The sequence below is a fragment of the Rutilus rutilus genome (genome assembly GCF_951802725.1).
Source record: "Rutilus rutilus genome assembly, chromosome: 11".
NCBI classification, from domain to species: Eukaryota; Metazoa; Chordata; class Actinopteri; order Cypriniformes; family Leuciscidae; genus Rutilus; species Rutilus rutilus.
In genome coordinates this window covers 41,690,744-41,762,832 of record NC_140216.1, presented here as the reverse complement: position 1 = coordinate 41,762,832, position 72,089 = coordinate 41,690,744, and the positions used below count along the sequence as shown (strand labels likewise).

General features: G+C 41.0%; 2 protein-coding genes across 3 annotated transcripts; both read right to left on the bottom strand.

The window, feature by feature from the left end:
* Nucleotides 1-14,946: 14,946 nt before the first annotated feature.
* LOC311300176 (protein misato homolog 1-like) lies at nucleotides 14,947-25,467 on the bottom strand (the record flags this gene model as incomplete). The annotated part of the gene is made up of 8 exons (XM_084424309.1): nucleotides 14,947-15,581; nucleotides 20,434-20,546; nucleotides 20,625-20,729; nucleotides 22,092-22,276; nucleotides 23,046-23,177; nucleotides 24,086-24,238; nucleotides 24,337-24,471; nucleotides 25,357-25,467. The coding sequence occupies 8 exons, from the start codon at nucleotides 25,465-25,467 to the stop codon at nucleotides 15,328-15,330; spliced, it is 1,188 nt and encodes a 395-aa protein (XP_084280435.1). The 3' UTR covers nucleotides 14,947-15,327.
* Nucleotides 25,468-30,815: 5,348 nt separating this feature from the next.
* Nucleotides 30,816-57,627, bottom strand: LOC311300293 (NLR family CARD domain-containing protein 3-like). 2 transcript variants are annotated; one of them, XM_084424518.1, is made up of 12 exons: nucleotides 57,379-57,627; nucleotides 56,708-56,772; nucleotides 56,460-56,531; nucleotides 55,692-55,808; nucleotides 55,094-55,207; nucleotides 47,561-47,677; nucleotides 46,554-46,667; nucleotides 41,894-43,660; nucleotides 35,481-35,654; nucleotides 34,647-34,820; nucleotides 34,158-34,331; nucleotides 30,816-32,497 (listed from the first exon to the last, which is right to left on the bottom strand). In XM_084424518.1, exons 3-12 carry the CDS (start codon nucleotides 56,507-56,509, stop codon nucleotides 32,485-32,487), a joined length of 2,814 nt encoding a protein of 937 aa, XP_084280644.1. In that variant the 5' UTR covers nucleotides 56,510-56,531; nucleotides 56,708-56,772; nucleotides 57,379-57,627; the 3' UTR covers nucleotides 30,816-32,484. The 2 variants fall into 2 exon arrangements, with proteins under 2 accessions (XP_084280644.1, XP_084280643.1); XM_084424517.1 differs by lacking the exon at nucleotides 56,708-56,772.
* Between the last annotated feature and the right edge of the window lie 14,462 nt (nucleotides 57,628-72,089).

The window sequence follows — 72,089 nt, the reverse complement described above, 5'->3', positions numbered from 1 at the left end:
TGAATCAGGTGTGTTTGATTAGGGAGACAACGAAAACATGCAGTGTTAGTGGTCCTCCAGGACAGGTTTGAGAACCACTGGTCTAAAGTGACTTATATTGCATTCAAAAGTAATTGTCTTCTCCATTAATGCATTCCCTGAGAATGACTAGCGTAATCTACAGGAACACTACATTAAAGTGTAATATTGTAACGGTACCGTAAACATTTTGCCTCTCTAAAGACATAAATGCTTGTTTGGCTAAAATGGCACAATGCACGTTCAGAAAATGATTTGATGTAAAAGAAATTCAAACCTCATTTTAATATTTGAGAAGACTGTAAACTCACTCCTGCAGTAAATCTCACAAACAGTGCCAGAATCAAGAATGAGTTATAATTCTGTATTCAAAGACTGTTATAATCTGAGTTTATGTTTGGATGGGTGTGTTATGTTTCAGTTCTGTGCCTCAGTTTCTCTATTTCAGTCGGTCTCCTAGGCAGGTTACAAATGGTTTAAGGGCAGTTAGTTTAGTTAGTCTCGCAATATACAATTTATACAATATATTTGATTATATGCATAAATATGCTGTTTATTAAAAATTGTTGATAAAGAATTTTATATATATACATACAAACATATACATTCATACATTTTCAGTCCGATGTTATACATCAAAGAGAGAAAAACTAATATTCTTCTTTTAAATTACTAAAGTGGATTTAGAGGGTGACAAAGGGGCAACTATGGCAAATTTACCAGGGCACTACATATAAGGCACTTGAAGACCCGTAAAAGCATGTGGAGGTCCTCTTTACCTGCACACTAGACAATGCCATGTTTTGGTTTTAATATTTTTTTTAAAAATAAATATACAAAATAAAATGAAATATACACTACTGTTCAGAAGTTGAGATCGATAAGATTTAAAACGTTTAAAATGTTTTTAAAAGAAGTCTCTTTTGCTCAAAGCTGCATTGATTTGATAAAAAAAAAACAGTAATATTGTGAAATATTGTGACTATTTTCTATGTGAATATCTAGTAAAATGTAATGTATTCCTGTGATCAAAGCTGTATTTTCAGCATCATTGCTCCAGTCCTCAGTGTCACATGATCCTTCAGAAATCACTCTAATATGATGATTTGATGCTCAAGAAACATTTATGATTATTATCAATGTTGAAAACAGTTCATATTTGTGTGGAAACCGTCATACATTGTATTTTTCAGGATTCTTTGATGATTAGAAAGTTCAAAAGAACAGCATTTATTTGAAATGGCATCTTTTGTTACATTATAAATGTCTTTTTCGTCCTTCGGATGAGACGTTAAACCGAGGTCCTGACTCTCTGTGGTCATTAAAAATCCCATGGCCAAATTTGCCCCTTGGCCTCTGTCCATCATGGCCTCCTAATCATCCCCATTTACTGATTGACTTCATCACTGTCTCCTCTCCACCAGTAAGCTGGTGTGTGGTCAAAACTGGCACCATTATGATGGGGATTTCCCGGGGGATTCAGCCGATGACACACGATAACGGGATACTTGTGTTTTTGTTCCATCTCCCTGGACGAGCTGTGGATTACAACTGTCGACATCTGAAGATCCAGTCCCTGCAGAACCATGTGAGTTTTTAAATATAAAGCTTGTTTTGTGTTCTAGTCAGGCCCGGATTGGCTAATCGGGAGCACCGGGAGAATTCCCGGTGGGCCGGTCTGTTTTATTGGCCAGGAGGGCCGGTGTCCAGTCATAGCGCAGCCCCACTATTTTTTTTATTATTATTTTCTCGCAGCCCAACAAAAAAAAAAAAGTCACTTTGTTAGAGATGTGCTAACAAAAAATAAGAGATACAAAACGAGGATAATAGCCTATAGGCGCAAAGGCGGCGCTGAATAATAAAACATCTCTAGAAACTGAAGCGGCCAAATAGCCTACGAGTCAGGGCCATACCGACCATTGAGGTCTCCGAGGTCCGGACCTCGGTAATTTTTGCTGAGTGTATAATGAACGTTGTGAAATAATTGCCTAATATTGACTCTAATTTGGTGCTGCAATGATTCGCATATCGCGACGATAACCGACCTCATCATCTGAGCTGCTTCAGCACTCAAACACCGCTCGTCGGCAATGGCAAAATGTTTGAGATGACCGATCAAAGCAAGAAGCGCTTGCCACGCAAATGTTCTTTATGTTCACAGAAGCGCGAGCCACGGCCGCGCGCGAATCCCAACGCGACGCTTCACGAGATAAGGTGCAAGTGGTTAAACTAAACAGCTGTTTTACGATAGAAATTTTAAACGACCGACATAAATAATCACTTTGCAAAGACTGTATCAATCTAAGCTCAGCTTCAGGAAGGGGAGATTTACAGGTAAAGATAAAGAGACTGAGAGAAGAAGAACGAGAGATGGAGATGAGAGAGGAGAGCAGGTAGAGCAATAGCCTATATTACATACTGTGCCAATAATGAGAATAACTTTATTACAATGGATTCCTATTTAACACAGATGTTCTTTGCCAATGACAGTGGAAAAATAATATGCCCCCGAACCCCCTCTAGCAAGATCACTTTTGGGACCTCTGTATTTATAAAACCCTGTTTACTGATATTGCACTGAATAGAAAATTATATTTTTGAAAAATACAATGAATTACAAGGCTGTACAGAACAGTGCATTATTGCAGACTTAGGCTCAATCCCAGTTCACCCCTTGTCCCTTGACCCCTCCGTTTTGTGCGTTCCCGTGAAGGGGTAGGGTTGTCTCGATTCTCTTTTGGTTGGAGGGGCAGCACTAGGGGTAGGGGGAAGGGCCAGATAGCCCTTGAAAGATTGGGCCTTATATACTGAGGGTTTAATTACATTATTTTAGTCAGTCAGGAACTAAAGTGGGCCGGTCTAAGGCATGAAACTCCAGGGCTGAAAATGAGTCCCAATCCGGCCCTGGTTCTAGTGTTTCTGTTTGTTTAATCCTCATATAGTGACGCGGATGAATGATGAATCAATAATGATGATGTTTCTTAATTTATAGAGATAATTATTAGATTGCTAGTGAATTTCTAAAGCCTGTTGTTTGTGTATTGAGTTTGACTGATCATTTTCAGAATAACACAGGAATCATTTTATAAAAAACAAAGATTCAGATTATAGTTTGATGTTTCTTATTTGACATTTTATCATGTTATCATTTTATCAGTCATTGTTAATATTTCACCATTCATGAAAGCGTTTTATCCCTGTATGAATGTGTGTCTGTATCTGTGACATAAACCAGCTCTTCTGTTTTTATCATCAGGGTTTCTAAACTTCTGCTGCTGCTGTTTTGCTGTATCAAATATAGCGGTCAGTATCATTTCTGTTGATAAATTGTAACAATGTTTGATTATCAGTTCCCTGTTGATCCAGTCGATTGTTTCTGTTTTACACCAAGTGACTTTGCTTGACATTTGTGGTCAATAACGGAAATTACCCAGCGTATATTACATCACTGACATGACATCATTCAGTTCATCTATTAATAAAGTTCAGGAATTACAGGAATGAATAAAGTTCAGGAATTCGCTGCGACTGCAGTATTTTAGCAGACGTGATTCTGATCTTCCCCTGTTCATGAATGAAGCTCTGAAAGGCCACAATACACAATACTGTCCTAAAGTGGATCAGGTCTTAACTTTGAATAAAGTGAGAATAATCCGCTGGGATTTAGACACGTATGGTGTTTAAAATCCATTATATTTTTCTGTGTGTTTGTAGAAACCACTCCTCGATCTGTGACGGTGAAGAAAGGAGGAAACGCCACCCTGTCGTGTAGATTTGAGGACAGAGACATTTCAGATAGTTTTAAGCAGACTCTCAAAAAACATCCTTGCTTGTCAGAATGAAGAATGTGAGAGTAAAAACAGTTTACAGTCACTGACACTGGAACATACAGAGTTCTGGATTATGAAGGAGAAACCTTGATCACAGTCTCAGGTGAGAGAAGATCAGAGGATGAGGAGAGATATTATTTTTTGACAGCTTTGGACAGCTGAGGTTTATTCAACCATTCTCTACAGAATCTGCAGAAACAAAGAAGACAGAGGATAACAAACCTAAAGACACTGAACAACATATTAAGTAAAACAGGAGACAGTGAGAGATTTGCAAAACTGGGGTTCCCTTTCGTGGTCACTCCGAGTTACGTCGGATGACGACGATTGGGGTTTCACTTAGAAGCCTATCACCTTCGAGTATATAAAACGAGCCAATGGCAATGAAATGCCATGGGTCTGCGGAATTTGCATAGCGTAACTCCGCCCGCCGCAGGGGGTATATAAGGAAGTACGCTGCACAATGCAGACATGCTTTCGCTTCGGAGCCGAGAACTTCTCCACTCCTGCAAGCCAAAGATTCTGAGTTAGTCTTCTCTTACCTTCGAGACGAGCGAGCTCTCCGGTGTTGGTGTGACGGCGATTTCAGCGAGTGCACACTTCCCTGCTGATCTTGTCAGTGATCTGACAGTTAGTGTGATTTCTCCCTGTTCGCTTCAACATCCGCGGAGTTTTCCTCTCACAAAAAGAGCATTGCATGTGGCACGTCTTTTTAAAGATGTCTCGCCCGTGCACTTCTGGTTGTGGTCGCGATGTATTTTCTCCTGATGGGCACAATCTCTGCTTAGCGTGTTTGGGCGTTGATCACGCTGAAGCAGCGTTTGTGGATGATTCATGTTCTCATTGCGGGAACATGACCATCTCCATGCTGCGGTCGAGACTCAATGAGCTCATCAGAGCGAGAGTCCCCTCATCCACACCCCGATCTACGGTCTCCCCGAGAGGCTGTACTTCGGCTGGTGGCCAGGGTGACCTGAGGGTATCTGTGTGGGACAAACCGCCGATACGTCCACGGTCCACACACCCCTCTTCAGCATTGGTACCCGCGAGCGTGCAAACGGAAACCGCCGGTCCCTCTACGGAGGCCCCGCGCGTTTCGTTTGGCGTTCCACAGGAGGATGCAATGTCGATCACTGCATCACAAGGTGGGCATGAGTCCTCGGGAAGTGAGGATTCGGCTGTGTTGCCGCCCTCGGGCGTGCCAGCATTGCCCGAGTCTGATCCCGAGCTGACTGCCATGCTTTCCCGGGCAGCCGCGGCCATTGGGCTCGAGTGGTCCCCGCCGCCCGATCCAGTGCGCTCGCGGCTGGATGATTGGTTTTTGGGAGCGGCCGCTGACATTCGTCGCCGCCCAACCCCAATACCATTCTTCCCGGAAGTGCATGAGGAAGTCACGCGGTCCTGGAAGGCTCCCATGTCTTCCCGCGATCGTTCGTCGGCTTTCTCCGCCTTTCCTCCCCTCGATAGAGCTGATGCTTGTGGGTACACTGGGATTCCCACGGTTGAACGTTCTGTCGCGATGCAGCTGTGTCCGGCAGGCGCTTCATCACGTGGTGATCCTAAGCACCCGTCCAAAGCCTGTGGATTCTCGTCCACTCTCGTGGCGAAGTCTTACAGTGCGGCGGGACAGGCAGCTGCCTCTTTGCATGCCATGGCCATTCTGCAGGTCTACCAGGCCCAGATGCTTCGTGACATGCACGAGGGCAGGACAGACCCAGGGCTCGTTGATGAGCTGCGCGCCGCCACCGACCTCGCTCTCCGAGCGACGAAGGTGACCGCGCGCTCCCTGGGTTTGGTGATGTCCACAGCTGTGGTCCAGGAGAGACATCTCTGGCTGAACCTGGCTGATATGTGTGAGCCCGAGCGGACTCGTCTGCTTGATGCTCCCATATCCCAGGCCGGCCTTTTCGGCGGTGCGGTCGAGGATTTTGCCCAACAGTTCTCGACCGCCCAGAAGCAGACTGAGGCTATCAAGCACATTCTGCCCCGACGCTCCGCTGCTCAGCCGTCGGCACAGAATCCTCAGCCTGCTCGCCGCCGAGGGCGCCCTCCCGCGGCCGCCCCTCCCGCACGGCCCCAGCAGCAACCTTCACCCGGGCCGCGTTGTGGAGGGAGCCGCAGGCAGGCGCCACAGCCCTCTCCAGCCCCGCCGCCCGCTAAACGCCAGGCCGAGCGGCGCTCCTGAGACGGGCTGCTCAGGGTTGGCTTCAATTCTGTCCCAGGAGCTGGTAGCGGGGCCACTCGCCGTCACACCAACACCGGAGAGCTCGCTCGTCTCGAAGGTAAGAGAAGACTAACTCAGAATCTTTTGTTCTCCACTCCCCGCTGCTCGTCCAACGACGAGCAGTACTTTGATGTGGTTGAAGACAGAATTGAATTCCCCAATCCTGAGCCGACAGAGTCCGAGGGACGCAGTGCGCGCCACCCTCGGGTCCCGCCACTGCCGCCCTCCTCTGTCCCAGAGGGGGATGACAGCACGCGCCGCCCACGGGCCACGCTCCTCTCATCCCCCTCTGTCGCCAGACCCCTGCCAGAGCACGCCCCCGTGGGACGCGCGCCCTCCCCTGGCCTCCTCTGGCAGGACGCGGTTAATGACCGTGCCCCCGCACAGGGCCGCTATGCCACCCTCGCCGGTGCCGGTCATTCCGCCTCGCTGCCCCACCGACGGTACGTCTGTGGTTCGTATGACCCCGCTGGTGCACTTTCTGGAGGCCTGGCTAGAGCTTCCCAGACTGTCCCGCTGGGTCGCGAGAACCATCAGGCTCGGCTACGCGATTCAGTTCGCGAGATCTCCTCCCCGCTTCAGGGGAGTCCGCTTCACTATGATCGGTGGCAATGCCCCTGTCATGAGAGCGGAGGTTGCCACCCTACTGGCGAAGGGTGCGATCGAGATTGTCCCTCCAGCCGAAATGAAGTCCGGCTTCTACAGCCCTTACTTCATTGTACCCAAGAAGTCCGGTGGGTTACGGCCAATCCTCGACCTGCGCGTCTTGAACCGCTCCCTTCACAGGCTGCCGTTCAAGATGCTAACGGCCAAACACATCCTCCAGTGTGTGCGGCCGCAGGATTGGTTTGCAGCGATCGACCTGAAGGACGCCTACTTCCATGTCTCCATTTTACCTCGACACAGACCGTTTCTACGGTTTGCTTTCGAGGGGCAGGCATACCAGTACGCGGTTCTCCCTTTCGGGCTAGCCCTGTCTCCTCGCGTCTTTATGAAGGTCGTCGAGGCAGCCCTTGTTCCCCTCCGGGAACACGGGGTTCGCATCCTGAACTATCTCGACGACTGGCTGATCCTAGCTCACTCTCGAGACCAGGTTTGCGAACACAGGGACCTAGTGCTCCGGCACCTAGCTCGTCTGGGCCTTCGGGTCAACTGGGAGAAGAGCAAACTCTGCCCCGTGCAGAGGATCTCTTTTCTCGGTATGGAGATCGACTCGGTCGCCATGTGCGCGCAGCTTACGAGCGAGCGCGCGCAGTCACTGCTGACTTGTCTTCGTCAGTTCGAGGGCAAGAGTGCGGTTCCACTGAAACTTTTTCAGAGGCTCCTGGGGCATATGGCATCCGCAGCCGCAGTAACGCCGCTGGGATTGCTTCATATGAGACCGCTTCAGCTTTGGCTTCGCGATCGAGTCCCGAGGTGGGCATGGCAACACGGCACGCTCCAAGTCCCAGTGACTCCAGCCTGCCGTCAGACCTTCACCCCGTGGGCGAACCTCAGTTTTCTACGGGCCGGAGTGCCCTTAGAACGAGTTTCCCGGCATGTTGTTGTATCAACAGATGCCTCCAACACGGGCTGGGGCGCCATGTGCAATGGTCATGCTGCCGCGGGCTCCTGGACAGGACCCCAGCGCCTTTGGCATGTCAATTGCCTCGAGTTGCTGGCTGTACGTCTCGCCCTGCACCGCTTCCATGCGCTGCTCAGGGGTCAGCACGTACTAGTCCGATCAGACAATACCGCAACAGTAGCGTACATCAACCATCAAGGTGGTCTACGCTCCCGCCGTATGTCGCAACTCGCTCGCCACCTCCTCATATGGAGTCAGAAGCATCTGAGGTCGCTTCGAGCCATTTATATCCCGGGACACCTGAACCAGGCGGCCGACGAGCTGTCTCGAGTTCGGCCTCTCGCTGGAGAATGGCGACTCCATCCCCGGACGGTTCAGCTGATTTGGGATCAGTTCGGCGACGCACAGGTAGACCTGTTTGCCTCCCACGACTCGTCCCATTGCGACCTGTTTTATTCCCTGACCGAGGGCACGCTCGGCACGGATGCACTGGCGCACAGCTGGCCGCGGGGCCTACGCAAGTATGCGTTTCCCCCAGTGAGCCTTCTTGCGCAGACCTTGCGCAAGATCAGGGAGGACGAGGAGCAGGTCATTTTGGTTGCCCCGTATTGGCCCAACCGGACCTGGTTCTCCGAACTAGTACTCCTCGCGACAGCACCTCCCTGGCCAATTCCTCTGAGGAAGGACCTCCTTTCTCAGGGACGGGGCACCTTATGGCACCCTCGTCCCGATCTTTGGAACCTCCACGTGTGGCTCCTGGACGGGACGAGGCAGGTTTGAGTACCCTACCACCTACGGTGGTGGCTACCATCACTTCCGCTAGAGCATCGTCCACGAGACATGCCTATGCGTTGAAGTGGAACCTCTTCGTCAACTGGTGTTCTTCTAAACATCAAGAACCCACGAAATGCCCGATCAGTGTCGTGCTTTCCTTCCTGCAAGAAGGGTTGGAGCGAAGGCTGTCTCCCTCCACCCTGAAAGTGTATGTTGCCGCCATTGCCGCACATCACGAAGCAGTTGATGGTAAGTCTCTGGGAAAGCACGACCTGATCGTCAGGTTCCTGAGGGGAGCGAGGAGACTAAATCCTCCTCGTCCTCCCCTCGTTCCCTCTTGGGACCTCTCAGTGGTTCTAACTGCCCTGCAGAGTGCTCCATTTGAGCCTTTGCAATCAGTGGAGCTTAAGTTCCTGTCAATGAAGACAGCGCTCCTGGTTGCATTGGCCTCCATCAAGAGGGTAGGGGACCTGCAGGCATTTTCGGTTGACGAAGCGTGCCTGGAATTCGGGCCGGCTGACTCTCACGTGATCCTGAGACCCCGGCTTGGATATGTGCCCAAGGTTCCTACCACACCCTTTCGAGACCAGGTAGTGAACCTGCAAGCGCTGCCCTTGGAGGAGGCAGACCCAGCCTTGGCACTGCTCTGTCCAGTACGCGCCCTCCGTGCTTACGTAGACAGAACGCGGTGTTTCAGGACCTCAGACCAGCTCTTTGTCTGTCATGGTGGGAAGCTGTAGGGAAAGGCTCTCTCAAAGCAAAGGTTATCTCACTGGATAGTGGATACCATTGCTTTGGCATACCAGCAGCAAGGTCGTCCGTGCCCCCTTGGTGTGAAAGCCCACTCCACACGTAGTGTGGCTTCCTCTTGGGCTCTAGCGCATGGCGCCTCGCTAACAGACATTTGTAGAGCTGCAGGCTGGGCGACACCCAACACATTCGCGAGATTCTATAATCTCCGCGTAGAGCCAGTTTCTTCTCATGTACTCGCTTCAACCAGCCGGTGCTAGATTCTGCTCAGGTGTCTTCGCTTGCTCGCCATTCCTCTCCACGGACGGGATACTTGCGATATTCTCTCAGGTGAGTCTGATAAGCTCTGAGTTCCTCCAGCACTGGTGACGTCAACGCCTGAGTTATGCCAATCTGCCATAATGCAGCTTTTGCGCTTGACTAGGTGCCTCCATGTGCATGGTTCCCCCTCTGGGCGACCCCCACATGTGTATTCCACTGTAAGTCTCCTTGTGAGCGTGTGTCTTTCCCTTGGCAAGCCACCTTGCCACCCCTGGGGTTTAAAATTCCACCTGCGGCTGGACACCCCAGTGATTCTCCATATGCATCCCTCTGGGTCATATGTGTATTCTAAGTCCCCCCCATCAATGGCTGGGCATGATTGCATATTTCTCTCTGGAGATATGCTTCCCAGTGTACCTTGGTATCCCTGTGTTAAGTAGGACTCCTTCGTTCGTGCTAGTCTCACAACAGGGAGCTCAGACTTACGCAGGGCACTGGAAGACAGCCGAGGTGGCGTGATTAGACTGGAACCCCAATCGTCGTCATCCGACGTAACTCGGAGTGACCACGAAAGGGAACGTCTCGGTTACGGATGTAACCCTCGTTCCCTGAGTGGGAACGGAGACGTTACGTCTTCCTGCCACTTCCGCTGTACCGCTGAAAAACGCCTGGGGCCAGTCTCGGCTCCTCAGCGAAGGCATGTCTGCATTGTGCAGCGTACTTCCTTATATACCCCCTGCGGCGGGCGGAGTTACGCTATGCAAATTCCGCAGACCCATGGCATTTCATTGCCATTGGCTCGTTTTATATACTCGAAGGTGATAGGCTTCTAAGCGAAACCCCAATCGTCGTCATCCGACGTAACGTCTCCGTTCCCACTCAGGGAACGAGGGTTACATCCGTAACCGAGACGTTCTCTTCCCACTTTCCAGATATGAGGTTTTGGACTGTGTCTGTTTGGACTGACGCCAAAATGAATGGGAGTCAATGGGATGCTAACAGCAGGTGGGGGTCCGCTAGCCAATGGCGGTGCCCGGGGGTGGTACGGAATTCGAGCGCCGAATTACCCCCCTGGGGCCGGTTTCACAAAGATAGACTTTGACTATGGCTTAGATATAGTAGACTTCAGATAGACATCTAAATCAGACCGTTGCACAAAGCACTTAAGACTCTGACTATCTTAAGTAGGACTACACTGCAATGCATTCTGGGTAAAATAAGACACTTTTCAAAACAAAAAACATGGCGGATCGAGTAAGCGCATTCAACCGCTCAGTGCAGTTTACCCCAGCCGAAAATATGTGTTTGTTGGAGGAGTATAAATGACGGAGTATGTTTTTTACCACTGTTCGTTCGCGCCCGTGCCTCTCTCTCTCTGACACACACACACACACACACACATTCCAGCATTGCAATCTTGACATCGCATCCTGTTATTATGCAGCGTTCTCACCAAACGCGAATAGAGTGTCAAATTCGCGTCTATCGCGTCTAGTTCGACGCTTAAACATTTTGAATCCATTCCTTGCGTCCAAGGCGAATAGGACCCGCGTATAAAGCGAGCGTTTGAAGCGAAATAGACGGGTATTCAGAGCTATGACTCCACTACGACTCTACTACCCCCTGTTTGAGCAGTCACGGTGTATTGCATTTCACGCATCGCCCGTGACGCTTGCGTATGAAAGGGAGCGCGTCGATCGTTGCTCGCATTGACTATGTAACGGCCCTAAAGCCGCTTGTCCACCAGCGTCCGATCAATTTTTGTTTCCGACGCGACGCCTGTGACGTTTTCACTGCTTGGTAAATATGAAACCATAGCAACGCTGTTGACCAAATCGCTGTTGACCATCACGCGGAAGACCCATCATGCTTTGCAGGGGCGTTTTTGCTGCCTGACGTAGTTCCATAGGAAATGAATGGGCCTTGGCGTCGCGCAGGGGCGGAGCGGGGGGGTGGCTAATTGGGCTTAAGCCCCGAATGTTTTGTCAAAAGCCCCGAATCTTTTAGGTTTTTTAAAATAACTTAAACTTTGTTTCATTTCCTCTCAGTCTTTCTGACTGGAGCGGCAAAAAATAAAACAAAAGCTCTATTACCGTGCGTGGTAGCGGACGGTAATGCATCGCGCATCACTATCAGCTTGTTTGCCAACTGCCAATAAAAACTAACGAAGAAGAATTTAAATCTTCTTCGTCGTTGTCATCAGGGGCTGGCGGGCTGTTGTATGTTTCACTGGCGTCGTAGCGAGCTTACTGGCTAACCGGCTGAAGTTAATATGGACATATCAAAGTTTTTTATACGGAACACTAACAGTAAACCTCACCGGCCGGAGAGAGATTCAGAAGCAGCGTCAGACGAACCGCGGACAATGTAATGATATGATGTAATGATGTTTACACCAAATTCCAATTTTACCTATGTAGGCTAAAGTTGCCAGGGGTGAAAATGATTTATCCTTAACATTTTTGGTGTTTTGGATTCACTACAGCTGGAGAACAATTAAATACAAAATAGGTTGTAGGCTCTACTGAGTGATTTTTTATTTATTTTTTACTGAGAAACTATTATCATTTTCCCAGATAGTGTATAGATGTTTAGGCATTCTATTATCTCAAACAGCCTGAAAAATAGTACATTTAGCTGACGTAAATGGGAAAACAATCTCCCCGGGGGAGTATGCCCCCGGATCCCCCTAGGTTTGGGCTAAGCCCCGAATATTTACATCGTCTGGCTCCACCCCTGCCGTCTCATCAGAAATCGAGACGCTGGTGGACAAGCGGCTTAACAGTTACAAGGACATTTTACTTGGGAATGTAGTAACAAGAAGAAATGTTTAAATTATTAGCCATTTTCCCTTTTCTTTTGGCAGTTTGTAATGTAACTGATTGTTACTGCTGGTTGCCAAGGTAACATAGAGTCTTAAGTGGGTCGCACACCGGACGCGCAGCTCAGCGCCGCGCCGCGCCACGTCTAGGACAACTCTCATCTGAAAATCCGTTAGCATCAGCAATTTTCTGATTTCTGTAAATAAATCTAAAACTAAATGTATATTGCAGCACAGGGTTAAGTGCGTATATACATTAACTACGATTTGAGACACATAAATGTAAATTAGACCTAAGTTAGCCTGGGGGTAAGAGGTGTCTAATTTTTTTGGTCTAAATTAAGTCAGTCTTTATTTTTGTGAAACAGTCTAACTTGCATTAGACTAGTCTATGAGCAAATTTTAGACTTGTCTAACACTATAGACCGGTCTAAAATAGCTTTGTGAAACCGGCCCCAGCTGGTTGCAATGGAACGTTCTATTGAGTTTCGCCTCTTGGTACTTCTATACTTTTTGCTCTCTGATAGCAGTATCTTCAGGCTAAAGTAAACCGTAAGTTTGTTCCCGGCTTGTTCTACATTGCCATAGCGATCATGGGAAAGGTCAGAGTTCAGGAAAGTTGTGAATATTATGCCCTTATCACACGTTTGCAGTGTCTCACGCGTTCAGTCATGTGAAGTGACAATGACGCAGCACTTTGTTGTACGAATTGTAACAGAAACTAATTGCGTTTGTTTGTTGTATTACAGAACCGCATGTTTATCCACGTTTGTCCAGCTGACCATATCACACAAACCCATCATGCACACTGAACATCGCAGCACACGAAGCTACAGGCCTCACTGTTAATATCTCATCACATTAACCGTCAGGACCAGACAAAGATGGCGGCTGCTGGTCTTTCAAACGAGGGGAAGCTCATTTTCGGCCTACATCATAAAAATTATTAATTTATTTATACGTAAATTCTATGTTCCTTTTCAAGAAAATGCTCTGTGAAAAATTAATGTAATAATATAATAAAGGTATAAATAATAATATAATAAAGTATAATAATAATGCTACTAATAATAAGATATTTTTTCAATTATTTTAATAATTATTTTTGAATTATTACTACTACTAATAATATATAAAATATAATAACTAATAATATAATAAAGGTATAAATGTATAATTGTGTGAAATGTGTTATGAAAATTGGCTAGCATTTTCGACAAGCAAATACCAAGAAATAGGTTGCAGAAGTTTGTCTTTGAAAAATCCACGATGGGACTGAGCTTGAACAGCTTCAACATCAGCGATTTTTTATTGTATGAAATCGCTGTCAATCAAAAGGAGAATTGATAATAATCAATAAAATGTTAATACAATAGTACATATACTATTCCCTTGCAGTCTTAAAGAAATCGCCACTGCTACTCACATGTAACCGCCTGTTCGAGTTCCAATGTGAAGGCATCGCGTCTGAGGATATCTGCACCCTCCTTCCATTAAGTGGACTTTCTCTGGAATACTTGGGACTTGTTAAGACTGAGTACTCTTATTAACACCACTTCACTGCCTTATCTCAACATCATTGTGTCTTTTGAATCAAAGCAGGTTGTTTTATTGTTTGGTTATTTTGCGTAGGCCTACGCTGTTTTATTGTGACATATTTACATTTTGTTGACATTGTGAGAAAATAATTCATTCCTTTATTTGACCAATTAATACATTGAGTGAATTTGACTTGTGACTCTGGCTTTTTTACTCCTCTCCTAGTTACTGGACATTAATGGTGTAAATAATCCTCTAAAGTGATTTAGAACCGTAATAGCAATCAGTGCATACTACAGCCTTCACTACACTGGCCATGGTCTTGGCTAAGCCAAAAATACATGACCCGGCAGCGCCGGGGCTGAAACATCACCATGTCCTCCAGTAAAATGTAAAACATAAAAACGACAATAGCCAATTCTGGCTCAATAGCGGTTTACTCAATTATATCAAATGAATTATCAGGATGGCAGCTGTCCTCTAGGCGCTAGGAGCGGGGATCAGAAACACCTGGTTACACAATTAGGAGATCCTACGAGGGCTACGTGGTTTGGCCTTCAAAGGATGCAGCCTTCCCATTGGTGCACAGCTACAAGCTGTATCCCAAAGTGAAGGCTGCGTCCTTCGAAGGCCGTATTTGAAGGCCGGATGGCCATATTTGAAGGCCGATTGCATCACCGCGGTGCGACGAAACGTCACAGCGGCGCGACAAAGGATGTCCCAATTCAAAGACAATGCAATCATTTTTAAATCAATAAACTCCTTTATAAATCAATATTTTGTGTCAAATTATTGATTTATTTGGTAGGTAGCCATGTAATAAGCGGGATAATGTAGAGCAAGGCTGTTATAGCGAATACAACCCCTTCAGGCTGATTCAAGACCCCTCCGCCTGATCAGCCTGAAGGGGTTGTATTCACTGCGGTAACAATCGCCTCGCTCTACATTATCCCTTACATATCTTCTTCTAACTAACATTTGGATATTAAAATGGAATAAAACCACACAATAAAAATAACTTGCTAGGTTAGCTGATTATGTTTAAAGTCCAAAGATATCGGCATCAGTTCAACAAGCGGATGTTTGTTTTGTTTTGTTTGTGCATGTGATGTTTGACATAAAGCCTGTTCGAAATCAAATGAAAAACAATATAAACGAGTCTCACTTAATTTTACAAGTGTATATTTCCTTCATAATCAGATCACACAGCAGAAACATTACAGTCAACCAAAATAAAATGGTTTTATTAAACTAGTTTTTGATGAAGGCGTAAATCCATTCTGAATAATAACCGTTAACTTTCTAGAACGGTATAAGCAGGCATATAATTCAGCAATAATTTATATGAAGTAAAAATATTTAATTGGGACTTGTACACAGTTGAGCTTTAGAAAAGCAGGTTCGATGAGGTTTACATATTAATCTCACAGTTCTTCTGTCTTTCTTCTAAATGTCTGTGCTGTTTTGAAGGGTTATTGAGCTCATATCCCATGATTCCCCGAGGGAACGCAGCTGAGCGACTGATGATCAGGGCTGACGAAGAGCCTCAGTCATCCTCGTCTTCCTCGTCGGATGAAGAACGGGAGCGGTCCTGGCGGTAGCAGAGCGCGAGGGTGCGGAGTTGCTCCAGGGATTCGGTGAGCTCGCTGAACTCGGGCCTGTGCGAGAGAAAGCTCGGGGTCACGCGGCGCAGGTCCAGCGCAGAACAAGCTTTCTGCAGCTCAGACAGCTGGAGACCCACAGCAGGACCCGACTGAAGACTCGTCAGCACCGGGAGACTGGAGACCCGCTGAGGGGGAGCTGGGAGAGACACGGGAGAAGACAAGAACTGGAATTAATCAGGGACGGAGAGAGAGAGAGAGAGAGACAGAGAGAGAGAGAAACAGAGAGAGTTTGTTGAAACTTGAGGGAGAGTCCATGATTTACTCTCCCTCAAGTCATCCTAGGTGTATATGACATTCTTCTTTCAGACGAACACATTCAGAGTTATATTAAAAAATGTCCTGGCTCTTCAGAGCTTTATAATGGCAGTGAATGGAGCCTGAGGTCACTGACCTGATCAGAGGTCACTCTTCCACCGGTACTAGACTCGCGTACGCCCTTTACCGGAAGCCAGTGATTATAGTTAATAAAGTTATAAATATGGCTTCAGAAGGCCTTCATGAACCTCTGGAGTCGTATGGATTACTGTCATGATGGATGGATGCACTTTTTATGTCTTCGAAATCTCAGGCTCCATTCACTCCCATTATAAAGCTGGGAAGAGTCAGGACATTTATTAATATAACTCTGATTGTGTTCATCTGAAAGAAGAGTGTCATCTACACCTATGATGACTTGAGGGAGAGTAAATCATGGGCTAATTTTCATTATTGGGTGAACTATCCCTTTAAGATCAATAACTGTGTAAAGTTTATCAATATTGCATATGTTAATTTCAGCCTTAATCAGAAGACAGTAGTGTCATTATTAAGCTCAGCTCATTTCATGTTTTATTCTCATCTGATAGTGTCAGTGCAGTCAAATATAGAATATTACTGAAGTTCTTTAAAACCGACCCGATCAATCCAGGGGCGACAGTGGCGGACACTAGAAACACTGTAAACGTGCACTAGGGGCGACACTGGCACTATTCATTTCTCTAACATCCATAATGCATCTAAAGTCATTAATGCATTCTCAATATACATGCTGCCACTTGGTAAAATTATAAGAAAACATGGAATTAATTTCCACTGTTATGCTGATGACACTCAATTATATATTTCATCACGACCAGATGAAAACACTAAATTATCTAAATTGACAGAGTGTGTTAAAGATATAAAATACTGGATGACGTTTAATTTTCTGCTATTAAATTCAGATAAAACGGAGGTATTACTTATCAGTCCAAAAAACTGCCCACAAAACCTCTTACAATACAACTTTAATATAGTAGGATGTCCTGTTACTTTATCCTCTACAGTAAAAGACCTGGGTGTTATACTAGACCGCAACCTGTCTTTCGAAAATCATATTTCATATGTTACAAAAACAGCCTTTTTCCACCTTAGAAACATTGCTAAGCTACGTAATATGCTATCAGTTTCTGATGCAGAAAAGTTAGTTCATGCATTCATGACCTCGAGACTAGATTACTGTAATGCTTTATTAGCTGGTTGTCCTGCATCCTCAATAAACAAGCTACAGTTAGTCCAAAATGCCGCCGCTAGAGTTCTTACTAGATCAAGAAAATATGATCATATAACACCGATTTTATCATCTCTACATTGGTTACCTATAAAGTCCCGTATTAATTACAAAGTATTACTACTGACCTATAAAGCCCTAAACGGCTTAGCTCCAGTGTATTTAACGGAACTTCTATCGCCCTATAATCCATCGCGCTCTTTAAGATCACTAAATTCGAGGCTTCTGGTCATTCCTAGGACATCTAAGTCCACTAAAGGAGGGAGGGCGTTTTCACATTTAGCTCCTAAACTCTGGAATGGCCTTCCTGATATTGTTTGAGGCTCAGACTCGCTCTCCTAGTTTAAAACTAGATTAAAGACGCATCTCTTCAGCCAAGCATTCACATAATGATGAACTTTTATATTACAGTTAAATCGGATAAAATGCATTAATATTATGAACAGCAGCTACGCTAATTATTTCCCATCTGCTTTTCTGTTGCTATCTCGGGACGCTAGTATCCAGCCTCTAATGGAGACTTCAAATGCCCCAACATCTGTGAAGAGACGACTCGACGCCCGTGAAGAGACGACTCGACGCCCGTGAAGAGACGACTCGACGCCCGTGAAGAGACGACTCGACGCCCGTGAAGAGACGACTCGACGCCCGTGAAGAGACGACTCGACGCCCGTGAAGAGACGACTCGACGCCCGTGAAGAGACGACTCGACGCCCGTGAAGAGACGACTCGACGCCCGTGAAGAGACGACTCGAAGCCCGTGAAGAGACGACTCGACGCCCGTGAAGAGACGACTCGACGCCCGTGAAGTGACGACTCGACGCCCGTGAAGAGACGACTCGACGCCCGTGAAGAGACGACTCGACGCCCGTGAAGAGACGACTCGAAGCCCGTGAAGAGACGACTCGACGCCCGTGAAGAGACGACTCGACGCCCGTGAAGAGACGACTCGACGCCCGTGAAGAGACGACTCGACGCCCGTGAAGAGACGACTCGACGCCCGTGAAGAGACGACTCGACGCCCGTGAAGAGACGACTCGACGCCCGTGAAGAGACGACTCGACGCCCGTGAAGAGACGACTCGAAGCCCGTGAAGAGACGACTCGACGCCCGTGAAGAGACGACTCGACGCCCGTGAAGAGACGACTCGAAGCCCGTGAAGAGACGACTCGATGCCCGTGAAGAGACGACTCGATGCCCGTGAAGAGACGACTCGAAGCCCGTGAAGAGACGACTCGACGCCCGTGAAGAGACGACTCGACGCCCGTGAAGTGACGACTCGACGCCCGTGAAGAGACGACTCGACGCCCGTGAAGAGACGACTCGACGCCCGTGAAGAGACGACTCGACGCCCGTGAAGAGACGACTCGACGCCCGTGAAGAGACGACTCGACGCCCGTGAAGAGACGACTCGACGCCCGTGAAGAGACGACTCGACGCCCGTGAAGAGACGACTCGACGCCCGTGAAGAGACGACTCGACGCCCGTGAAGAGACGACTCGACGCCCGTGAAGAGACGACTCGACGCCCGTGAAGAGACGACTCGACGCCCGTGAAGAGACGACTCGAAGCCCGTGAAGAGACGACTCGAAGCCCGTGAAGAGACGACTCGACGCCCGTGAAGAGACGACTCGACGCCCGTGAAGAGACGACTCGACGCCCGTGAAGAGACGACTCGACGCCCGTGAAGAGACGACTCGACGCCCGTGAAGAGACGACTCGACGCCCGTGAAGAGACGACTCGACGCCCGTGAAGAGACGACTCGACGCCCGTGAAGAGACGACTCGACGCCCGTGAAGAGACGACTCGAAGCCCGTGAAGAGACGACTCGACGCCCGTGAAGAGACGACTCGACGCCCGTGAAGTGACGACTCGAAGCCCGTGAAGAGACGACTCGACGCCCGTGAAGAGACGACTCGACGCCCGTGAAGAGACGACTCGACGCCCGTGAAGAGACGACTCGACGCCCGTGAAGAGACGACTCGACGCCCGTGAAGAGACGACTCGACGCCCGTGAAGAGACGACTCGACGCCCGTGAAGAGACGACTCGACGCCCGTGAAGAGAAGACTCGACGCCCGTGAAGAGACGACTCGACGCCCGTGAAGAGACGACTCGACGCCCGTGAAGAGACGACTCCACGCCCGTGAAGAGACGACTCCACGCCCGTGAAGAGACGACTCGACGCCCGTGAAGAGACGACTCGACGCCAGCGATGCTATGCCCTAAATTAATACATGATTAACTAACTTTATTTCTCTATGTACATTTCTGAAATGCAATTTCTGTAAAGCTGCTTTGAAACAATGTGTATTGTGAAAAGCGCTATACAAATAAATTTGAATTGAATTGAAGTCTCACACTTGTTTCATATCTCATGTATTGTCTTTTTTATTAAAGAGGATCTATTATACTTTTTCCCATGTTCACCTGTGTTCAGTGTGTGTAATGTTGATGTCTGATGATGAAGAAGCTCCAGTTCTTCTCTATCAGAGTCAGTGTTTCTGAACTCCTGAAACGCCTCCACTGTAGTCTTGAGTTTCTTCCGGGAACGAACATGTCACAATATTCCTCATTATAATAATTCATACGCAGAATAAAGGGACGGGGCCTGGTTGAGTTAGTTAGTAGTGTGTGTAAACTACAGACTGTATATAATATGGGCGTAGTGTGTGTGACGTCACCCGTAGTGTTTCTGAAGAGCGTTTTTGAAGCCCAAAGTGGGCGGAGCCGGCCGTCGCCATCTTGGCAGCGTCACTCCCAGATAACCGGAAACGTGCAGCGAGGCGGATTTACCTGAGGTGACGTGACGCTAACACAGCAGACAAACGCTAGTAGTGACATCAGTGGCAATCCACCTGTCACTCAAGTGGCCACGCCCTTAATTATGCAGAACTTTAAGGCTCAATATAATTTAAACGAATGAGTTATAAAAATATTCATCCCCCTCACAGTCGTCATGAAGGGCAACATTAGCTATATAGACCAAAACCACTTTTTGCACCAGACTGTAAACATGTTTCTCTCTGCTGTAAAGTTGGGCATTTTAACATGCGAGTCTATGGGACTGAGTCTCTTCTGCAGCCGGCCTCTAGTGGCCAGTCCATGAACTGCAGTTTAAGAGAGTCAAGAGATAGACAGAAAGTTTGCCGCTTGGTTGAAACTGGCGGTTATGGTAAGGGACGGGACATTTCCCAAACACGCTCGAAGTGCTCGACCAATCAGAACACACTGCTCCAGCCGACCAATCAGAGCACAGTGTGCTTTTCAGAGGGAGGGGCTTCATAGAGACAGGAAGTAAACAGAGCGTTACTGACAGACTGGGAAGAGAGGAGCCGCAACAATGGAGAATATGAGGAGAACAATCAACATTCAAGTAGGAAAACCTGTTCTAGTAGAGACCAAACAAACAACATCAAGCAGTTTCCAGATGAGCTGGTGATTATAGAGCGGCACTCACTGTCAGCAGGATCAGACTGGTTCTGGAGGAAACCCTGCGGACCCAGAGCCGGACTGAAGATCTGTGGGAACGGAGGGGTGAGTTTACTGGGACTGGACAGCAGCTGCACCGCCCTGCAGACACACACACATCAGACTCAGACCAATGACAGCCGCTCAGAGCCGTACGGTTAGTGTGTGTCGGTCACTCACAGAGGGGATGATGGGTAACGTGACCTGACGTACGCCGCCAGCACGTCTTCTCCAGAGCGCTCGTAGTGCAGAGGACTGGGCGGCTCGACACCAGGGAGAACAGGACTGAGGACAATCATACTTACAGCATCACATTTTTTACATTTGAACTAAACACATACATATACATTTCATGTAACAGAGAAAAAAAAGAAAAACGAATTCTCAGTATTTTACATTGATATTCAACACCACCTCTTTCATTAGTCTTCTATCGGCACCTAATATTCAAAGAGTTATTTTAATTATTATTGGTAACACTTTCCAATGAGTCTCATTTGTTAACAATAGTTAACATGAACTAACAATGTGCAATATTTTTATTCATCTCTGTTAAAGTTACTTAGTAAAAATCTAATTGTTAAAAGTTTGTTCGCAGTGCATTAACCACTGTTAACTTTGGATTTTAAAAATGTATTAGTAAATGTAGAAATTTGCATTAAGATTAATAAATGCTGTGGAATTATTGTTCATTCATTGTTCATATTAACTAATGAAACCTTATTGTATAGTTTTACCATATTATTTATATGCCAATATAGTTTTTATTGATATTTTGAATGAGCTTTTATATGTATATTTTCTGTTATCATTTAAAATTGTACTTTATTTTTTAGTCATATTATGTGCTTTTGTCATTTTTTTATTAGATTTAGAATTTTTTTTTCAATATTACTATTTAGATTAATTTTTTTTCAGTTTAGTTTTATTTTTTATCTATTTCCAATTAATCCTTAAACTTAAACTTGGTTTCCAAGACAACATTTCAAATTTTAGTCTAGTTTTTCATCAAATATTTTTATTTTATTTAACAAAACTGGAGCAAAATCTGAATTTTAAGAAGCAGAATTTAAATGAAATGAATATAATGAATATAATTGCGTTTTTTTTAAGTTGGCATGAAATAAAAATGTCTAAATGCATGTTATTGATTGTGAGCAATTTGTCCATGGATATATTAAAATGTTTTTGACCCAATAATGTTTAATTAAAATGTCATACTCAATCACTTAAACCCCGCCCCTTTCTTATGAGTGCCACGCCCACATCTCAACACCCAATCAACGACTGATGCACAGAACCAAGTCCCGCCCAACATATTTTTCATTTTTGATAATCCGCTACACTTGAATGTACTTCACAATGCAGAAGACAAGAACTGAAGTCGCTACTTCCATTTTATCACAATATTTGAAATAATAATAATAGTAGACAGTTTTCTGGTGCTGTTTCGCTTGCTTTCTTTTTGACAGTATTTCCATAAGATGTAATAATGTATTAATAACTAATTACATTTATTAAGGAATAATGTTTTAATGTTACTTTAAAACTAATGCTCCTCAACACCAGGATGTTTGCAGGTTAAACAAATGAACTACAGCTAAATATAACATTGTAACATATATATAACTAAAATAGTCCTCTCACCTGACTAAACTCTGCCCGTCTAAACCTTTCAGAGTCACTGATTGGCCGAAACAGCGTCCGTCGCCGAGCTCAGGACACGCTGAAAGGGGTTTCCATGGTAACACATCCGAAAAAGCATCCAGAGCCTCAGGGAGGCAGCTGCCGTGCATCATGGGAAACGGCACAGAGCCATACGCTGAAACCACCTGGAAAACACAGTCGCAAGTCAGGAACGATATTCTGTGACGTCATTTCCAACAAAATCAGGCCGAAGCAAAGTTTCTGGAGCTGGAAACGGCTTGTCAAAGGGAGCTAGTGCTGCACCATTCTGAACAGACAACTACACAAAATAACATGTCATTTACTAGAGGTTCTGACAAAATGTTAATTGCTGCAGTTTATTTAAAATGTTTAATGAATCTGAATGGATTATTAAAAATGGGTTTGAATGAATGATTCAATGATTCACTCAAAAATACTTCAATGTTTCATTGCTGAAAGAATCAGCATTTTTAAATGAATCTCTTGAATGAATGATTCAATGACTTGATTTTTTCATTACTGGATGAAAAATGTAATGATTCAATGACAAATGCATGTGTAAACAGTCACCTGTCGCCACCTACTGGTGTAACGACGTAATTGATACATAATTTGAAGCGGCAAGTTACTTTCAAAAGGTGATTTGCTCTATTTTGATCGCTACCGTAGACATCAGTGTTTATACCTGAAATATAAACTTTTGAAAATGTATTTTTTTTTTTTGTCAATGTTTTAATAGACACAGCTGAACCGCTGTCATATCGAGATCGCAATCTTTTAACGATTAATCGTGCAGCTCTACTATGAGTATATCAGGGCCTTTAGAGTAAGAATGAACTTTATTGTTATAGTTCTCACCCTTGGTGTGAGCAGACCTTTACACTAACAGGAGAATCTGTTTCGACTGAAATAATGAAGCTGAATCACACACACCTTCCTCCCCGAGGCGGTGAGAGCGTCAGAGAGCTGCCACATCGGGGAACTGCCCTCGCCCAATCTATACGACACCGTCATGCAGTCCAGAGCCAGAGCCAGCACTGAGCTGGAGTGAAACCACAGAGTCGGCTGAGGGGGGGGGGGGGGGGGGAGAGAGAGGGAGAGAGAGAGAGAGAGAGAGAGAGAGAGAGAGAGAGGGAGAGAGAGAGATCAGCAGATACTGTATAAATGAACATAAAAACATCAGATCCTGAATAGATGAAAAGATCAGCGTTATTTTAGTATCACTGATCAGTGTTAATATTTGGAATTGATTTTATTGTAACATTTTCCGCTTTCATTTAAATTGTAGTTAATGTTTAGTAACACATTTTTGTTTTTGTACAAAATTTGTCTAGTTTTTATTAGGGATGCATTGAAATTCCGGCTCCTGAAATGTTTTTGCTGAAACAGCTATTTTCGGTTTCGGGCCCAAATGGTTTTGGAGAGCCTTTAATCCGGACAATTGTGGTGTTGAATAAGGATCATTTCAGGGGTTTTACATTTTTTGTCATTTATTTCAGTAGGGATGCACCGATATGAACATTTGGGCCGATACTGATAACCGATAATTCTTTAGATTTGAGAGCCGATAACAGATATATAGGCCGATAAATCTAAATCCAAATTTGTATATATTTTTTTAAAGCCTGATTACAAAAACAAAATTGTCTCCATTAAAAGCCACGTCCAAAAACACACAGTTGTAAAGTTCTCATTATAATGTTATGCAGCCGATATGACACTTGCACACCTTTTTTGAAGGGATTTCAATCATATTTCCAGCAATTCAAAATCATCATGTTGAACAGTCGCATCTGAAGAGTCTCAGCTGGAGGGAATAATGCACTATTTATCGGCTTTAATATATCGGCCACATTTTCTTATCAGGCCAATAACCATAACATAAAAAAATTAACATATATCGGCCGAAAATGTTTTTATGGATTTAGTTAACTGTAACTGTGAAACGTTTCCGGTGAATGAAAGCGGCTTACGTCACAGTTGAGCAGCGGGAAAGCTGTGGGCGGAGGTGGACGTCTGCCCAGGCCCCCCCTCAGGGTCAAAGGGCAGAAGAAAGAGCTGTGATTGGCCATTTGGAGCGTCCCTAACGCACAGTTCAACATGTGGTACAAGTCCAACACAGAGCTCTGTCAGGCGGAGACACAACAAGATCACACACTTTAACACATGCAACCATAAGATGCAGATGAAGCGACGTTAAGTTGAAGATGAATGATGCTCTCACCGTGTCTGGGTGATTGACAGGTGCCACGCCCCAGGTGAGGATGCCACGACCTCCATAAGAGTCCTGCAACAACTCTGTGACCTTCGACCCCAAGCCTGAAAAGCCGTCAGCAAGGTCACACAACACCTGGAAACCCTGAGCGGGAGGAAAGCAGAGAGGGACGCTTATATTCACATTTATACTCTTGACAGATGGTTTCACACTTATATATATATATAAATATACTTACATTATAAAATATTATAATGCATAATATATGTATTTTATGTACATACAACTTTGCGTTCGCTCATAAAACTTCCGTTCCCCAGAGAAACTTTTGATTCTTAAAATTTTGACATTCAGCGCCGTCAAAATAAAAGTCCCGTTTCCGACACAAACAGAAAAACTTTGGCTGATGCTGATATTAAAATAACATCTCATATTTCTATTAATGCCAGGGGCTTCATAAATCTGAACACCACACTCAGGTCACATGACCCCTGTGGTGTAAATCCAGTTTTTAATGTTGTTTATGTGTCTATGTGGTGTTTTTAATATGCTTTAAGACAGAGCATGTGTAAGTTCATAAGTCGACACCATTGCTGAGTATTTTCTCCTTAAAACTGCAGTGAACCAAAGACAGTCTCAAAAACACGCTTTGAAATCGCTGGTGTTTCTGACGTCACAAACTACCTTGTAACCAATCAGATCAACGTGTGTTCGTCAACCAGTGGATCTCTAGCTGAGCGAGTGAGTGGAGGCGGGGCTCGTTTGCATATTCATAGAACCGCGCATACTAAATAAGGGGAGGGTGTCGAGTTACATTCAAGATAGTTTAAGACATTTTTTTCAAGGAAATTTTGTCATTTTGGTGATTAAAGAAGAGTTTTAAGGAATACATTTATTGACTACAGGGGGACTTTAAATTTAAACGTGTTTCCTTTGATTTTGAGCTGGCAGGTTTCCTGAGATTCCCCTAGTGTGTGTGTGTGTGTGTGTGTGTGTGTGTGTGTGTGTGTGTGTGTGTGTGTGTGTTACCTGCAGATAGTCACACTCCTCCACAAAGAAGTGCAGTCGATCCTCCAGATCCTCCAGCACTGGACCCTGTAAGAGCGCCTCCCCCTGGCCGAACGCTTCCAGACACTCCATTCACTGAACACACACACACACACACACACACACACACACACACACACACACACACACACACACACACACATGCCATAACAAAAAGTGTTTCTGAAACCTTTAAACCAGGGTACTGAATAATTACCATATTTACATGGTATTTCAAAGAACATCAAAGTATTACATGGTCATAAACACTAGCACCATGACAATGCACAAAATCATAGCACTTTTTAGAAGTGTACTTACTACAGTTATTGCTATAAACTCATAAATGAATACGTAATCTCCTTCAAACAAAGGTAGAAGCTGTCAGGTTGTTTCTGACATTTTGTTTAATTTCTTTTCACACACAGTGATGCCAGGTTTCTTCAGCCTCGTAATGTATCCGTTATTAAACAATTCAAATTCAAAATAACTCACTATTTCATGCAAAACCCTTTTAATTCAGCTCTAAATATCTTACATTGGGAGTCTTTGCTGACCTCCTGTGGAAAAATAATAATATAAGATGAATTTCATGACATGATATTTTATGTATAAATGGTAAAGTGCATACAATATGTCAAAATGCCTAGTGAGTATTCAGATAACACACAGTCAGTTTTGTCTTAACCTTCTTGTGCTGTCCAGTCATTTTTGCCTGAAAATATTTACGTTTTGTCTTTTTGGATTTTTTACTTTATCAGAATGTTACAAAACTTGGTAAAGGTTTCGGCACTTACTGTGTAAACACACAAAAAAAATCATGGACATCATTCGAAAAGGTTAAATGGTCCTGAAAAAAAAACAGTCATACTTGTGTAGTTTGCGTTGGAATTAAATGTGATGCAAATTTCCCCTAGTGGAAGCGTTTGGTACTGCGGCCGAACAACATCTCACTGAACGCAAATCTTTTGAGATATCACGATCAAACTTGGAACACAACTTGTTTAGATTTATGGCTTTAATTTTTCTCACAAATTTATAATATTATATATATCTCATATAAAATTTTTATTAGTGGTATATTTGTGCAATTTTTTTTTTTTTTTTTAAAGTTCATTTTTATAAACTTTTTTTTAACTTCAGCAATAAATCTGCCAAGCGTCGTCTTTAAAAAGAGACCAAACTGAAGTCTGTGCTCCAAAGCATTCGAGATTTATGACAGTTTAAGTTGGACATTTTAATTTCAGGCTCAAAAAAAGAATAAATTAATCATAACTACTGAACAAATATAATTTAGTGCCATAAAATCCCTTAAAAATACTATATATTAAATAAAAAACATTATCGAATGAAAATATAATACAATCATTTAATTGATATAAGGAAAACGTCAATAATTTTTGACCGACACGCGAACAGGGTTTGCGCATCGTGATTTTTGTAACCGCATGCGCACTGAATTTGTTTTGCACTAATTAGATGGCTACTGTACACGTAAAAAACTATATATAGTTTATGCTTTAAGTGAATGTAAACAGAAAAATAAGATATTTCATCTGTACCGTAGGTTTTTAAGGTGACAGCAGTGTTGTTAATGTTCAGGTTAATGTTAATATTAATCAAACAAGAGAATGTTAACACAGTGCTTGTGGTGTTTGCTGGTTGATCTTCCACAGGTCGTCATCGTTGCATTGGAGAAAACTTCGCCTACGTGCAGATTAAAACAATCTGGTCGACGATGCTGAGACTGTACGACTTTGCTCTGGTTGACGGACACTTTCCCACTGTGAACTACACCACCATGATCCACACACCGTACAACCCCGTCATAAGATACACACGGAGGAACACACAACCACAGCAGTGACGACACACCCTCAGTGCTTCAGTTTCACAAATGTTGAGTTAACATTCATCAGATTCTGCAGGTTGACGGATTTAGTTTCATTTCATCTTAAACATTTTGTGTGTTTTTTTAATTTAATAAAACAAGATTAAAATAAAAACTCTTTATTTTACCCAAACTGAACTGCATTGCCCAGATACTCAATGACGCACTTTCAGAAAGCACCCATAATTTGGTTTTACATTGTGTGTGTAAATGAATAGTCTTGGACTTGGTGCTGAAACCCAAAGCACAGGACAATAGAGACATCAGAATAACAATATTCATGATTCTGAAGATGAAAATACTGAATTATTGTAGATGAATATGCTTGAACTCTGACTAGATATATTTAAAATAATGTAAGCCACTTTTTCCTGTGGTAACAAGACATTTGGCTTTATCAGGACCCACACATATTCCCTCACTGCATTATTATACATTATATTCAACATTATATAGTAGTTTAATGTAGTTCTGACTCTAAAACTCTGAAAACTTGAATTTTTCTCACACAGAAATGTTTATTTTGGGTGAATTATGTCACTATCCACGATACATATTGTTGCATTTTTTGTATTGCGCTACATTGTGACACCGCTAACAATAACCATGCAAAATCTCATGCATCTGTGCATTCATCAATGTTCTTTCCTATTACTCAAAAACACATAAACCAACTCAAGACAGCCTTGTTTCAGTTAATGCATTAATTATTCAGCGCAACAATAGTTTATATACAAAAAAATCATTTGATGACATATTAAAAGACTCAAGGATTACAGTTTTTAATTGTTATATCTTGCTAATATCCTTAGATCTGCTGTGTTTTACCCTTTTGTCAGCAAGAAGTTTTTTGTAAGGAAGTGAAATGAAAATTTTATCCAGGTTGTGAGATCCAGGCAATCACCGGGCGCTCGGCGCTCATGTACCCCGTCTGGAACAGCCTTTCCTCGGCTGGTCCTTCTGGCGTTTGCCGCTGACGTCTCTGTAGTGGTTAAACATGAGATATAATTCGTCTTGAGTAAATCTAACGGGCGATTTTTGGTCTCGTGAATCTATAATTTGTTCCCTGGCCAAACTGAGGGCTAAGTGAAATTTCATAACTTTATATTTAGGCTATTTAACTTTACCGTTGTAACGTTAGACTAGAGCGCTGATTTTGTATGTTTGACTGAATTGTTTGCTTTATTTCTTATTGTATAGCTTCTTGTACTTTTTACTTATACTTTTATAATGGCTATTATTGATAAAACTGAAATTTAACAAAAAGAGACAGGGTTTAGTTTTTGTAATTTTTTTATTTTATTACAGTGAAGATGATCAGAGTACAAATGCACATATTGCCTGAACCATATTAATAAGTTTAATATTTTTAAAATTTAAAAAGAAAAGAGGCAGGGTTGTGTTAATTAAATATATATTTTTGTTGTTATAAATAGTCTAACGTTACATACGTTGCAGTTAATATAATCTACACGCGTTGCCTGAACCACATTTGTGTGGCTATAATGTTTAAGATTTCTTTAAATGAAAACGTAAAGAGGCAGTGTGGTGTTTTATAACATATTTCGTTTTATTGTTGCCTAAAATGTACATACAGAGATAACCGGAGTAACGTTAGCAGAGCGAGCTGAGTGACGCTTTCAAGAACGCGCTGTTCCATCAGCAGAACTACCGGACTCGCGTCCTCGGGAGTCATTCTCCTGAGCTGGGCTCGGCAAGACCGAACTTTGCGTACTTGCTATTGGGAAACGCCTAATGTCGGCGGGGGCGCTTGGCTTCTTGTGACAAACATGCCGAGAAGCAAGAACCAGATCTGCTGCATGTCATCCATTGTTTTTTATGTCGTTTTCTTCTTCGCGCGAAAATGACGTCGATCGCTTCTTTCCGGCATAGGCTACACCATGCCCAAGTAAGGGTACTGTTGGCAGTGGAAACACTAGCCGATTCATGGTTTACCGACCCGAACCGTACCGTACCGGACCGTACCACTCAGTGGAAACAAGCCAAAAGTGACTGAAGGATTGCCGTAAAGCAGTATCTCTGGTCGTACGATGTGTATGACGTCATTGACACTTTAAAAGACTTTTTAAAGCAAATAAGTGACTCTTAGAAAATCTAACACCCAGCAATGTGTCATTTCTTTGCATCTCCTTTCGAATACAACATTCAAATTACTAGACAAAAAATTATATCCTAAGAAAAGTGGATTTTGAGAGGTGTAGCGCCATAGACCTCCATTCATTCTGCACTCGTCCTGTGAGCGCCCCCATGTGGAGCCAGAGTGGAACTGCACTCGTCCTGTGAGCGCCCCCATGTGGAGCCAGAGTGGAACTGCACTCGTCCTGTGAGCGCCCCCATGTGGAGCCAGAGTGGAACTGCACTCGTCCTGTGAGCGCCCCCATGTGGAGCCAGAGTGGAACTGCACTCATCCTGTGAGCGCCCTCATGTGGAGCCAGAGCGGAACTGCACTCGTCCTGTGAGCGCCCTCATGTGGAGCCAGAGTGGAACTGCAACCAGTTCAGAAGCCGGAAGTGTACTGAGAGGAGAACTTCTCCCCATATTAGATATTCTCTTGCTTTTCTCATAAATAAAGTAATTCCTCAATATGAAGATGATTCAATTCTATTATAGCCTATTAATTTAAAATGAAACAGGTTTCAATTTAGGCTATTATAATGGTGTGTTATATGCAAACAGCATTGTTAGTGTACAGTTTATTTATTTAGTCTTTACCTCAGATTACATGTATAACCAAATTATCATCTGAAAGTGTATGTTCTGCTCTTTCAATGGGTTGTCTCAGTTCATTTTTAGCACTAACGATCGCGGAGATATTCAAGCAGTTTAGCACAACAGAAAGCTGGAGATGTCCATCAATGGCGGGGAAAGAGTTAATAGAGAGTCATGAACAAAATATTACAATAACAGATTACCACAAATTAAAGATGTAAAAGTAATGTGAGTTGGTATAAGTAATAGAATAGAACAGAGATAATAGAACTGAGACAAGCATTAATAATTTGACAGATAAACCTCAAATAGACAGATCTAGTTAGTTCTCTCTATCTCTCCATCCAAACATTAACGCTGTACCTCAGATTAGCTGATTTCACTGGTTTGTCCAGAACGGTCACTCTTCATGGACACACAGCTGGACTCTGAGTTTCATCTCTGACGGCTGAATCGACTTATAATAGAATACAGTTAATCATTCATATAGACGATTTAATGTGGAGTTGGCAATAGATTAAAGACAGCATATGAGAATGTATATTCTGCAACTCTAAATGAAAACATGATTAACCATTTTATTACTGAAAGGTGTCCATAAGTTATGAATTTTCATTTAACATTTAAAAGTGGCGATGCATCATTGCTTTTAAATAAAAAAGAAATAAAAGACAATAGATGATTTAATTGTGAATGTTACTATAATCAAAGGCATTTGAATATGTTTGGTGGGCTGAATTACTCACATTAAGTCATTAAATAAATATTATATATGGAGATGTTTGTAGTAGAGCGTTTGCAGTATAAATGTCACTTCTGTAGAAACAAGTCAAGTCACCTTTATTTATACAAGTGTATACAATACACTTTTTACAATACAGTAAAGCGTTTTTTACAATACAGATGTTTTCAAAGCAGCTTTACAGTGATAACAGGAAAATAATGCAACAAAGTTTGTTCCTGCTGTACAACAGATCTAGAAGAAAATAGTGTCATAGTCCAGCTTAAGTAAGTTCATTGTTGATTCATTTCTGTTGTAAAAATGTTATTACTTTAGTTCATTATGACCGCCGCTAGCGTATCTAGCGAAAGCGGTCATATAGGGATTGTCAAAGTTTTTTTTTCTTTTTTTTCCGTCAATCTACTGAATTTTTCGTCAACGATACCAGGGACACCGAAACACCGGGGAACATGAAATTTGGTGGGCATGTAGCCCCACTAGACTTTTACGGAAAAATTTCGTTTGGTCCCCGGGGGCCACTCCCCCCCCCAAACCCAAAAAATGCAGTTTTTCCTAAATAACTACCTGAACCGTGGAACCGAGGATGAAGAAATTTTTATGGTATGTTGCTCTTAAGGGCCCACATCAACCTAGCCCATAATCACTCATTTGTGATTTGCGCCCCTCCCATAAAAAATGAAAATGCAATATTATTCTGCTTTAATCGCCCCTATCTTCAGTGGAGATGTTCAGAACTGCACCATATTTCATGTGTATGATTAACTTGACATCCTCTGGGGGTATGCTAAGTTTCGTAGAATTTCATCCATGGGGGGGGTATAAAATAAATTCATTTATGTGCACATTTAGTGACTGTACACTCATCGGCCTGTAGATGGTGCTGTTGAGCGAAGGGTTGCTGGTTTAGGATGATACTGTCACACACACACATGCAGGAATACAAACAAATGCAAGCATGCACACACACTGACATCCACACGCACAGACACACACCCATACACACACATACAAATCCACATGCACAGACACACACACACAAACACACACACACACACACACACACACACACACACACACACACACGCACACACACATGTACGCACGCATACATACACGCACAGACACACACACACAAACACACACACACACAGACAGACATGCACATACTACTACTTTTTTTAGGTATATACATAAACACGCAATACAGCCAAATTGCTCCACGTCATTTATTTTTGTGGAAAGCCAGTGCAGGCCTGAGCGGCGGTCATATTTTGTACCGCCATGCGGTACATCTAGTTTATCTATAGTCTTAATCTATACAGCTGCTCTGGAGAAAACCGTGATGTCATCGTCCAGCTCAGTTCAGTTCTCATATAATGGTGTCAATGCAGATCAATAATATTGTTGAATATTAAGTGTCCTCAACTAAGCAAGCCAGAGGCGACAGTGGCAGGAACTCAAACTCCATCAGTGACAGAATGGAGAAGAAAACCTTGGCAGAAACCAGACTCAGTCGCTCAGTTCTCCTCTGACCAACGAGCAAACAGTGTATGATTATAATTCAGGCATTACAGGTCAGAGGTCAGATTGGATCTGAACATTCAGAATATTTATCCAGTTTCATCTGGTTGTTACACACACGTGTGTGATGATGATCACTGTGGGTTTGTGTCTGTTGATTCTGTTGAATGTGATTGTGTCTGTAGAGGCTCTTTATTCTCCATCAGCTGATCCAGAGAAGGTCAGACTAACATCTAAACCTGTAAGTAAAACACAGACAGTCGAATATGTGTGACATTATTGCATTATCAACTTTAGAACAACTAAAAGAAACTACTTAGATGATTAAGTGAGAGATTATTATATAATACTGTGATACATGATTGTTAAAGCTGTTTTTAAACATTCAGATTTTGATTTTGCTTCTAAGTCACCATGAATAGCCGCGTTTCCACTGTCGGGCCAGGGCCGGGCCGTGCTAGTGCGAGCCAGGGCCAGTCGCGTTTCCACTGTCACTTCCGGGGCTTGATCGGGGCTTACTCGGGGCCAACGGCCAGGATTTCTGGCCCGTCGAATACCTTGGGCCAAAGCGGGCCAGCTCGGGCTAGAGGAGTGGTTACCAACAGAGGAGGAGTTTACCGTTGGGAGACGGCAGCGCCGGATGATTCTGTCAGCATTTAAGACTTAAAAATAAAATAATTTAATGTTTGAATGCCTTCTGTTTGTGATGCAAAAGACTATGCGCGCTAGCCGTTACCATAGTAAACATAGTAAACGCTTGAAGATACGCATAGTAAAAAAAACAACATAGCGAACGCTTGAAGAAATCAGACCAATCTTAAAGGCTATCACAGTCATGTTTTTATTTTATCTGTCATAGCCTACGTCTCGTCTCTTTAAACCGGACTATCAAAAAATAAAGTAACTTTTTTTTCGGGAGCTTCCTCTGTTTCTCTGACTGAAAATATCTGTATGGGAGTCGAGAGAGTGCTAAAGCTCCTCAGGTCGTATGGCATATATTTGTAGAAATTATATTTTTTTCTAAATGTGATGTAAATATGTCCTGTAACTAAGTTACCAGATAAAGAAACAGACGCGACTGAAAAAGTAAGTGTCCTCTTTCTTTTGTGAAATAGACCTAACTGTAATTTATTTCTGCGTGACTAATGTGCAATCTTTACATAATTTTTACATAAATTAATTCATTATGCTCAATGTATCACTTTTTATTGTAAACCTGTGGTAAAACATCGATGCTTGGGTTTTAAATATTCAAGTAGCTGCTAAACAAACAAACAAAAAAGCTAGCAAACGGCCGCTTTTATCGTGTTTGTTTTCAACGCTGTTTCCAGTGATTTCTGATTAGTTTTCTGATAAAACTTCCATTTGTTGGTGAAATGATGGGTTAGTGTGACGTTGTCCCAGAGAGGCGTGTTACGGGCGTGTTTTAGTGAAGCGCTGGGGAGCTCCTGGCCCGACAGTGGAAACGCATGCCCGGTGCTATTGGCCCGAGGCTATTAGCCCGGCACGGCCCGTTTAAAGCCCTGGCCCGGCCCTGGCCCGACAGTGGAAACGCGGCTAATGATGACCTTTGACCCTTATCTATAACCCTGTATGACTGTCCTCATTCTGTGTCACCGGGTCAGGTTTATTTATGATAAAGAAACTAGTGATACATATTTACCATTATCTTTTATTGCTATTGACATTGACAATGATAAAAGTAAAATATTGAATTGTTTGAAATAAAAAGAAACTTGAAGATATTTAATTGTTGCTATAAACTATTAAAGAGAATTAAGAATTAAACTCTTATTAAACATGTTTATAGTGAATAATTCACCATCACAATGAAAGAAAACTAAGAAACTATATTAACTATCAATTAAAATATGAACAGTTTTAATCATCACTACTCACCAAAGCATCTCCAGTTTATAATGAGGATCCTCCTTCAGATCAGAGAGCAGCTTCACATCTGAGTCTCTTAGATTATTCACAGACAGATCCAGTTCTCTCAGGTGTGAGGGGTTTGATCTCAGAGCTGAAGTCAGAGCAGCACAACCTTCATCTGTAACACCACAATCCCTCAACCTGTAGAGAACAATGACACTCTTCAGTCTCTCAGTTCAGGAACACTGATATAAATGATAAGAATTTCTCCTTTTTCCTCAACAGATTTGTATATGAAAACAGTTGTCACCTCTTCACATCATCCAATCTTATAACGATCAAAAAAAATTCAAAAGTAAAATGAGCTCAGAAGCTTTGGAAAGAATTTGATGAAGATTAAACATCCTTTTCAGTGACTTGATGGTAAACCTTTTTTGTATATATTATTGTTGTATATCATTCATTATTCACCACAGGAGAGAAACAGACAACATTGAGACTTTTATACAATCTTACTCGAGTATCTCCAGTTTACAGTGAGGATCCTGCAGTAGATCAGAGAGCTGCTTGACTCCAGAATCTCCTACTTTATTCCATGACAGATCCAGTTCTCTCAGGTGTGAGGTGTTTGATCTCAGAGCTGAAGTCAGAGGAGCACAACCTTCATCTGTAACACCACACCATCTCAACCTGTAGAGAACAATGACACTCTTTAGTCTCTCAGTTCAGGATCTACAGCTCAGATAAGCAGAACTTCACAATCAGAGACTTAATCCACGGCACCATTAACAGGTCCAGTCTAAGGTTCAGACCCGCTTCTACAAACTGCTTGATTAGTTAGTTTCCGTATCATAAAAATTACAAGAATATTCGATAACACTTTATTTAACAGTGTCCTTGTTACATCTGTAACATGAACTTACCGTAGAAATAACAGTAAATTATGCATAATTACACGTAACTAACCCTCAACCAAATCCCCATCCTACCCTAACCCTATAGTAAGTACATGTAGCTGCTTAATATTACTCAGTACTTAAATATATAATTACACTGTAACAATGACACCTTAAAATAAAGTGTAACCAAATAATCTTTTTTTTTTATGCAAGTACCCAAAAATCATCAACATATCTGTATATGAACACGGTTGTCACATCTTTACATCATCCAGTCATGTTTAATCTATCATTAATATTGTAAAATTATGTCAGACACATTGGAAAAAATCTAATGAAAATAAAAATCAACATTTCCATTCGTAATTTCACAGTAGATTTTTATTTGTATGGCAATCATTATTTACCATTAAAATAGAGGCATATGTTGGGAAATTTTATACAATCTTACCACAGTATCTCCAGTTTACAGTGAGGATCCTTCAGTAGATCAGAAAGCTGCTTGACTCCAGAATCTCCTACTTTATTCCCTGACAGATCCAGTTCTCTCAGATGTGAGGGGTTTGATCTCAGAGCTGAAGTCAGGGCAGCACAACCTTCATCTGTAACACCACAATCCCTCAACCTGTAGAGAACAATGACACTCTTCAGTCTCTCAGTTCAGAAAACACTGATATAAATGATATGATTGTTACGGTGACAGCCGAAGCAGATGCAGAAGCAGGATCCAATTGCAGCAGGTTTTATTAAACAAACTTAAACGATAATAAACTCAGACAGAGATACAGGAACAGCCAACATACAACATTAAGAACTCACAAAGACTGAAACAAGACACAGGGCTTAAATACACAGACAGACAAGCTAAACAAGATAACAAGGGGGCGTGGCTAATGAAAAACACCTGGGAAGACTAATTAACATAACGGGGAACTGCTAAACATAGAATGAGACAGGGGAACACAGACATGAATCGTGACATAGCCCCCCCTCTATGGGCGGCTCCTGACGCCCATCAAAACAAAACAATAGTTCAGGAGGGTGGTGGAGCGGAGGCGGACCCGGGGGTGGGATGGAGGGCCAGGCCCGTGGAGTGGAGGGCCAGGCCCGTGGAGTGGAAGAGGACCTGGAGACTGCGGCAAGACGGGAGGCCAAGGCGGATCAGGCTGTGCAGGCGACCAGAGCGGATCAGGCTGTGCAGGCGACCAGGGCGGAGCAGGCAGTGCAGGCGACCAGGGCGGAACAGGCAGTGCAGGCGACCAGGGCGGAGCAGGCAGTGCAGGCGACCAGGGCGGAGCAGGCAGTGCAGGCGACCAGGGCGGAGCAGGCAGTGCAGGCGAAGATGACCATTCAGGCGGCCAGGGCGGAGACGACCCTTCAGGCGGCCAGGGCGGAGACGACAGTCCATCTGGCGGCCAGGGCGGAGACGACAGTCCATCTGGCGGCCAGGGCGGAGACGACCCTTCAGGCGGCCATGGTGAAGCAGGCTGAGCTGGTGACCACGGCGGAGAGGACCCTTCGGGTGGCCAAGGTGGAGAAGACCCTTCGGGTGTCCATGGCGGTGAGGGCCCTTCGGGTGGCCACGGCGGAGAAGACCTGTCGGGTGGCCACGGCGGAGAGGACCCTGTCAGGTGGCCATGGCGGAGAGGACCCTTCGGGTGGCCAAGGCAGGTCAGGGCTGGACGAGGCCAGCGACGAGGGCAGGTCAGGACTGGACAGGACCAGTGATGAAGAGGGCTTTGAGCTGGGCAGGACTGGCGACGAAGAGGGCTTTGAGCTGGGCAGGACCGGCGGCGAAGAGGGCTCTGAGCTGGGCAGGACCAGCGGCGAAGAGGGCTCTGAGCTGGACAGGACCAGCGGCGAAGAGGGCTCTGAGCTGGACAGGACCAGCGGCGAAGAGGGCTCTGAGCTGGACAGGACCATCACAGACTCTGGCTCGGCGTCTGCGGCCATCTTGTCCAGAGACACTGGCTCGGCGGCGGCCATCTTGTCCGGAGACACTGGCTCGGCGACGGCCATCTTGTCCAGAGACACTGGCTCGGCGGGCGTGACGTGAAGCTCTGGCTCGGCGGGCGTGACGTGAAGCTCTGGCTCGGCAGGACTGACGTGAAGCTCTGGCTCAGCAGAGCAAATGACTGGTTCGGTGGTTTTGGTGGAACGTGGAGCAGACCTGCGAGCTCCCCGGACGGATATCCAAGCGGGGTCAAACACTTTAGACACCAGATCAGCACTGTTTGAAATAAGTTTTCGTGCTCTGGGCCATGTGATCTCAGCCACTGGTCCGAAATGGATACGGTGCTCAGCAGGGAGTGGTAATGTGGGTTTGCCTGGGCTAACAGTGTGAGCAGGTTTGGCTGGGCTGGGTGAATGTAGAGCATACTTGGGAGTAAAACTCTCCCAGCAGATAGCAACTGCTTCTCTCCAGTCCAGCCCCGAGAGATCGGGGAGTGGTCGAGGATCGACGCATCCGGCTCCGATTAAATAACCTGTTTTTAAAGTTTCATCACTCAGATCACAGTTTGTAGCTAGCTCACAAAATTTCTCAGTAAACTCAAACAGATCGTGGCTTTCCTTCACTATCGCCGTGAGCCGATCCCAAAACATCTTGAAGGACGCGTACTGCTGGATCCATAAATGGTGAGTTCTTCTGTTACGGTGACAGCTGAAGCAGATGCAGAAGCAGGATCCAATTGCAGCAGGTTTTATTAAACAAACTTAAACGATAATAAACTCAGACAGAGATACAGGAACAGCCAACATACAACATTAAGAACTCACAAAGACTGAAACAAGACACAGGGCTTAAATACACAGACAGACAAGCTAAACAAGATAACAAGGGGGCGTGGCTAATGAAAAACACCTGGGAAGACTAATTAACATAACGGGGAACTGCTAAACATAGAATGAGACAGGGGAACACAGACATGAATCGTGACAATGATATATATTAATTTCTCCTTTCCCCTCAACAGATTTGTATATGAAAGCAGTTGTCACCTCTTCACATCATCCAATCATGCTTATAACTATTGTTGTGGAAAATATGCAATTGTCCTGTTAGAAGTATGCCTTTTTGTAATCTAGTTAATCTGTAAATAATAAAACTATATTTAATTGAAACTAAGAAGCTCGCCAGCCAAAAGTCTTTGATTTCTAAAAAACTGAACTGAACAGACCATGAAGAAGTCTTCTGACCTATAGATTGTGAGTATGAAAATTCAGATGCTTATGATTTAGGACAGATTTGACGTACTTTACCTAACCTGAGAATAATCAAAATAAGTTTAAAGGTGTCTAGAAATACGCACCATAACACTATCAAAAACGATCAAAAGTAAAATGAGCTCAGAAGCTTTGGAAAGAATTTGATGAAGATTAAACATCCTTTTCAGTGACTTGATGGTAAACTTTATTTGTATATATCAGTGTTTCCCACAGGTTGAGAATGTGCTTGTGGTGGGCAGGGCGAAGCGGCGCTTATTGAGCGGGTTCAGAATAAACTAGTCAAACAGAGGTTTATGAACTCTATTTATTACAGACAATACTCAATATCCTTAACAAATAATTTAGAAATAATGTAGAAATTCATATTATGCATAAATTCCTAAAATTTTACTACAAGCTTGAACAAATATTTTTTAGGGCTGGGAGAAAAAAATCGATTCACCTAGGTATCGCAATTTTTTTATAAACAATTTTAAAAATCTTTTTTTTTTTTATTACAGAATCAATATTAATTGAAATTAAATTGCTTTATATTTTCCCTTGCTTGTAGATGAGGTTGACTGAAGTTAGCCACTTTCGTTTCAACAGAGGATGAAATGTGTTGTTATCTGTGAGTGTGGAGTGACGTAATATAAGTGGACGCGTGAAAGCGTATTGAGACTGAATGCATTGAAAAGCCCTCGCAAGACGTGCAGCGCTACTCATATGCTGAGAGAGAGATAAGACAGTAGAGCTGCACGATTCATCTTTAAAAGACTGTGATCTCGATTCAAACACCCACGCGATCTTCTTCCATTTCGTCTGTCTATTAAACCTTTGACAAAATCATATCGCAACATTCAGATCTGTGTTGCCGCTGACCCAGAGAGAGTCGTCATGAAACAGCAGGCTTTTCCTCAGAGTAGCCTATCATTATTTCTGTGATACAATAGTTCAAATTATCATAGAAGTACTGGGATAAAAGTTTAAAGTTCAGATATAAACACTGATGTCTATGATAGCGATCAAAATAGAGTAAATCAGCTTTTGATTTTGGCGCTTAAAACAACGCATTTATCGATTACATTGTTTCGCCACAAGGTGGCGACAAGTGACTGTTAAAAATGTATTTGTTATTGAATCATTTATTAAAGAGAATGTAGTACTGTATGTTTCTAAAATAAGTCAGAAAAATATGATGAATTGTTTTTGTAAATATGTCTCATCTTATACATCATGTACAGTCTGTATAAGTGTATGATTTAACTTTCCCCCATGGTCTAGTGTTAAAAAAAGAAAGAAAAAAAAAAAAGAAAAAAACGCAATATCGAATCACAATACTTGTAGAATCGCCATTCTTAAAAATATCGCAATACATATCGTATCGGCACCCAAGTATCGTGATAATATCGACTCGGGAGATAGGTGTATCGTCCCAGCCCTAATATTTTTCCAGTGCACTTTCTACCTTTACAGATACCTTTAGAAAATAAATAATGCTTTAATTAAATAAAAAAATCAATAGAGAAATATGCAATGATGGAAACAACAAAGTGATGCTTTTAAATTTTAAATTAAAACCGCCAGTAGGTGGCAGTAAGTCACTGTCTTTATGAGTCAGTCATCGAGTCATTCATTCATTCAGTAACAAAGCAAGTGACTGTAATTATGAATGAATCATTGAATCATTGATTCAAAGCCGCAGATTCGTTCACCAACACTGCTGCGGATTTCGTAGCTATTATTTTGTTGCAAAAAATACTGACAATACTGTGTTTAAAATGAACATCACTTAATATTAATACCTTTCATTTGCTGAACTGTTGTGTAAAATCAATGTCACATTTGCAGTCGTGTGGATATTCGTAATGTGATCACAGGAACTTTGAAACTTTGAAGAGTTTGAATCTTAAATCGATCTCTATGCACAGTCTGTGTCTATATTTGTTCTTCATGCTAGTAAGTGCTAAATACCCACTTTTACAAAGGTACATGGTCGAGAACGGCAGTATAGCGCGATTTGGCAAGGCAATTCAATTCAATCTCTCTTCGTTCAAAAAAACTGTGTGAGTTCCTGTTTAATGTTCATCACATTATACGAATATCCACACAAATGCAAATGTGACATTTTTTTATACAACAGTTCAACAAACGAAAGGTGTTAATATTAAGTGGTGTTCAGTTTTGTCAGAATAATAATAATACATAATAATAGCTCCAACAAAAGCCACAGCAGAACAGCAGAATCCATTCATAAATACAGCTATTTGCTTCATTATTGAATTTTTTATTTTATTATTTAAAGCATTATTTAATTTATAAAGGCATTTGTAAAAGTAAAAAATGCACTGGAAAAATCGATTCAAGTGGGCAAATATTGTCTCTTACTGAAAAAAGTGTGACTGCAGAGAAGGGGATAGCCTAAGTAGAAGCAATACACATACCAAGGGCAGAAAGTAATATACAGAGGTCACTTGCAAAGTTAGTTTAAAGATACAAACAAAGATCTATAGTGACACGACAATTGAACATTCGCAAAGACCCGCCCCCTTTAGTTACTGTTGCTATGTCCAACAAGCCACGCCTCTCTCACGCCACATCATGATCTCACACAGAGCAGAGAAAACACATGGCGGAGCAGAGAGTCCACCGACAACACACTGACAACACGCTGACAGACAGGACAGACCAGGCTACTTTTGATATGAAACGCAAAGTCTCACCCTTCAAATTTGGTCATTTTTTAAAGAAATTTAAACGATAAATACCGTTTTGTGGCTCTTTAATGTGTCTGACAGATCGCTCTAGCCTCAGTTAAAGCTGCTCGTGAACCGATCATCTCTTCCTTCTAGTTAAAGCTGCTCTAAGCGATGTTGGGTGACGTCACTTCTTGTTGACGTTCGAAGTATTGTCAAAAAAAACGGAGGCTAGCTCGACCCTCCCTCCTCCTCATCCCGTCCCCTCCCCCTCCTCCTCATCCTGTCCCCTCCCCCTCCCTCCCGTGCTTCCTGAAACAGTCATGAACCATTTAGAAAAAAATGTTCCTTGTCCTTTTCCCTATTCTTTGTTATTCGTTCATCGGATCGTCGTCTCTTTGGTCGTGTGTCGGCCATATCAAAATTCTCAAGAATATACAATTTTAACATTAGTCGTTGTTAGGACATCTCTCCTCTAGCTAACTTCCCTCTTCATGCTTCTCTCTCCTCCACCCCCCACACCCCCCACACCCCCCTTCATGTGCACGCGCACTAAGATATTAAATCATGTTTAATTCAAATTCAGAGTACTTGTTTATTCTTATGGAGCCTGGTTGATTTACTTTACCCCTATGTTAATTAATGCATTAATTATCAAACATGTACTAACAGTTAAGGCTTCTGTTATTCATGTGTGAATCCTTATGACTCTCTATTACTCTCTATAGCTCTACATTGGTTTATGATTAGTTCATATCTTTGCTAATCATGAGTTCATGTTGAAATAACTATTAATTCAGGGATTAGTAAATGATTATTCATGTACTGTTATTGTAAAGGGTTACCTAAGATATATATGAATTTCTCATTTTACAGTATTGCTTTGGTACGAAAGCACATGCTAAACGCATAAATATGATCATGTTTTATCAGTGTAATGATTGTTGTCAGAGTGACTTACTGAACTGATCTGGATTCTTTAACCACAGGCATCAGCTTCTGAAGAACTTCATCTGCTGTATTTTGTGCTCCAATAAACTGATTTAGATTAAAAACCTCCATCTTCTGCTCTGATGTCAGCAACACATAAACCAGAGCTGACCACTGTGAAGAGGAGAGTTTGGTTTCTCTTATTTCTCCAGATGTCAGATAATGTTGGATCTCCTGCATCAGAGAATCATCACCCAGTTCATTCAGACAGTGGAACAGATTGATGGATCTCTCTGGAGAGCGATTCTCCCTGATCTTCTGTTTGATGTTCTGAACGGTTTCCTCTTTGTTGTAGGAGCAGCTTCCAGTCTGTGTCAGTAGTTCTCGTAAGAGAGTCTGATTGGACTCCAATGAGAGACCCAGAAGGAAACGCAGGAAAAGGTCCAGATGTCCATTCTTACTCTGTAAAGCCTCATCCACAGCTTTCTGATGCAGCTCAGATAATGAATGATATTTCTTCTGGTTTAAGATTTTAGAAAAAAAACCTTGTATGGTTGTGTCAAACACATTTCTGTTCCTATATGTAAAGTGAATGTGTGCATATAGAGCTGCTAGATGTTCCTGGATGCTCAGATGAACAAAGCAGAATACTTTCCCCTGATACAAGCCCAACTCCTCTCTGAAGATCTGAGTGCACAATCCTGAGTACACTGATGCTTCTGTCTCATCAATGCCACACTCTCTCAGGTCTTCCTCATAGAAGATCAGGTTGCCTTTCACAAGCTGCTGGAAAGCCAGTTTCCCCAGTTTGAGAATCATGTCTTCATCTTTCACTCTCTTCTCATAGTCCTTCTCATGTTTGATGTTGGTCTGAATGATCAGGAAGTGTGTGTACATCTGAGTGAGAGTCTTGGGAATCTCTCCTCTCTCTGCTTCACTCAACATCTCCTCTAGAACAGTGGCTGAGATCCAGCAGAACACTGGGATGTGGCACATGATGTGGAGGCTCCTCGAGGACTTCAGGTGTGTGATGATTGTATTGGCCAGACTCTGATCACTGATTCTCTTCCTGAAGTATTCCTCCTTCTGTGGCTCATTGAAGCCTCGTACCTCTGTCACTCGATGGACACACTCAGAGGGGACGAGATCCGCTGCTGCTGGTCTGGAGGTGATCCAGATGAGAGACGAGGGAAGCAGATTCCCCTCAATGAGGTTCATCAGCAGCTCGTCCACTGAGGCTGATTCAGATATATCACACAGTTTCGCTTTGCTCTTAAAGTTCAGAGACAGACGACACTCATCCAGACCATCAAAGATGAACAACACTTTATATTCATCACTGGATATTCCCATTTCTTTAGTTTCTGGGAAAAAGACATGAAGAAGATCTGAAAGACTGAGTGTTTTGTCCTTCATCAAGTTGATCTCTCTGAAAGGAAGTGGAAATATGAGCTGGACGTCCTGATTCTCTTTCCCTTCAGCCCAGTCCACAATGAACTTCTGCACAGAGACTGTTTTCCCAATGCCAGCGACTCCCTTTGTCAGCACAGTTCTGATGGGTTTGTCTTGTCCAGGTAAAGGTCTAAAGATGTCATTGCATTTGATCGGTGTGTCCTCTGTTTCTGCTCTCCTGGATTGTGTCTCAATCTGTCTCACCTCATGCTCATTATTGATCTCTCCACTTTCACTCTCTGTGATGTAGAGCTCTGTGTAGATCTCATTCAGGAGTGTTGGGTTTCCCTGCTTTGCTGTTCCTTCATACAGACACTGAAACTTCTTCAGCAGGTTTGACTTAAATCTGTTTTGGACCAGTGAAAGATTGACAGATTACAACCAGGGCTTGACATTAACTTTTTTCCTCACTAGCCAATGTGGCTAATGGTTTTCCAAAGTTACTAGCCACACAGCATTTTTAGTAGCCACATTTTTGTTGTTGTGAAATTACCTGATAAAAGTGGACTATGGCGTGCTAAAATTTACTTGAACTAGATTTACAACCCTTTTAAATGTAAAACCATTGTTACATCCACCCAAATCAAGACTACATAAATATATAACAATACAGGTCATTATCATTAGCTCTGATAAGGTTGTGTGTAAAGCTCCTTTTTTTAAATAAAACCATGTATTATGTATTATATGTTGCCACATTGCTCCACCGGCATACGACATAACTCCAGCAGGGCAGCTAGCTGTCTCTTCGATTCTTTGTTGTCGGTCACTAGCGACAATACTCATTAGGGCTGTCAAAATTGCTCAAAAATGACCTTCGAATATTCCCTCTAAAAAAAAACACATAGCTTATCTTCGAACTGTTCGAACATCTGGTTGCACATTTTGTCAATGACGCGCATTACGTCAATAACAGGACAAATTAATACAAAGAGACATAACTACTTGTATAGGTAGTTTATTTAAGTTTAAACATATTTGACAACGTATTACCTACACGAAAACAAGTAAATCAACTAATGGCCAAGACCACAGACCTCACTCACTCTCGCTCGCTCACTCGCTCGCAGGCACTCTTTCTCTCTCTCGCCCTCCCTCAAGCTGCGTTCACACCAAACGCGAATAGAGCGTCTGGCGCGAGTGAATGAGGCCTTAAAGACGCGTTTACGCGTGTCTGGAGGTCTTGCGGCATGAATGAGGCGTCACGCGCTCTGTGCAGTTTAAATGAACAACAACAATAAGCAAATGTTGAGTGCTGATCAAGAGTTTTGTGCAAGCAATTTAAGGTCGCGACTCTTATATAGCAGGCTTCATTCAGTGATTGAAACAAATATTATTAACATTAATTGAAGTTTTACAGTATATAGAACCGACATTGAACGCTCCGAGCGAGCTGTGCTGTGGTAAACATGGAACTTTTCCTTGACATGAAACGGTAAATAATCAAACCAGTGGAAGCCTGCAGTGCATGAAACTGCTGTATCTACCTTATTCATGCAATATCTATTCAGTCAGTACAGTAGCCTACACTTTAGAAATGTTTCTGTTTAACGTTAAATAAAATGATCCCTCAGGCAGCGCGCCCACTCGCAAAGCAGACAGCCGCGCCTCTGCTACCGCGGGCGTTTTTCCACATTCGAATATTAATTTTCACCTTCGAAATTCTGTTTTTTAAAACTATTTGAATATATATATTCTAATTTAGAATATTCGTTGACAGCCCTATGGGATTTGTAGTGTCGTAGTGTCACACTTATTTCAGATGCCTTTTGAAAAGACTACAATTATTCAACCCGCCAAAGTGGCTAGTTGGAGTAACTGCGTTACCCGCCACGAGCAAAATCCACCCGCATTTGGCGGGTTGGCGGGTGTTAATGTCAAGCCCTGATTACAACATAAAGAGAAAAGTTTTAGTAAAATAACAACACTCTCTAATTTAATAATTAGACAATATCACACAAAGCAACAGTGCTGTTGGTCTATATATCAGTAAAACTGTTATTTGGCCGTTTGCACAAGTCTCTAGGAATTGGATATTGATATAAATTTCATTATTTGATTCTGTTCTCAATTCAAATAAATCTGGACATATTTGAGATACATGAACATTTTGTAGGGAAAAATCTAATGCAGTAAACTATACAGTGGACCTGCTTCACTTGATCATTACTATAATATTAAAGGGAAAAATTAGCAGCAATGTCCAAATTATTGAATTCAATAAATCAACATTCAATTTAATCTGAAAATCTGAAGGCCTGTTTAATGAACGTCCATAACCTGCAGCTCCTGAACTTCCTGAAAGAGTTGAGAGGCTCTGAAAGTCTGTGAAATACTGATGGTAACAATAATGAACTCTTTTTAATAGAAAAAGAAATGTGACCTGATTCATAATTTTCACACTTTGACACAAACACATTTTAGTTTGAGTTTCAAATTTTTCTAATTATTTGCAATTAGTTAACATATTTTAATTACCAATATAACTGACACAGATTTAGATATACATTAGATAATGAATATTATTGAACCATTGTATAACTTTTCTGAGTTAAATGTAATGTTACTTGATTCACAAGCTGTTTTATCTCTCCATGGTTGAAACATATTTCAGTGAGTTGTACTGTATATTTCAACATATATTCTTGTGTTCATGGTTCATTCATGTTTATTTCATGCTATAACTAGCAATAAAGATATGATTGGTTCTTGCTGCCGTTTAAAGGAAGGGTTGATAAAGCGTCTGATAAATAATCTGTCATGCCACATTAAAGAGCGACAAACCGTACGTTTGCATCTGTTCTTGTTAGTCCCTGATTAGTTAACCTTCATCCACCTGTGTCTAGTTACAGTAGTTCCCTCGTTTACCCTGTGTATATATTCTCCCGTTCAGTTCTGTCCTTGGCCGATTATTGTTCGTGTCTATGTTAAAACACTGTTGTGTCCTGTTCACCTGCTTGTGTACATTATATTTGTTTACTATCTATTTACTTAATATGTTATTTATAATGCACTCTCAGAAAAAAAGGTACAAAAACTGTCACTGGGACAAAAAAGGGTACCAATATGTACCTTTGAGGGACTTATGCACTCTTTAGGTACAAAGGTGTACCTTTTGAAAAGGTACCGCCACAGTGACAGCTTTTGTACCTTTTTTTCTGAGAGTGTGGATTATTATTAATAGTCTGGGTACAGTGAGTTACTATCAGGATGAGTCTGTCTAGACAGAAATGTTGTACCTCATTTGAGTTGATGTTTGTCTCCTCTTAGATGTCATGTTGTCCATAGACCGGTCGCTCCTCATGGACACACAGCTGGACTCTGGTGCCTGTGATCTCTGCTGGGGGAATCCACTTCAACAGAATACAGACAAGAATATATATAGTTCATTTTACATGGATAGATTGGTTCTCTATCTGAGGTTTATCTACATTTATCCATCCATCTGTCTATTCAGGTCTTGCAGTCTCTACTAATGAGCTGAAACCATAGACTGTAAAAAAAGATGGACGACGCCCCTTCACTCTCTTCCATTGATGAGAACTGAAGCCGCCAGAGTCCCGATATGGCGCTGATATATTGGAACTTGAGTCTGCGCAGTAGCGATCTCGGGACCAGACCTGCGCAGTAGTGAGCAGGAAGTAAAGCCGCGAAATCAACGCTCCGCCCTCACTCTCTCCGAATGCACTGAGGGAGAGTGGATTCTGCACACTTTTTTAAAAATTGATTGCAGTACGACAAGAGGCTTGTTAAAATAAAGTAAATACAATCTCCTCAGTCCTCCGAAGATCCCGAAAAAATGTCCGTTGGTGCTTCAGTGACTACTTCGCTCAGAGAACCTGTCAATCACAGCTGTCAATCATGACGTTACACCACCGCATCACGTAACTAACTAAAAACCAACTTATTTTTGAAACAGACACTTGAACTTACATCAGCGTGATAAAAACGACAGCAAATGAAAGAAACCACCTTTGGAAAAAAGATATTTGAAGTGTAATTTAATTGTTTAGATGGTCTCACTTGAATAACACGGGGAGGCGGGGCTTATGGCCTATACTAGGACCAGTCACCGGGGGGCGATCGAGACATTTTGGCTTCACTTTTCAGGGCTTGTGCGGCACGCTTGGCTGAAACAGGTGTTTTATATGAGGGAGAAATACAAAAATGTGTAGTGGTTGTGTTAGGGGCTCCAGAGAAGATCTGGGAAGAACTGATTTAGTCTCTCTAGACAAAAATGTTGTACCTCAGACCAGTTGATGTGTGTTTTCCTTTAAATGTTATTGGCCGCCCCATAGACGCTTCACTCCTCATGGACACACAGCTGGACTCCGGTGGGTTTGATTTCTGTCTGCAGCTTTGCCTTCAATAGAACAGACGATTAAAATAAACAGATATGACATAATAGACAAGAATTCATATTGCTAATTATACATGTATATAAACTTTATATAGAATTTATTAGGGCTGGGCGATATATCGATATAAAAAATATATCGATATATTTTTGAAATGCGATATGGAATTAGACCATATCGCATATATCGATATATTTCAAATTTGCGCTGTGATCCTTGGTCCCCGCGCCCCCGCTCCTCCTCTTCCACTCTGCTTGCGTGTATAGAGCATGTGAGAGGCGAATCATGACTACATCAGAAAACCCAGCACGGAACTACCAGGCAGTGACACAAGTGTACGCTGAAATAAAGTCTTTCACCTCAGGAAAACGGACTTTCTTGTCCGTTAGCCGTTATCATACTTGTAGCGCACACTCACTCGCGCGCTGTGTATCGCTTCACTGTATATAAAGTGCAAAAGAAACTAGATGCGAAAGTTCGTCGAGACAAACTTTAAGTTGGCTTGATAAAGTCGGACCAGAAAGTTTGAAGAAGTTTGAAGTTTAAATTAGTTTGAAGTTTAAATTAGTTTGAAGTAGTTTGAAGTTTAAAGTAGTTTGAAGTTTAAAGTAGTTTGAAGTTTAAAGTATTTAAAAGTAGTTTAAAGTATTTTGAGTGGTTGGTTAGTTGTCACAGATGGTTACTATGGAGTTTTTATAGAGTTCTTAGCATGATCTTGGCATTATTTAACACAAAGAAAGAAAGAAAGATAGGTTAGAAAGATAAAAAGGTTAGAAAGAAAGATTAGTTCGAAAGAAAGAAAGAGAGAAAGATTAGTTAGAAAGAATGAAGGAAAGATTAGTTAGTTAGAAAGAAAGAAAGAAAGAAAGAAAGAAAGAAAGAAAGAAAGAAAGAAAGAAAGAAAGAGAAAGAAAGAAAGAAAAAGAGTAGTTAGAAAGAAAGAAAGAAAGAAAGAAAGAAAGAAAGAAAGAAAAAGAAAGAAAGAAAGAGAAAGATTAGTTAGAAAGAATGAAGGAAAGATTAGTAAGAAAGAAAGATAGGTTAGAAAGATAAAAAGGTTAGAAAGAAAGAAAGAAAGAAAGAAAGAAAGAACAAAAGAAAGAAAGATGGATTAGTTAGAAAGAAAGATAGATTAATTAGAAAGAAAGAAAGATGGATAAGTTAGAAAGAAAGAAAGAAAGAAAGAAAGAAAGAAAGAAAGAAAGAAAGAGAAAGAAAAAGAGTAGTAAGAAAGAAAGAAAGAAAGAAAGATCAGTTAGAAAAGAATGAAGGAAAGATTAGTTAGAAAGAAAGAAAGAAAGATAGGTTAGAAAGATAAAAAGGTTAGAAAGAAAGATTAGTTCGAAAGAAAGAAAGAGAGAAAGATTAGTTAGAAAGAATGAAGGAAAGATTAGTTAGTTAGAAAGAAAGAAAGAAAGAAAGAAAGAAAGAAAGAAAGAAAGAAAGAAAGAGAAAGAAAGAAAGAAAAAGAGTAGTTAGAAAGAAAGAAAGAAAGAAAGAAAGAAAAAGAAAGAAAGAAAGAGAAAGATTAGTTAGAAAGAATGAAGGAAAGATTAGTAAGAAAGAAAGAAAGATAGGTTAGAAAGATAAAAAGGTTAGAAAGAAAGAAAGAAAGAAAGAAAGAAAGAAAGAACAAAAGAAAGAAAGATGGATTAGTTAGAAAGAAAGATAGATTAATTAGAAAGAAAGAAAGATGGATAAGTTAGAAAGAAAGAAAGAAAGAAAGAAAGAAAGAAAGAAAGAGAAAGAAAAAGAGTAGTAAGAAAGAAAGAAAGAAAGAAAGATCAGTTAGAAAAGAATGAAGGAAAGATTAGTTAGAAAGAAAGAAAGAAAGATAGGTTAGAAAGATAAAAAGGTTAGAAAGAAAGATTAGTTAGAAAGAAAGAAAGAAAGAAAGAAAGAAAGAGAGTAGTTAGAAAGAAAGAAAGAAAGATAGATTAGTTAGAAAGAATGAAAGAAATATTAGTTAGTTAGAAAGAAAGAAAGAAAGAAAGAAAGAAAGAAAGAAAGAAAGAAAGAAAGAAAGAAAGATGGATTAGTTAGAAAGATAGATTAATTAGAGAGAAAGAAAGATGAATAAGTTAGAAAGAAAGATAGATAGATTAGAAAGAAAGAAAGAAAGAAAGAAAGATGGATTAGTTAGAAAGAAAGATAGATTAATTAGAAAGAAAGATGGATAAGTTAGAAAGAAAGATGGATTAGTTAAAAAGAGATAGATAGATAGATAGTTTAAAGTTTAAAGTAGTTTGAAGTAGATAGATGGATGAGTTTATTTGTTTAAATGAGTCTCAATGGCTCATATAGTATATAGAACGGCAGTTTGGTTTAGTCTTCAAGGTGTTTAGATTTAAATTTTTGTCGGTTTGAATTTTTTAGAACTCCCCAATGTAAGTCAATGGGAGTTTTTGAATGAGTTTTTTCGAGTTTTGATCGTCATTTTTAGGAAAACCGTAAGTCCGATCAGTCTGAAAATAGATAGCACACTTAGTCAGAAAAGTTTGAGTGTCTGAGCCGAGTTTGGAGTATGTAGAGTTAAAGCTCTAGGAGGAGTTACATATAGAATTTTTTAGTCTCAGAAGAATAATAATAACTAGATGCGAAAGTTCGTCGAGACAAACTTTAAGTTGGCTTGAGAAAGTTTGGACCAGAACGTTTTTTTGCTAGGCGGTTGCTAGGATGTTATGGGTGGTCGCTATGGTGTTGCTAGGCGGTTGCTAGGGTGTGTTGGGTGGTTGCTAGGTGGTTGCTAGGGTCTTTTGGGTGGTTGCTAGGGTGTTTTGGGTGGTTGCTAGGGTGTTTTGGGTGGTTGCTAGGCGGTTGCTAGGATATTTTGGGTGGTTGCTAGGGTCTTTTGGGTGGTTGCTAGGCGGTTGCTAGGGTCTTTTGGGTGGTTGCTAGGGTCTTTTGGGTGGTTGCTAGGCGGTTGCTAGGGTATTTTGGGTGGTTGCTAGGGTGTTTTGGGTGGTTGCTAGGCGGTTGCTAGGATATTTTGAGTGGTTGCTAGGGTGTTTTGGGTGGTTGCTAGGCGGTTGCTAGGGTGTTTTGGGTGGTTGCTAGGCGGTTGCTAGGGTATTCTGGGTGGTTGCTAGGGTGTTTTGGGTGGTTGCTAGGGTCTTTTGGGTGGTTGCTAGGCAGTTACTAGGGTATTATGGGTGGTTGCTAGGGTGTTTTGGGTGGTTGCTAGGGTGTTTTGGGTGGTTGCTAGGCGGTTGCTAGGATATTTTGGGTGGTTGCTAGGGTCTTTTGGGTGGTTGCTAGGCGGTTGCTAGGGTCTTTTGGGTGGTTGCTAGGGTCTTTTGGGTGGTTGCTAGGCGGTTGCTAGGGTATTTTGGGTGGTTGCTAGGGTGTTTTGGGTGGTTGCTAGGCGGTTGCTAGGATATTTTGAGTGGTTGCTAGGGTGTTTTGGGTGGTTGCTAGGCGGTTGCTAGGGTATTTTGGGTGGTTGCTAGGGTGTTTTGGGTGGTTGCTAGGCGGTTGCTAGGGTATTATGGGTGGTTGCTAGGGTGTTTTGGGTGGTTGCTAGGCAGTTGCTAGGGTATTCTGGGTGGTTGCTAGGGTGTTTTGGGTGGTTGCTAGGGTGTTTTGGGTGGTTGCTAGGCGGTTGCTAGGGTATTCTGGGTGGTTTCTAGGGTGTTGCTAGGGTGTTCTGGGTGGTTGCTAGGGTGTTTTGGGTGGTTGCTAGGCGGTTGCTAGGATGTTTTGGGTGGTTGCTAGGGTCTTCTGGGTGGTTGCTAGGGTGGTTGCTAGGCGGTTGCTAGGGTGTTATGGGTGATTGCTAGGCTGTTCTGGGTGGTTGATAGGCGGTTGCTAGGGTGTTATGGGTGGTTGCTATGGTGTTGCTAGGCGGTTGCTAAGGTATTCAGGGCGGTTGATATGGTGTTAATAGGTGGCTGGTAGTTGTCACAGATGGTTACTATGGAGTTTTTATAGAGTTCTTAGCATGATCTTGGCATGATTTAACACTTAACTAATCACTATTAGCATGTAGCTATTTACTGCTAGCATGTGTAGTATGTTGGAAGTGCTGTTTGCTAGCATGAGTCAAAAGAGCCAAACCTCATCTCTATACGATGTTCTGATACAGAGATATAGGTCTTACAAAACGGTTGCTAGGGTACTCGAGTTTGGTTGCTATGGAGTTGCTTGGGAGCTGGAAGATTTAAACTTAAGAAAGTTTATAGTGGTTTGAAGTTTACAGTAGTTTACAGTAGTTTGAAGTTTGACAGATAGATAAATAAGTTAGATAGACACACACACACACACACACACACACACACACACACACACTAACTCGCTCACACACCCACTCATAAACTCAGTGTGTGTGTCTGAGTTTAGAGTTTATAAGTGTATAAATTGATGAGTTTATAAGTGTATGAGTTCTTGAGTTTTGAGTTTATAAGTTTAAATCAGTTTAGAGTTTATAAGTTTAAATGAGATTAAGAGTTCAGAGTTTATTAATTTATGAGTTTAAGAGTTCATAAGTTTATGAATTCATGAGTTTATAAGTTAATTAGTTTATAAGTGTTTATAGTTTAGAGTTTATTAGTTTAAATGAGTCTCAATGGCTCATATAGTATATAGAACGGCAGTTTGGTTTAGTCTTCAAGGTGTTTAGATTTAAATTTTTGTCGGTTTGAATTTTTTAGAACTCCCCAATGTAAGTCAATGGAGTTTTTGAATGAGTTTTTTCGAATTTTGATCATCATTTTTAGGAAAACCGTAAGTCCGATCAGTCTGAAAAGATAGAGCACACCGAGTCAGATCAGTCTGAGTGTCTGTGCCGAGTTTGGAGTATGTAGAGTTAAAGCTCTAGGAGGAGATACATATAGTTTTTTTTCCGGTCAGAAGAAGAATAATAATAAGTTTAAATAGGATTTCAATATGTTGGCTTTCTCAAGCCAACTTAATAATAATAAGTTTAAGTACAATATCAGTAAGTTGGCTTTCTCAAGCCAACTTAACTACGAGCATGCAACGCCGTTACGTTGTAAATTACACAAAATAAAAGTAATGCAGGTATGATTCTCATTCTATTCCCCAGGAGCAGTTTACATGTTTCATTAACAGTTATTGTCAAAATTGTGTATTCTTCACCATGGTAACTGTCGTTTCCATAATAACCCCAAAATGCCACTATTTTTCTTTGTGGTATTTTTTATATTTTTAAATGACTCTAGTGGCTCATACCAACATTGTATTTACAAAAACTAGTTTGGGACTGCTATTTAATAGCTTTAGCATAGGCCTAATGTTTATTTATTAGTACTAGTCTTTACTAGTCATATTCTTACAATTTATGTTAAGTAAAGGGGAAAAGTACTTGTGTGTGTTAACAAATTTTGTGTAAACGTGTTATAATTTGCTTATATATATATATATATATATATATATATATATATGAAGAGTTCAGATGCAAAAGCCTCTAAGTGCCATCTGAAATTTTCTTCTAGAATGATCATTTTTATAAAGCTTGTATATTTAAGTTCAGTAATTTCACTTAAATGACAATTAATAGGTCATTTGCATTGCTATTTAAGTGCAATTACTGAACTTAAATATACGAGCTTGATTAAAATGATCATTCTAGAAGAAAATGTCAGATGGCACTTAGAGGCTTTTGCATCTGAACTCTTCATATATATATATATATATATATATATATATATACGACAATTCACCATGACGTCACAACAGTAATAGACGTTCTTCCGGGTGGCAAAAGCCGAAGCGTTCCTATGACAACGCTAGTAAATTGCTTGGAAGGGAGACCCACCGTCGACAGTAAAAATGTAATAATAATTAAAAAAAAATTTAATATAATGCATTTTTTTTATCATAATAACAACTGTGTTTAATGATAGAAGTAAAAAATACAATAAATATGTAATATAGTAGGCCCACACATAATTAGCAAAATACTCTCTCTAGCTCTTTTTTCTAGCCAAAATAACGTGCTATATAGCCTATCATGGTCATTAAATGGCTTTCCTGAGGTAAATGTTATGTGACAATTGTTCTCCAGCTGTTATATCGACCTTTGCGCGGTTGAAAAACACTGATTGGTCGATATTATGTATGAGGAATATACATTTAGGTAAGTTGCGTGAGAAAATGGATGTGTAGTGAGAGCGTGTGAAAAGTGACAATTGTATGAGGCGCCACGTAGGATTTAAATCAAACTTCGCTTATCAATACATACATAACACAATACAATTATAAATTACTCGCATATACATTTATTGGATGTTCAAAATACATATATGAAATACTCGTGCACACTAATATGAAATCCATACCAATACATATTATGTTAGTAATGAAAGCTTGTGAATAACTTGCATATAGGCTACATATAAACTTGACGCACGCATACACCTATAAATACTTATAAACTTCCATGCATATACACCTATAAACACTCGTCTCGCACATACATATACACTCGCTGCACGCAGACACACCTATAAACACTCGCACATACATATAAACCATAGACTGTAAAAAAATAAACTCGATGCGCATACACATCCATAAAACACTCGAGCATACAAAATAAAACGTGGATGCATGCTTTATTTGTGTAGGCTATGCGAGTATTTATAGGTGTATGCTTGCGTCAAGTTTATAGCCTATGCAATATTCACAAGTGTATATGCATTCATTACTAACATTGGTATGAATTTCATATTAGTGTGCACGTGTATTTCATATGTATTTTGAACATCCAATAGTATAGCCTACATGTATATGCGGGTAATTTATAGGTGTATATGCACGTGTGTTATGTAGGCTATGTATTGATAAGCGAAGTTTGATTTAAATCCTACGTGGCGCCTCATACAATTGCGTGAGTCTCACGGTCAGTCGCTATAACCTCACCCACAGGAAATCGATAAAACCCTACACTTTTTGCTGTATATCTGGCAGCGCAACCCCAAACACAACAAGTTTTCATCATCGTTTCAACTTTGATCAACAACAATGTTTTTAACTGTGTAACTGTTGCAGTCGCCGGCTGGATCTCTTCAGTTAGTCAGTGGAAGCCGCTCGCGTTCTGCCACCCGGAAGTGATCGGCGCCTATTGTTTACAAACATTCTGAAAAGGCCTATATATATATATATATATATATATATATATATATATATATATATATATATATATATATATATATATATATATATATGTATATGTATATGTATGTATGTATATATCGACAAATTATAACATGAATCCACTTCAACAGTGACATATAGATAACATATCTACTCAGGTCTTGCAGTCTCTACTAATGAGCTGATGAGCTGAAACAGGTGTTTTATATGAGGGAGAAATACAAAAATGTGTCGTGGTTGTGTTAGGGGCTCCAGAGAAGATCTGGGAAGAGCTGATCTAGTCTCTCTAGACAAAAATGTTGTACCTCAGACCAGTTGATGTGTGTTTTCCTTTAAATGTTATTGGAAGCTCCATAGACGCGTCACTCATGGACACACAGCTGGACTCCGGTGGGTTTGATTTCTGTCTGCAACTTTGGCTTCAATAGAAAACAGACAAGAGTTCATTTTGGGATTGTTTTCTTTTATTATTATTTTTTTACATCCAGATGCAGAAAAGCTTCAGAAAATGTTGAAGAGAGATTACAGTGTACAAGGATCATTTCACCTGTTTATTGACATAGATGTGTGCTCTTTTAATAGGAAAGTGTATAAAGACCCTGTGTGAGACGAGACCCTCAGGGTACCAACTATATCTAGAGGCAGAAAGTAACTAATTACAAATACAGTTACTTAATCAAGCTCAGCGCTTTTCAAAGTTCTCTGTCTGTCCGTCAAACATCAGGACTGAAGCTCTGGATCAGCTGTGAGAGGAGACCTGATCCTGTGCTCGACTCCTGCTATTGCAGCGCTTTATAATAGTCTGAGTTTTGATAATAAGTGGATATTTGCCAAATTATGCCATACATGCATTATGTGTGTGTGTCTGTGGTCTCTCTGTCTGTCTAAACAAAAATGTTGTACCTCAGATCAGCTGATGAGTGTTTTCCCTCAAATCTCATTGGCTCTGCCATAGACGTGTCACTCCTCATGGACACACAGCTGGGCTCCGGAGAGATTGATCTTTCACCCTTAAACTGACTTTAACAGAATAGAGACAAGAATCAACTTGGTTGATTTAACATGAAAATAAATCCCACATGAGAAGGTTGTCTATTAAGACAGTTTCACTAGTTCACACTTACAAATAAGTCAGATAGAATAAATGTGTATTTGGCGTGCTGTCCGAGGAGAGGGCTCCGGGCTCGGTATTCGGCCCGAACCCAGAGTACTCCCCCCGTATTCCTGGCTGTAAAAGATTGAGCCAAGAGTGAGGAGTCGGGGTGGTGGAGGGATGCTGGAAAACTGTCAAGGAATATTAGGTGAGTTGACAGAGTGGATATATATATATACTTCTTGTCATGCTGATTAGGGAAGACATAATTGTTTGATGACGAGTAGATTGGATTGATTATTTGAACGTGCTCCTCCCGAACTTTGTTTAAAAAACATCATGTGTTGAAGAGAGACTGTCCAAGGATAATGTCATATATCATCTAGCTGTCTACTGTATCTGTGTGTCTTTGGACAGTGTTTAAAGACCCTGAGTGGCTCCAACTACTGTATATCCCGCACCAGAATATGATAGAGACAACAGATCACTATACCAACCCTGGCAAACACACACAACACCCTGTTATGTGCAGAAAATGAGTCTTCTATAACATTAAGATCATATGAAGACTGAAGTACCTGAATCCTGGAGGAGAATCTCCATGTCTGAATGTGTGTGTGTCGTCCATGATTCATTCAGTCTTCATGAAGCTGCTCGAGATCAGAAACACTCATTCACACACACTCAAATACAAAACATTACATTTGACATTTTCGTCAATGTGTTTATGGAGATCAAAAAAAAAAAAATCAGATTCATGATTTCTAATCAGTAAAAATCAAAATTGAATGTGATTTTATCAATCATGTAAATGAATGTCCAGAACTGGTATCATCTGAATCAGCAGATTCTCTTCTTCAGTCAGATGTCACCTTTGCACCAGTATTTCATCTGTGTGTTTAAAACAGAAATATCTCGGCTGAACAGACTGGGAAGTTTGTAACACTAGAGTTTAATGTTCTTCCACTGAAGCCTCAAATATTGTACAAATGGGACAGTTTACTGTAAGCCCACATTTAATACATCTGTGAAACTGACTAACATACACAGATATTTGTTCAAGATCTTTTCCAACTATTTTAAAATAAAATGTTTCCTATTGATTTAGTTTAATTAAATTTTCAATAAAAATGACATTACATAAAGGGAGATTGTAACAACAGCACTCTTTATAAATTACATTCATTTACACAGAAAATTATATCAAAGTTTAAGAAACAGAATTTTTTTTTTTTTTTAATAAATTAAAACAAACACTATAGATGTTAAAGAGAAAAGTGTTACAACACTGTGGTTTCAAGAAACTTTGGCTTTTAGTAATGAAACCGAAAATTAGACCTACATAAATTGTAAAAGTGTATTTTAACATATCGGGTCTAGGCTATATGTCTATGTCCAATAATTGATAAGTGAAAAAGAATAGTATAATAATATAAAAATGAAATGCATATTAAGAATTCCATGTGTAATGTACTTTAATATTTCATGGTTACTTACGTTAGTGATGAAGTAACGTTAAGTTAATTTTCATGCGCCACACCCATAGACAGAATAACGGGACACACCGGAACACTTGCTCTGAATATAAAGTTATTAAACACCTCGAGGCTCGAGTTTTCCATCAACAGCACGTTAAATCGTATACAAACATCACTTGATACTTGGATGATCCGTTGTTCTTATTTAAAGATTCTTAAACCCGGGTGTAAAATGGCGCTTGTAAATAAAACACACTGGAATGTAACTTTTACTTGTACTTTCACTAAGCCCTGCCCCTTTTGTCTCAAAATGTATTGTGCCCCTCTCTGATAAATGTAAATAATAATAATAATTATAAATATTATAATAAATATCAATACACGTATACACCATTGCCACTAACAATAATAATACAAATATATATATATATATATATAGGCTATATATATATATATATATATATATATATATATATATATATATATATTTAATGTTTTGGCGGAAGCATTTGGCGGAGCTGAAGTGGTAGGCGGAGTTTCATCAGTTCGCCGCGAGTCTTCAAACTACACGAGCATCAGTAACGTTAAGCTAATATGGAAAAGTTACATTATCCTGCCATGCTACTGTAAACGTTGCGGCAGCATGCGAGTTATGCTTAACAGTAGTAAAAGTATAACTCGATGTCTGCCGCATTCTGAGTCTGACAATGTCATTCGTTTTCATCCAAGGGCAGGCCATAGCAAGTGTTATTAGCTTGGGAAATACATATGAAAGGAAATGTTAAGTCCATGTCCAACTCTAAATTTTAAGGAATTTATATATTTGATTTCATAGTAACACTTTAAAATAAGGTTAATTTGTTTATTATTCATATTAACTAACATGAACTAATGAGCAAAACATTTGTTACTGTATTTGTTCATCTTAGTTAATAATAATACAACTGTTAATTGTTTGTTCATGTAATGTCACAGTCAGTGCATTAACTAATGTTAACAAATACAACTTTTGATGTTAATAAGGTTTTAGTAAATGCTGAAATTAATAGGCTATTAACTAAGATTAATAAACGCTGTAGAAGTGCAGTTTATTATTAGTTCATGTTAACAAATTTAATTAATGAAACCTTGTAAAGTGTTACTGATTTCATTATAGCTAACACTTTCATGAATACATATAGGCCTACAATTTACAACATCAACATAATTAAACATGAATTCCTCATAATTACCTTTTTGATTCTCACTGTTTTGTTTGGTAAAGTAATATTTAGTAATATTATCATCATTTCCCTATATTTGTTTGATGTGTTATGCATTCTAATTGTATCAACGTCTCTTTATTGGTAATGAAGAGAGGCTGACCGACTGCTGCTCTCCATCGAACGAGCTCCAATTAATTGTGAGGAAGTCATTAAAATATTTAAAAACACAACAGACAGACGGGTACTGCTTTAAATACAGGTGATTTATTAAATAAATAAATGTAAAAAAAAAAAACATCCGCCCTGCCCCTGAGGAGGTCTGTGCACACCACTGATATGTTCGATCAACTTTACTAAACCGACGTTTGGCATTTGTATAACTCTTTAAAGAAAAAAAGCGCTGTATGTCAATAGATATATCGTCGAAACGCATTTGTTTTGTTATTTCACTATAACGGAAAAAGCGGTAGAGTGGCGCGCATGCGCTGTGCGCGAGAGAACTCACTGGTAACCACAGCAACCGCTCAGCGAAATATTGAAAACATCACATTCATTTTTTTCTCACTTTGTATAACAATAGCTGTGTCTGAAATCGCTCCCTATCCACTATATAGTGCACTATTTAGGGTGTCGGCCATTTTGTAGTGGTGTCCGAATTCTGAGTGAACGACATCATTCCCTACATTCGTTCACTACTTTTACCCACAATCCTCTCTGAATTCGAGTGTACATCCGATGTACACTTGCTGAGACACTATTTCCCACAATCCAACATGATAAGGCGATAGAGCGCGAATGAAAAATAAACAAAAATGTCACCATGGCAACGGCGCACGCGAGATATAAAACAATAATTTATAAGACCAGATGCCTGTTTATTTATTTATATATATACCGTTATATCTATATTTGAATAAACAAATGTGCTGTGTAGTGTTTTGTTCTCTTTTATTTTCACATATAAATGTAAAAAGTAAATAAATATGATAAGCAAGTGTTTTTATTATCTTTTTTTTATCAAATAACGCAATAAACGTGAAAAATACATACATACAATTGTTACATACAATTCATACAGCCAAAAAAGGAAATATTAAAGATGGGTAGGTAATGTTTATGACGAAATTGTCCGAGCTCTCTGGCGCGTGATAATTATGTCAGCGTCCGAATTCGCTTACTCATTTTCGTTCGCTCTTTGCTGGTGTAGTGCACTCAACTGCCATTCACTATGTAGGGATTAGTGAACGAGTGAGCGGTTTCAGACGCAGCTAATGATAATTCCAATTGACCTTTCGCCGAGCCCCGCCCCCCTTAGTTACTGTTGCTACGTCCGACAAACAAATGGTCAAACACGACCAGCGCGACAGATTGCCATGACGGGAAGAGGTATACCCGTGCGTGTCAGTGACCATTTTTGGAGCAATACCTCCGCGATATCCTCCAGATCGAGGCAAAAGGGGTTACAGTATGCAGTGGAGGGATATATTCAAAATATAAAAATGCGCAATGAAGGAGACACGACTACTATCTACGTCTCTATCGAGGCTAATGCTTACCGGTGTTCATACACATAATTTGTGATATGACAAAGAACAAGAAAACAAGTGTTTAAAAGCATTGAAAGACACTTACTGTTGTGTTTTTGTGTGAAAGAAAAAAACTCTCTGAAAATAAAAGTGCTGTCAGCAATCATTTCTTATGTGTGTTTTTTCGCATAACACACTATGACTAAAATTTTAAATGCTGCAAAACACATGGGAGTTATATTCTCGATGCTGTAGTTTATCTGATCAGTCACAGTATATCATTAATCAAGCTTATTTGACTTTTCAACTACAATTAAAGCTGCAAGCAGCATTTATCGGGGTTCAAGCAATTAAGGCCTTTAAGGCCTTAAAGCACAAAAGCATCAAAAGCTATTAAGTTTTATTAAGCAAGCATGTAACCACTGACATAATAGATGGAAAAGACCATTTACAGCCAATACATGCAGTTTGCCATAGGAAATCTATGGTTTTAAAGCGTTTTTACAGTATATATTTTATTTTATATATTTTAGTTATAGCACCTTTTTGCCTGAGTCTTCTTACAGTCTTGCCTGATCTCCACCACTTTTATTAGTAGTACTCAAAGTGTGCCTATATATATATATGTGTCAAATTTGTTGTAAATATGTCATTTTGATAAGGAGTTTAGACAATTATATTCAGTGGCGTAACGAGCCAACACCGGCCCTTAAGTAGGATTATCAAGGCGGGCCCCTTGATGACGCAATTGATGACATTGATGACGCAATGTCCGCGAGTAGGCTACCATGAATAGGGCAGGATATGATCATACACAGCATATAAGAGATGAGATGACTAACAAAATCAGGAGGAGCCTACGCTCACCAAAAAAAAAACAATAAAAAAACACTGGTGACAGCGCACCATAACACATTGTTAGGCCTAGGTCCAAATACGTAAAAAAGATGCATTCTTACATTATAGCGGGATTTTCCGGGCTTTCCTATGTGCAACTGCAAAGTTGTCGATTAGATCAGGATTGTGCGCACGGGCATTGTCAATTGACCCTTCGCAGGGAGTTTGATTGACAGGCGATCTGACTAATCATAATCCTCCATTTTGTCCCACAAAGCAGTCAGGAGAGTTAGTAGATTAACTTTGGAGGATTTAAATTTGAAAAACAAAGTGTACTGACGTCTTAGCACTTTAAAACAACATTCCTTTTATGTTCATTCATGTTTATTTTAATGCTATAAATTAACTAGAAGGAAGAGATGATCGGTTCACGAGCAGCTTTAACTGAGCCTTGAGTCTACAGCGATCTGTCAGACACATTAAAGAGTCACAAAACGGTATTTATTGTTTAAATGTCTCTAAAAAATGACTACATTTGAAAGGTGAGACTTTTGGCGCTTTTCCATTACCAGTACCAGCTCAACTCTTGCTTTTCGCTCCGTTTTCCATTGCAGATAGTACCTCCACAATAGTACCTGGTCGTCATAGCGACGCCGCAGGAAACTGCCGTGACTTAATCTTCTACGCGAGATACATCCGCTGCCACACACACAGGACAATGGAGGAAATCAAGTGTATGCTGTTTTTGGATGTTTTTGTTTTTGCTGTTTTTTATTCAGGATACTCCGTCTGGCGCGTGAATAGTGACGATTCTCTCTGACCAATCAGCAGTCTGCCGTGTTTTCACGTCACATTTTAGTATCGCCTCAGCTTGCTTAGAACCTTACCGGAGGTGGTATGAAAAAAAGTACCTGGAAGCAGGTACAGGCACAACTTTTACACAGTGGAAAACCAAACAAAGCCGAGTCGAGTCGAGCCGAGCCGAGGCGAGCTGGTACTGTGTAGTGGAAAAGCGCCATTTGTTTCATATCAAAAGTACTTGTCTGTCAGCACGCAGTCTCCTCTCTGATCTGCAATGTATTTTTCACTGCGTGAGAACTTGGTGTGGCGTGAGAGTGGCGTCGCTTGTCAGACATAGCAACAGTAAGTAAAGTGGGCGGGTCTTTGCGAATGGTCAATGACAGTATGGACGGGGATTCGCCACTCCCAATTCAAAACAAATTTCATCACAATCCATCATTGTTCGTTTCAAACATGTGAGAGCATCAAAATGATCCATGGGTGAATTTTTTTTGTCAGTTCCTATCATAAGTTTAACATTTTGGCGTTATTGTTTAGCTATTTACCTATGTTTTCAAATTTCCTTTGTTTTTTTGTTGTTGTCTCGATCGGACTAACGGCTTTGAAGATAAACAATTTTTTAAAGCTCTAAATGACACTTACAAAAACCATAAGGCGAAACCTGGCATGTTTGGTATTGTTGGACTCGGCAAGGATTCAGGAGTCTTAGGAGGTCACTCCTGTGAAAAAACACTGGCTTGAAACTTCTAAGGCTCCTTCAAGGCATTGTGCCAATGACGTATACTGAGTTTTTTTAGATACACCAATGTTCTCATAGACTATTATGGCACCCTGGACAAAGACACTGCGTGCCAATTTTCAGTAGACTAACAGTTGGGTGCGCTTATAGCTATTTTCATGATTTTTTTCACTGTTATAGCGCAACCAAGTGGCCAATTGTCACGATTTTTTTCATGCCAACTCAGATTGAGCTTATGAACATGTGTCCCAAGTTTAGCGAAAATATCTCTTTCCGCTCACAAGTTATAACCATTTTATAGTGCCACCAAGTGGCCAATTGTCATGATTTTTTTTCACATGACCTCAGAAGGAGCTCATGAACATGTGTCCCAAGTTTTGTGAAAATATCTCTTTCCGTTCACAAGTTATAACTGTTTTATAGTGCCACCAAGTGGCCAATTGTTGCGATTTTTTTTCAAGTGATCTCAGGTTGAGGTCCGGAAGATGTATCCCAAGTTTAGCAAAAAAAATTCCTTTCCGTTCACAATTTATAACCGTTTTAGTAAAAGTGGCCCTGGTGCCATCAAATATTTTGGTTCCCCTTATCGACCGTTAATTGAAATTTAGAATTTTTTGGATGATTATTGATTGTCAGACTCCAGAGAACATTCTTGCAGTGGTTTGGTTCCGATCGGGCCTTGAGCCAAGGATTCCAACGATATAAGACACTTGATTCTGGGACAAACGGTCTAAGAGTTATGAGCGATTTTGAACTTTTGGTTGCTGTAGCGCCACCTATGGGCCAATCGGGTTCATACTCTGATAGGTTGTCCCCAAATTGAGGCCTACCATCTGGCCAGGTTTCAAGTCTCTAGGCCTTACGGTTTGTCCTGCACGATGCGTTTTACGAATCCTTACAATTACAATAGGGTTTCAGCATTTCATGCTTGAACCCCTAATAAGAATGAAGGCTTTTTGCCAGTTATAGCGCCACCTATGGTCCGATCTCCATGAAACTCTGCATGCTTCCTCACCATGTTCGGACACATATGCTCATCAATTTTGGTGAAGTTCTGAGTTTTCATTTGGGATTTATAGGCTTTTTAGTGTATTTTGCCACGCCCCTTTTCTAAATGACCCTGTTACAGCCACCCAAATGCCAAAGTTCAACTTTTTTCCAATAATTATTGATCTAGAGAGTCCAGAGAATTGTCCTAGACTGGTTTGGTTCCGATCGGGCGAAAAACCAGGGACTAGTTCGCAAAAGTAGGTTTTGGACAAAATTCGACATAGCAGAAATTTTTCCCTGCCTACATCCAAATCGGAGATAGCCATTTTGTCCGCATTGAGCCAAGGATTCCAACGATATAAGACACTTGATTCTGGGACAAACGGTCTAAGAGTTATGAGCGATTTTGAACTTTTGGTTGCTGTAGCGCCACCTATGGGCCAATCGGGGTCATACTCTGAAAGGTTGTCCCCAAATTGAGGCCTACCATCTGGCCAGGTTTCAAGTCTCTAGGCCTTACGGTTTGTCCTGCACGATGCGTTTTACGAATCCTTACAATTACAATAGGGTTTCAGCATTTCATGCTTGAACCCCTAATAAGAATGAAGGCTTTTTGCCAGTTATAGCGCCACCTATGGTCCGATCTCCATGAAACTCTGCATGCTTCCTCACCATGTTCGGACACATATGCTCATCAATTTTGGTGAAGTTATGAGTTTTCATTTGGGATTTATAGGCTTTTTAGTGTATTTTGCCACGCCCCTTTTCTAAATGACCCTGTTACAGCCACCCAAATGCCAAAGTTCAACTTTTTTTCGATAATTATTGATCTAGAGAGTCCAGAGAATTGTCCTAGACTGGTTTGGTTCCGATCGGGCGAAAAACCAGGGACTAGTTCGCAAAAGTAGGTTTTGGACAAAATTCGACATAGCAGAAATTTTTCCCTGCCTACATCCAAATCGGAGATAGCCATTTTGTCCGCCTTGAGCCAAGGATTCCAACGATATAAGACACTTGATCCTGGGACAAACGGTCTAAGAGTTATGAGCGATTTTGAACTTTTGGTTGCTGTAGCGCCACCTATGGGCCAATCGGGGTCATACTCTGATAGGTTGTCCCCAAATTGAGGCCTACCATCTGGCCAGGTTTCAAGTCTCTAGGCCTTACGGTTTGTCCTGCACGATGCGTTTTACGAATCCTTACAATTACAATAGGGTTTCAGCATTTCATGCTTAAACCCCTAATTAGGCAGGGTGAACTGAAAGCTTTTACAATCTTTTAGCTATAACTTATATCATTGACAAAAGTACGTGGTGCATTTTCTTCCAAAAATTATTTTCTTTCTCAAATTCATGCTTCAAGTTGACAACGCACAATAAACGAAATCACACAATAACTGTTTAACCGGACATAGCCTTAATTTGCATCTAAATAACTTTCATTGCTTGTCTTTCATAATGCACTTACGTTACCATAATATTTATTAGGGGGACAACAGATCACAAAACTCGCGGTTGAGACCATAATATTTATTAGTGGGGCAACGGATCATAAAACTTGCGGTTCAGACAATATTATGTTTTTTGAGTAACAGATAGAATAGTTTTTCAGATCAGAAAAACAAAACAAAAAAAACTTTAAGTAGCCATCGACACCACAGCCAGCAGACGTATTTATGCTTCGTAATGTTCGACACATTTAACTGGGAGTGGGGCCGTCCACACTGTTTTATCCATTGTAGGCATCGCTCACGTTGTGTTTTCGGCTTTGGGAATGGAAAGAAGAACTCCTCCAGACAATATCTCGGGGTATCTAGTGTCCGATTTACAAACGCCGTGGGCGCACGCTTCACCATCTTGCTAATGTTTGTCGGACCTGCTCACATAGTAACGGTTGCTATGATGTGTGATTGGACAATGGCCGTTTTGGGGGAGGGGCCGGCGAAAGGTCAATTGCGCTGCACACTTTGTGTTGAAACCTGTGCAATTACTTGGAAAAAAGCGACATAGAAACTCCTAATGTCAGAAATGTGTAGGACAGAAAACAGTAATCCAGACTCGTAGCAGAGAATGACAGATGTCTATCCTAGAGTGCTTTTCATTTATAATGATGGATTTATGTTTCCAGATGAGAACTCATGGGAATATTATATATATATTACACTACATTACATAATTGTGTTTGTCACTTGTACCTGTTAACAGTAAATTAACAGCACTTGCCAAAACCATCAGCAACCATTCAAAGGTCTCTTTTAATGTCATTTCAAACATCAAAAGTGTAAAGAAAATCTTTCCTTTAGATTTGGCACAGCAGGTTTGAGCTCATATCGGTCTCAGATGGTGGATTCATCATCTAGTGTCAAAGCTGATCAGATCCTGGAGAAAATATTAGCGGAGCCCTTTTCTGCTCTTTTTTACTGGAAAGATCTGCAGATGAAAAACACACGTTTGTCTTTTTTAATCACTGGATATAGTTGTCATGCTAGATCAAGAAAATAGTTTATCTAACATATCCAATATTAATCTCATGGGATTGTAAGTAATGTGTGTAATACCTGCTCTTTTCTCATGTGAAACTGTGAGGTGTTCTGAACACGACATAGAGACAGTGCAGTCGAGTGATAGTGTCCCCCTGAACCATGTCATCCAGGCATATCGAGCCCAGGGACAAAACATCATCTACAGAAAGAGCTCACAGGACGAGTGCAGGATGAATGGAGGTCTATGGCGCTACGCCTCAAAATCCACTGTTCTCAGGATGTCATTTTTTGTCTAGTAATTTGAATGTTGTATTCGAAAGGAGATGCAAAGTAATTACACATTGCTGGGTGTTAGATTTTCTAGAGTCACTTATTTGCTTTAAAAAGTCTATTAAACTGTCAATGACATCATACACATCATACGACCAGAGATACTGCTTACGGCAATCCTTCAGTCACTCTGGTGCTTTCACGCTCTGCACTTTCTTTTCTGTCGAGGCATGAACAACACAGCTGACACAGGTAAACACACAACACAGCTGACACAGGTAAACACACAACACAGCTGACACAGGTAAACACACACACAGCTGACACAGGTAAACACACAACACAGCTGACACAGGTAAACACACAACACAGCTGACACAGGTAAACACACAACACAGCTGACACAGGTAAACACACAACACAGCTGACACAGGTAAACACACACACAGCTGACACAGGTAAACACACAACACAGCTGACACAGGTAAACACACACAGCTGACACAGGTAAACACACAAAGCTGACACAGGTTAATACACGTGCTAGAAGAGTTTTTGTTTTGTTTGTTTCTGGTCCCGCTGCGGATGCCACGATGCCATCAAGCGGTATCTCTGGTCGTAATCAGTCCTTCACTGACCAATCAGCGTTCATTAGCAGAATGCTAGCGTGTTATGGGCAAGAACAACTCAACCTGTAAGAAATCAAAAGGACATAAGTTGTCATGATCCTGGTTCTCTTCTCTTTCTCTGTCTCCATCTGCTGGTCTCTCTCTGTATTTACTTCTCCGCTCTTGCGCATTCACTAATTACCGCTCACTCATCTCTTTCAGCTGTTCCTCGTTCTCCCATCCTCACACCTGTTCTCTATCTCCTGTCTTTAGTCTCTCTATTTCTAGCCCCCTCTTTCTCCTCTGCTCTGTCGGATTATTTCCTTCCGTCACGTATGTACTGACAATAGTGTTCCTTCTACTAAAGAAATATCCAGTCTTGTCCAGTCCAGTCCAGTCCAGTCCTGTCCTGTCTTGTCCTGTCTGGTCCGGTCGTTATCTGCTGTGTTACCTGCTGTGTTACCTGGTCGTTATCTGCTGTGTTACCTGATTTGTGCTTTACCCAGCTGCCTGCCGTGGAGAGTCGCAGAGTGTCCGACGCCTCACCAGTTTCCCTGGTCTCGCTACGCATCGGTTATCCGGACCTGCCATTTGAGCGACTCACAGTCACTACCAGAACTTTTCTATTTGTGCATTTCCTTTGTTGATCGGCCATAGCGGCTTTGACTTATTTCTATTAAAGAACTGATTTACCTGCTTTTCGCCTTTTGGATTCTCTTTCTGAGAATCAGAGACATAAGTACTCGTTCATTGAACTTTCGACCTATAACCCATGTTGAACTTGCAAAACCTACAATCAAATCTGAGATTTCTCAACGGCAATCGGGTGAAAGAGACACATTTAGCTATGACGGACTAAAAATGACAGAACGAAAAATAAATAAATAAAAGTAGAAATAAATAAATAAATGCAGAAATAATAGTAAAAATAAATACATTTTGGTAATATAAATGGCTATTTCTGTATTTTTACATGTATTTATTTATTTATGCATTTCTATATGTATTTATTTATGTATTTATACATTTATTTATATATTTATGTATTTTTATATTTATTTATTTATATATGTATTTATTTATACATTTATTTATTCCTACATTTATTTATTTCTGTATTTCCACATTTCTACATTTATTTATTTCTGTATTTCTACATTTATTTATTTCTGTATTTCCACATTTCTACGTTTATTTTTCCCTGCGCATGTATGCTAATTGACCAATGGCTAAACCACGCCCCCAAACGCGATGAGCCAATCACAGTACGCATAGCTAACCCAATACACTTGGACATTCTCTGCTTCCTCTTCCATTGCAATGCATTGCGTTATCATTTTCATTCGTTTTTACGTTTTTTCTTGTCATTTTGGCTTTTAAACAGCGTGTGTGTGTGATTTTGGTTGGGTGACAGTTGTAGGTTACAGTTTGACAAGAGTTTACAGTTTGACAAAAGCACAATGTTGTGTTTTACACAAATATAAGTAGGCTAAACACTTTGCAGTTTTAATGATGTCCTGTATGAACAAAATGGAGTATGTTTTTATGTTTCCACTGTTCGATCGCGCCCATAGACAGTAAAAGAAATGGACACAGCGACCCCATTGGATTCAACGGAGACAAAGTGAAGCCAATTAGAAACTTTTACTTCCTGGGGGTCCAGCGTACTGCGCAGACTCAAACTGAGCTCGGCGACGTAGATGTGACGTGAGCAACCCGTCTGTCTTCTAGTAGCTGTGCCAAGATCAATCTGAATCATTACCTTCCGAAACTCGCAGAGACGGAGAGTGTGAGTAGGAGCTGTCCATGATCTTGGAGCAGGAGAAACTTTTTGTAGGTGTTCTGATTAATAACTTTGTCATTTTGCCTCCACGTCCTCCCGATTGCCCGCGAGCTTCTACTCCTGTCCATACGGTAATTTCCTACTGTGCGACAGAGAGTCGCGTGGCTGTGACGCAATCGTTAGCCTACTTTTACAAAAACTGCTTCTACAGGGCCATAACGTAAGCTACAAGGTAATGGAGCCTTTTATACATTTTCGTGTTTCTTTAGAAATAAATAATGGACAAATGGATTCTTTAAACGCCTCAGATGTGAAGTTATTCGCTGTCAAAGTGACGCCAAAATGAATGGGAGTCAATGGGATGCTAACTGCAGGTGGGGTTCCGCTAGCCAATGGCGGCGCCCGGGGGTACCTTCAAATTAATACAAATCCCTGCCCCCCTGATCGCGCCCCGGCGCCCGCTCTCTGACACACACACACACACACACACACACACACACACACATTCCAGCAATGCAATCTTGACATCGCAGCCTGTTCATTATTCTGCGCTCCCACCAAACGCGAATAGAGCGTCAAATTTGCGCGTATCGCGTCTAGTTCGACGCTTGAACATTTTGAATCCAAAGTGAATAGGACGCGCGTATAAAGCGAGCATTTGAAGCGAAATAGCACCAAACTATAACGTTTACACTGTGAACTGTAAATCTTTGTTCTGGAGCTGAAGCTTATCGACCTTCTCAACAATAAAATTATTAATATAACCCTCCAATGCATATTTAAGGCCCTTTTGGTGACATCAAGATGATATATAATCTTTCTGTCTCCAAAAAATCAATTGCCTCCTGTTAAATGTCTCCTACTGTGACAGCTGCCAGAGCGCCTGTTACCGAATGTTGACTGAGTGAGTGGAGGGGGCGTGGTTAGCCATTGGTCAATTAGCATACATGCGCAGGGAAAAATAAATGTAGAAATGTGGAAATACAGAAATAAATAAATGTAGAAATGTGGAAATACAGAAATAAATAAATGTAGAAATGTGGAAATACAGAAATAAATAAATGTAGAAATGTGGAAATACAGAAATAAATAAATGTAGAAATGTGGAAATACAGAAATAAATAAATGTAGAAATGTGGAAATACAGAAATAAATAAATGTAGAAATGTGGAAATACAGAAATAAATAAATGTAGGGATAAATAAATGTATAAATAAATACATATATAAATATATAAATAAATAAATATATAAATACATAAATATATAAATAAATGTATAAATACATAAATAAATACATATATAAATGCATAAATAAATAAATAAATACATGTAAAAATACAGAAATAGCCATTTATATTACCAAAATGTATTTATTTTTACTATTATTTCTGCATTTATTTATTTATTTCTACTTTTATTTATTTATTTATTTATTTTTCGTTCTGTCATTTTTAGTCCTTCATATTTAGCCGTCTAGCCCCATAGACTCCCATTCATTCTGCACTCCTGGGCGATCGCCCCCAGTGGAGCTCTGGTGGAACTATTTCATGCTATATTGTGTCATCTCATCCTTTTTTGTGTCAAGGACGAAACCGATGCTGTAAGGAATACACTGTAAAAAGTGCTTGAGATTGAGTTTTTGTTCTGACAATAAATCCTTGATTTCTTGACCAGCATCATTTAGCAACACAAACGTTAGTTTGGCCGTCTTAGACTAATATAAGGTTTTGTACAAAGTGAACTCTGCAACCTGAAGAAGAGTAAGATAAAACCCTTTTTTCAATGCAATTTGCCAATTCTACATTACAGTAGACTGATAAATGGTTTACACAAATTTGTTTTGGGTATACATGAAGGCTATGGAGCGAATTATGTGCCGTAATTAAACAAACAAATCCAGCGCCATCTACTGTTTTAGAAGAGGAAGTTGCTCAACTGCATTTGTGAGAAAATCGAGCCGAGAGATCTCATAAAAAGCCAAGTGTCTCACAATCATAACAGACAGGTATGTATTTGTATGCACTAGATTTGGTATTTGTTCAAAGGTTACATGCAATTTGTAGGATGGTTTGTATTTATTTGTGAAGTATTATCTTGGCTCATTTATTTATATTTGTAAAACACAATATTTGTTACTCCACTGCATTTTCACTCAAACTGACCTTTGTGCTTGCACATTGCTTTCTACGGTGACGCATTGCTGCCACATACATATTATTTTTTTCCCATCAATTATGTCGTAATAACGAGATCTTATGTCGTTTTAACGACATCTTTTCTCGTAATAACGAGATCTTATGTCGTTTTAACGACATCTTTTCTCGTAATAACGAGATCTTATGTCGTTAAAACGACATCTTTTTCTCGTAATAACGAGATCTTATGTCGTTAAAACGACATCTTTTTTTGCCCTTATAAGGACATGTGTAGTCATGTACAAAATATGCCTTTATCCACATAAAATTGACAGCCTATCGCGCCTTTATCACACGTTCAAAAAGCTTAAGCAAATATAGAAGCCCCCAATCATGCAAAATTAATCAATGAGGCCCTTTTTGGAAAATATTTTAAATAGGCCTATAAGTTTTTTTTTATATATATATATATTATATATAAGATTTATTTTTGTTAATAGGCTATATCTTCATTCATTACCTAGAGATATAATTAACCAAAAAGTAGTCAAAACACAAAACAGAAAATTTTACAACATTGTGTTCTTATTTTGTTTAATTAACGAAATGTCGTCTTTATAACAGAAGATACAATACAATAAATACAAAAATCTTCAATATACAGCCTACAATCTTCACATGTCACCTTGTAAACAGTCCTTTGTGTGGTGGAATAAGCAATGCTATATAGAAATATATGGTTAGTATCTTAATTAAAATTTTCTTTTATTATTTTATTAGTTCATTAATTATGCTAGCTCAACTAATTAAATGTGAAGAGCTGGATACTAATTACTAATGAAATAATGTCAAATATTAACTGTAGGCTATTGATTAGAGTTGCCATAGACTAAAGGATTTTTCTAGACTAGTAGTCATTCATTTAAGCAATTAGGACTAATCGCACGTTTATATTCAATGCTGGGTGCATGTAGGCTATAGCCTATATTCCGCGCTCAAGCGCAAGCATTAAACTTGCCGCAAAGCGCCGGCAAAAGTAGGCTAATGATATAATAAATGTATCTGAAAAAAATAACGAAGCATTTTAATTGTTTATTAATGAACTAGTCTTTTCAGTGTAGGCTGCCTGCACTGTATCTCCATACATCTCCGCTGTAATGTAGCCTAGATGCGCCTTTCATACAGACAGGATTACATTATCAGATGGTACCGTATTTGCTCCAATTCAGAGATCATGAAAGCGCGCCCTGTTTGTTTTATTTTATTTTACAAAGGCACACCGTTTTCTTGTTGTTGTGAGTTTACACAAATAAAAGTAGTTGCGACTGATGTATTATTATTTTCTGTATGAC

Bases quoted from the DNA above. Each gene is read 5' to 3' on its own strand.
- LOC311300293 (XM_084424518.1), bottom strand. From the start codon at position 56,509: ATGGACGACACACACACATTCAGACATGGAGATTCTCCTCCAGGATTC. The intron at 55,208-55,691 runs GTACAACATTTT...TTTCTATTGAAG, and splicing joins CACTCATCAGCTGATCTGAG to CCAAAGTTGCAGACAGAAAT. The intron at 47,678-55,093 runs GTACAACATTTT...GTTCTATTGAAG, and splicing joins CACACATCAACTGGTCTGAG to GCAAAGCTGCAGACAGAAAT.